This window comes from Heterocephalus glaber, unplaced genomic scaffold (assembly GCF_053883595.1).
Source record: "Heterocephalus glaber isolate CG9 unplaced genomic scaffold, H.glaber_assembly_v1.0 deba00001579, whole genome shotgun sequence".
NCBI classification, from domain to species: domain Eukaryota; kingdom Metazoa; phylum Chordata; class Mammalia; order Rodentia; family Bathyergidae; genus Heterocephalus; species Heterocephalus glaber.
Window position 1 is genome coordinate 6,375,846 of NW_028258360.1, and position 72,089 is coordinate 6,447,934.

Consider the following 72,089-nt stretch of genomic DNA (forward strand, 5'->3'; position numbering starts at 1 on the left):
TGGTGAGGAGGCTGAGTTATCCAACCCAGAGAAGCCAGCCAGGCCAGGGAGGAGCGCATCTCCAGCCTCGGTCCCGAGTCGGGAGTTGGGGGCTCCTTTACCAGGGTTGGAAAGGGTTTGGGGGCTGCTTGAGTTTCAAAGGTGACCATCCAGGCAGTGGTGGCCCGGACACTGCAGTATGGACTCCTCCTGGGGTCTGGGGTGATTGGGAAAGTAGATTTTCACGTTATCAGCAGATAGGTGGCCATTTAGGGTTCCAGTGCAGACTTTTATTTGAAAAAAAGCAAGAATTTCTAGACAGTGACATCAGAAGATGAAACAGCGCGGGCCCTTCTGGGAGTGCATCCTGCGTGCCTGGCCAAGGTGCCCATCCCGAGGCCGCCCTGGAGGAAGGGCATGGAGATGGAGACGTGGACACTGAGCCAGCACTGAGGCAAAGGAAGAGTCCGGGGTCTGCTGAAGAAACGGCCGCAGTCCAACGGAGCACACACGCTCAGGAGGTACGTGTCGCACGTTGGCAGGAAGTCTCCGTGCATTATGTGGGGGCATTTTCTCCCTTGGAATTTTTATTTACCCAAAATCTGTGTTCGAGGGCTTGGGATTTAGTTCAGTTGTTTCGCCACCTGCTGTGCAGGCGCAAGGACCCGAGTTCGATCCCCAGTGCCAAAAAAAAAAATCTGCATTCGATTATGACGTTTATTACATTCCAAGTCAGAACAGAAATCAGACCCATTATCTGAGCCTCCTGGGACAGGGGAGCAATTTGTACCCTAACAGTAGCCAGCGTGAGCAGGGGATTGACAGTCTGGCCACAACCTCGGCCCATGCAGTGGCTCTGGAGGGGAGGACGGGACAGGACAGGACAGGACATCTAACACCAGTCCAGGCCCAGCCACTCCCAGGTCCTCCTCTTGCAGAGGATCGTTTTCCAGACTCGTTAGACTGCAGTCAAGGGTACCAATGCCAACTTCATACCTGCAGAGGGATGAAACTGTCGCCCAGCCTCAGGGTAACAGTGCCTCTGTCGGTCCCCGGGGTTAAGACGTAGGAAAAGCCGAGCTGTGGTCCGCAGCTTCAAGGCCTGAGTGAGCTCTGTGCCCCACTCTTCCTCTCTCTCTGTTAAGCCCACTTATTTATCAGTTATGAGGGTTCACTGCTTTGAGATCCAGATACCGGAAACGGAGTCCTGCCCGGGTAGCTGGGCGCAGTCAGAGGATCCCTGCTGGCACACAGCACAGCCAGGGGGGAGACGCACGGGGCATCGGGTAAGGACGGGCCCCGATGCCCAAGGACCACAGCCGGAGGTCACAGCTGCACGGTCTGCACTGCAGCACACCCGGGACACTAGGGGCAGCAGGCACAAAAGTCCCTGCCGGATCTGCACCACAGCCTCCCAGCCCCAGCCAGCCAGTGGCTTCATTAGGCCAGGACATTAGGGCTGCACGCATGCAGGGCAGCTCCTCCTGTTCAACGCATAGTGGTCTCTTACTGGGACCCTTAATTTCTTCCTGTCTTTCTTTCATTTTGAGATGTGGTCTAAGTCACTAAGTTGCCCGGGCTAGGCTTAAATTTTGATCCTCCTGCCCCTGCCTCCCAGAGCCCTGGGATTACAGGCATGCATCACCAGGTCCAGCTGGAACCTTTCATTTCTTAAAGCTAAGTGCAAGAGGAGAGGTGAGGCTTGAAGCCAGCCTGACAGTCAGCCCCGCTCCTCTGCCCTGATGTCTCGAGGTCCCTCCTGCCCTCTCCTGCCGGCCGTTGGGCTGTGTGCTCAGCTGGCCTCTCCGATCCCACAGTGCTGGGCCTGTGGGGCCTCACCCTTCACCAATCCACTCTGTGAGTCCTGTGGATCATGAGGAAGAAGACAGAAGGAGAGAGACTAGTCTTGAAAGCCTACAGTTTTAAAATCTCTCCTTAAATTCTGTTTTGATTGAAATTCCACTGGTAAAGTCCTTGGATCTTGCACCTTATTTTAACAGCAGAAATGCCACTCACACAGTGCTTGCCACAGTGCTGAGCAAAAATAAAATGAAGGCAATGATAGCAGCAATGTAGCTCTGAGGTGAACTGGTGGCTGCCCCTAGCATACTGATGGATTGATCTTATTTCTTTTCATTTAGCTAGAGTGCTTGATGCACAGTGTCCTAGGCAACAAAATTGATACTCTAGAAAAATCAGCTGACGTGATTGGGAAAGTTCAGGTTCTTTTCTGACAGGTTTCTTTCAAACCTATTGATCTGTTTTATCTGAACTGATTGATTGATCAAACAAATAAAAAAGAATTTAATTTCCTCAGATCCCCTTCTCCAACATCCCTTTATTCAGCCCCTGAAGTCCTTCATACACTGACGTCAGCAACTTGATATAAAGGTCAAACTGCACATAAACGCCATGGGATTTCCTTTTTTGATGTCACACTTCAGTGGTCACCCACTTCATAAAGAGGAAGTAAGACAGAGGTCTTCAAAAATAAAAAAAATGTGAGTGACGTGAAAAGGGGTAATTTAATAGCATGTTCACTCATTCTATATGATACAAGGTAATGCTGAATCATGGCAGAGACATGGAGTAAAGTATTCCCAGATGATTTGGGAACCATTAATATGAGAATTCCATATTTCATAACATCAACACACCAGATGATCCCCATCCACTTAAAGCAGAGAACAGTAAAAAGAACAAATGTCTTGTGAAGAGTGGAAATGAGAACAATGTGTCTGAGGTTAAACAGTGGAAATACGTTGCGGATGTTGTGCATGAAATAATTATTTCTTCAGTGCCTTTTCTGCATTTAGTTTATAAGCATGTCAGGGTGTGCAATCCAGGCATATTTCAAGAGAAGAAATACCAATCTACATGACGTGTAGAGAAAGTGGCTGCTTACAAAGCCAGCTCCACAAAGGACTCATTAAAATTGAAACCTTAAGATGAAAGCATCTCCACGCAGTGTAGGCGGGTGTAAGATGGGCCTGTAAATCATCAGGGCCCACTGTGTGCTTGTAGGAACCAAACATTTGTCTCACCTATTTGATAACCTAAATGAATGACAAGATAGGAGTTCCTTTAAAACCAAAACAAAATGCAAACAAGTTCCTATGAAATTTAAATTGCTACTAAAATGAAGAGCAATAAATATGCCCTCCCTTTATCTAGGCTGATCTCACCTGTCCTGGATAGCTTTAGGTAAATGAAGCACAGGATACTACATTATAGTTAAAAGATGCTGTATTCAAATTTGATTTCCTTTTATATGAGTTTCTAGAAAAATGCATAACAGTTGGAAAAATCCTTAGATACTTAATCGTACAGAGAGAGAGAAAGAGCTTTGCAAAGGTAAAAGAAACTTCTAAGATTATTCTGTAGCACTGCAAATTAAACTCCCGTGACTCGCAGTGGTACGGTGATTTACCCAAGTTCACAAAGCTAGGCATAATTAGATTCAGAAGCTTGCCCATTCTTGCCAGATAACAGATATGACTGACAGATCGGCTCACGTCTTCCTCCGGAACATAACACTTCGGCAAAGCTGAGGAACTGAGGGTGAGCCTGATGCCTTTCAGAGAGTGCTGTGCACAGTTAGTGGACAAGTGGGTAAGCATAAGCCTCAGCGAGCAGCTGAAATCAGCTTCTGAGTCACATCCTGACCCCAGTGCCCTGATGCCACCGTTATGGGGGCTGGGGCATCACAGTCAATGCCATCCAAAGCTTGCACCGGCGCCAGGGGCGTGCTGCAGGTGCCGTGTTCAGGTGGGGGGCCGCGGCGTGGTGAGCAGCGCTGATCCAGGTGAGGAGCAGTGGCTGTGCGCAGGCGCAGGCGGCCCGTGGGCGGAGCCGAGGCTGAGGCGAAGCCGCCCAGGCCACGCCCTCCCGGACCCTGGCGGGGCTCAGCGTCCCTTTTCTTCCTTAAACATTTTGAAGCACTCAACAATTTTTAAAAAGTGGCCAAATGTCAAACACTAATGAAGTCGATATAGTCGATCCTGATCTCCCCTTTCTCAGGAACAAGAAACGCACTCCGAGAAAGAAGACAAAGTGGATGTAATTTCCGGTACCTAACGGGTCTCATACTATGGGCCAATGCCTGTTTTTTCATTTCTTTTATCTCTTTCTTACATTTAATTTTGTATCCTTTTTTAAATTTCCATGTGTATTTTGCATATGTCAAAGCTATTTGTCAGTCGGTTTATGGCATTACACCTTGTCCCTCTCTGTATTTGTATCTTTATCAACTAAAATTATGTAAATTATATATATAATAGGTCATACATATAACTGACTACGGGTATTTACAATAATTACACATCTTATGTAATTTTATTTTACATACCTGCACTCAGTTATATGTATGGTCTATTATATACATGTAATTTATATAAATATATATATATATATATATCAATGACAGTTACATAGCTAATCTGGGAAATACTGATACTGGCACTAAACACTGTTTCTCATTTCATCTCCAACAGATGTTGGCCATCAATACAGATTTAGCAGGGAAGTCAGAGTATAACTCCCTGCCTTTAATCTGGATGAAAATAAATTTGATTAATTAAAAATGACTGCATATTCAATGATAAATAGCAACTATTATATGCCCACAAAAAATAATATAAATAAATTCCAGAATCTCCCTATGATTTCTCTTTATTCTTCCGGGAGCTTTAAAGGAGAGTTTTATACTCAAATTAAATATATTCTTTGGCCAAAACTTTTCACTGTTAGTTATCCAACATAAACTTTATTACAGCAAAGAATTTTACCTGGTTTTTAAGTTTTCTTCTGAGTATGATATTTAAATGTCTACTTTTCATAAACTGATTAAAGTTAATCTTACATGAAATTAACAAATATTAGGAACGTATCATTCCATTACTGAATCATTTTTGCTTACCTTTGTATCTGCTTTAGCTTTATATTTGTAATGCCCACTTTTCAAAGATACTATTGTATTCTAAACCTATATATTATTAATAGAATTCTTTAAGAAAATCCCAAGAATAAAATCTATATCCTTAAGGAGTATATTACCCTCCTGCAGACTGAATGAAATGACAATGTACTTACGGCTAAGATAAAACATTCAGTTTTGAAGTGATTGAAATATTTCCGAACAGGCAAGCTTGAAAGACCTGCCTTGATTTGCTGTCAACGTAATTCATTAATTTGTGTTTTTATCTCCAAGGAGTGCGCTGTAGTTTCCACCTACAATGTCTGTAGACACATCTGCCATTTCAATGTTATTTCAAAGACCTCAACTCTACAATAGCTGGAATATGTACTTCTAGTTTAAAAACCAGAAAAGTTTTTGCATGACTTGATATCATTTCTTCAAGTGTTTGGAATACAATGGAATTTAGTAGGATAATATAAATTTTTAAAACAGGAAGGGATGAAAATATTAAAAAGACAAAGGCAATTAAAGCTATGGCAGCACAAGTTAGAATCTGCAGGGTCAAGTTGAGGAGCATCCCTAAGTCTCCCAAGCTGCAATCCAATGATCATTCGTCCCCTCCGTGACAAAGGCCAAACTGCCACCTATTCTGAGGTTCCCTTGGGCCGGGCTTGATTCAAGGACCCAACTTGCTAGGAGCACAGTGAGCTGAGTTAGTTTACCAAGTTTCCCGGTTACAGAGTAAGCACGACCTTGAAAGAATGGTACCCAGGACAAGTACCCTACAGAGGCGGGTGAGAAGGAAACAAAGAAATGGGAAATATTGGGAGCATGTGTCCAGAGAGAAGAGCACGGCCAAGCCCCTGTGGGAAGAGACACAACAGATCGGGGAACTAGAGACAGATTCCATCTGATGACCACTGGTCCTAGAAAAGATGAGGTTTAGAACTAGAAAACATGAGGATTACACTCAGGATGCTCACTCCATGGCCCTAGTGATTTTTTTTCAGAGCTATTTTTGCTTTTTTCCTATCCCTTCCTTTTCTGAACATACTGTGACACCAAAACATTTACCCAGCACTGAAATCATTGTTCCAAGTAAGAGCAATGAAAAAACGTTATTCTGGGAGATGGCTGAAACTTCCTGCAAAATTCCTTAGGGTCAGCTCAAGGATGCTCCCTTACACATCTCTGAAGCCCACCAGTTCTCCTGCACAAGCCACCGTATCTGCCTGCCCACACCCTTTGAGGTGTGATTAAGCCTTTCAATTCCTACTCACATCTCCTGAGATGAGCCTGGGAAAGACCCAGGTGGTGGGAAAGCAGACAAAAGTCAAATACAATAAAGAAGGAGGGGAAGCTGAGAACAGAAAAGCCACATTGGCAAAGCAGCTGTCCCTGGAAGAGGAAAAAAGAAATGATACCCCTAGAAATCCTTCTAGAAATTTCTCTAACATCCTCTCTTCTTCCTTTCCCATCATTCCAAACATCTTGTGAGGCACCTGGTCAAAAACAGTGATATTTATTCCTCACTGTTGAGTAACTTCACAAGAGAAAACTCTACCCTGTCATAAGGCCACATACCATAAATCATTTTACTTTGTGAGTTAAATGAGAGTCAGCCCCAAAGAGAAGCATTCAGCCACAGAAGGGGAATCCCTCTGTCTCCTGCTTGGATCTGAGGGGAAGCACTCATATTTCTGATTCAAGAAAAGTAGCAGTCTCAGCTTCCTCAGCTTTCCTCTTCCATATTTCTAGGAACAGTTCCCAACCTTTCTACAACCAAATACCTAATACCACCATTCATAATTAAACTCACCTGCTATGCTCAAAGCATCCCTACAACTAGATATTTGCCATATTTAAGTGGGATGAGATCATTCCAAGAAAACACATCCCCGATTTTGCTGTCTATTCTTCTTCTCCCTCCCCTGGATGTTTCAGCCACATCCAAGCTGCACAAAAGCACAGGAGTGGGCCAGACTTGACTTATTTCCTTCAACACCTCCACTGAATTAAAATCAGAAGCTAAAGAATTCATGAACTTCTCTTCTGGACTCTAGGCATTATTCCAGTTTCAACTCTTATGTCTCTAAAATATTTAAGCACTTTGATTCTTCCGGATCATTATGTGAACTGACTTCCTTGGAAATTAGTTGGAGGACATAGAGGCATGGTGTTGACCCAGTTGCCCACATGACAAAGCCTTCAGAAGCCAGAGGAAGCGTCTCTTCTGCAGTCTGCTGAGGCATCCTCCTTAACTGTGGTCTTTAAAACATCTTCCTAAAGGCTGATGGCTTCGTAAGCTGAATTCTTTCCTCCATTCCTCTATGCTTCCAATAAATATCATGCTTCTTGCTTTAGTTAGATGGCCTTTGAGCAGCTCATGTCTGAAAGGTGCTTCAAACCTGTTTCAAAAACACTCCCAATAGTACCACGATATACACAACTTTGTCTGCAAATTTTTGTTAAAAGAAAAAAAGAAATTTTAGGTGACCTCTTTCTTTTTGAAAACTAGGACATGCAGATGAATCTAAATAGTGAACTGAAGTTGAGAAACAAGTGGAAAACTTGAAGATGAAAGTAGGACAGATGCGCTGAGTGGAACACAGAATAAGGTGGTTTGTGGTGTGGAAACGAGTCTGGTGGAGCGTCCCTGTTTTTGCTGTGTGTGGCCCCAGTTTCCCCCAAGGAGGGGGTGTTCACCCATCCCCCACCAGCCTGATACAGCATCCATAGGCCCTAAGAGAACACCCTTATGACTGGGAGCGAAGCCATCATAGCAGGCTCCTAGTTTTATTTATTTGAAACCTACAGTTTGTTCCTTGTTTTCAGGCAATATAGGCATCAACTGTTGAAGGAAACAGGAGATCGGAGACAGCATGAACATTTGAATCTACATTTCTACAACCCTGGACAATAATCCAGTAAAACAATGCTCAGCCAGCCCAGTGCAAAGTCAAGCACCTAATGGCTGAATGAAGATCTGAAAAGCTTGGGGAAAATGAATGAACTGCCTGCTCCTCATTACACTCCAGTCGCAGGATGGGGATACATCTGGTTTTCTGATTACACTTTCCCATAGTAAAGAAAATTCTAGCCTAGCAGGTCAAACCAGCTGATGACTAGCCAGCTCCAATTACTGACTTGACCTGCTTCTAACCTCAATGGGAAAAAGAAAACCCTTTTTACTCATTCTTAGCAACGAAATATGGGTGTAGAAGGTTGTTGGGTTTTTTTCCTGATTAATTAAAGTTGCTTATTCAAATTGTGCTTTGGTACATAGTCTTTAATTATAAACAAAATAATGCCTGACTTCCTCTATAAAACAACACTCAAAGGCCAAGAGAAAGAAAAACTAGACCCTTTTATTCTAGTAATAAAAAACAACAAAAGCACAGCAATTTCAATATGGCATTTGGAACTTGATTTGTTCTATTTAATGAATAAAAGATAATAGTATTTCTCAAAGGAGACAGTGTCTATTAAGGCTTTTTCAAAGTTTTTTAGTGGGCATCACTTTATGAGCCATTTTCAACTTCCAAATAAATGTAACCATGACTTTCAACAAACTCAGCTAAACAATACTTGAGGCTTAGCTGGTATAACCTGAAATACATTTAGCTGATCTACTTGTAGCTGATCTACTCTGCTCCAAAAAATGGTCCATCAGCTCCCTCATTATGAAGGGATTGAACAATAATCTACCATAAAATCTGACAACTTTTTAAAGCAACAGAAAAAATACTTTCCTCTCTGTTGAGAGCAGGCCTTTGGGCCCCAGGAGAATGCATGTGGGCCCACCATTTCTCTTTGTAGGTCAGCATTTGAAATGCCACTTTTTTCTGAGTGAATAGAATTTCCATGTTATCTTGAACCATCTGCAATTGCCAAAATTTGGTTTTTGTGACTTATAAACATTACTCTTTCAGATGGTTGAACCTACTTCTGAAAAGATAGTTTATATGATAAAATCATTATATTCCACATATCTAGTCATTTTTAAGCTATAGATGACCATAGATGATGTTTGAAGATGAATATTCTCCAACCATGAATGACGAATCACTAACAATGTTTCCCACTCTGTCAGTGTACAAAACCCTGTCACTGGTGTTGGTGTTTCTCTAATACTTTATAAAATAAACAGGCTTCACCTCTTGTTCCAAAAGAAATAGTCACTGCCTGCTGCGCAAGTGCAAGGACCCATGTTTGATCCCCAGTACCAAAAAAAAAAAAAGAAATAGTCAAATAATAATTTTGATTTACATTTTGTTCCTTCCTTGGGAAGCAAATATTATTTTGCCTATTTCCATGAGATAACTTACTAAGGGAGCGAATATAAGTAACAAGGCAAGAATTCCTCCTTGAATCTATAACTGAATCTAGCTCCAGAACCTGGATTTACTCTCCTTTGGAACATTTAAACCACATCTAGTAAATGGATGCTGATTCTCCAGAAGCTTTTCATGACAGAAAACCTGAATAGTCTATAGATACATGCTTTATTATACATTTTAATTAAGTTACACAAGGAAAAATACCAATGTGTGCCTTCATTTTATCATAGCTGGATCTCCCTCTATTGGAGTGAGTTGGTTGCAGTTCCACTTCAACACGTATATTCCTAACCTATTAGGTATCAAGCTCTTCGATGGCTACTACTAAATCTGAAAAGTTACTGGGGTCCAGAAAGCATTGCATTAATGAATTAGAATTTTGCAAGTCAATAGAAGACTATCAGGCAAGGTTCACACATGTGTTAAGCCACACAGTGCTACAGGAAGGTCACTGAGGACCTGCAGGACAGAGGGTCACGGAGTTTGGCTGATGATGGCAAAACCCACTGGCCATCATTTTGAGTGAGAGCCTTCAGGAGGAGCTCCTGTCCAGTCATGTTCCCACAGCCCACCAAACCTTCACAGTGAAAGTCTCCAGCGTGCCAAGGCAGGAAGTGCCTCACTGGCTGAGCTCCTGCTTTTCATTGTGTTCATTTGCTGGTCTTGAATAACCTCCTTTCCATCTGCTGCCTGCTGTGAAATTCAGAGGGCACCTCTTTATTCCTCTGGGTCCCCCCATGCAAAACAAACTGCACCCACACTTCATTCAGATGCTCGTCCATGACCATGAATGACTTTCCCACCCAAGGTTCATCTCACCTAAAAGGAATGTCCCTTTTGCTGCAAAGGTACGGAGAGCTTGGATGTTTTCAATCAAGTCTACATCCTTTCATGCACTGGGTAGTATGTCTAGCAGAGTTTGAGGATCCAACACAGTCTTAGGAACAATTATGATTGCAAAAATAATAATATCAACAACCATAGAAATCAAAAGAGGTAATGAGACACTGCTGGCCATTCTGCTTAGAAGATAAGCCTGCTCCTCCAATTGGCTGTGAGTGGCACATTTTGCCTCTAGGTCACCCCACTGCCAGCCATGTGCATGTGGAGTGAGACACACTCAGACCCTGTGATCCCCAGGGTCCCCTCCTGCTGTACCCCTCTTCCCCGCCCAGCCCTTCTTCCAGAGCTGCCCAGCAACTGCAGTCTCCCCATGCAGGGCCTCTGGGCAGTTTACCTGCTGTCTCTTGAGCACTAAGGCTAATGCTCGCCCTGTACGCTCTGACACTGCTTGCTGACCCCCTCCTTTCCCAGCCAGGCCTCAGTTTCCCCCACAGACCTTCCCGTCCCACCTTGGCTCTTTCATCTTGATGTTCCCATGATTCCTGCCCCTAGATCTCCTTCCTTTCAAATTCGTGCAGCTAACACAGGCATGGCAAGGAGGTCACTGTCCCTTTCCTGGACCACCTTCATCCCAACCTGGAGACCCACAGGCAGCTCCAGGCCAGACACAGGGCCACCACCAGTGCTGATACACCAGGCAGGGACACCAGTGTCTGCTCAGCAACTTAGCTAGAAAGTCACGGCTGTGTCACCTCGCAGCTCTTCTTCACTCACCCAGGGATCATGTTCTGTTCTCTGAACCTCACTGGAGGTCCCTTGCCTGCTGGAGGCCACCTTTGGGTCCTACAGTCGTGGAGAAGCCGTACTCCACAGGCCTGAGACAGGAAGAAGCTGCGCAGCTGCCCTGCCTGCCAGGCTCCTTGTCCTCCCAAGGAGAGGGGACAGCCCAAGGGTTCTGTCCGGGGCTCCAGCTCTCTGCCATTTTACCCCTTACCAACATCCGAAACTACCTTTTAGATATTTATTTATCATTTTTATTAATTTCTGTGGTACTGGGGATTTACCCAGGACTTTCACACTGAGCTACATCCCCAGCCTCTTTTTTTTCTTAACTTTTTATTGCTAAGTCACTAAGCTGCCCGGGCTGGGCTTGAACTTGCAGTCTCCTGCTGGGAAGACAAGTGTGCACCACACATCTCTGATGACCTCTCTCATGGATCGAAAGTCCAGCCGCTCCAACTGTGCCACACCCCGCCATTCCCGAATGCCTCCCGCTCCTGTGAATGCATGTGTAGGCATTGCTCCATACAAATCCCGCCTCTTCCCCTCTGTCAGTCCAATTCATCAGCATTCAAGTCCCTGTGACAGGGACCCTTGGGCCAGGAAGATCACCCCAGCTCCAGATGGAAAGCACAGGAGGTACAGCTGCACGCTCTGCTCTTGTGCTTGTTGCATTGAACTGTAATGTGAATGTGTTTCTCACCTGGGGCTCTGGGGTGAAGATGGGGTCATGCCTTCTGTGCGTGGGGCTCACACGCATTACATCCCAGCCGCTCTCTTCCCTATTGTGACACCCAGCCTTCTCTGACAGTGTGAGGGTCCCCAGGACCATTACCCTCCAGCATGGGTGATCTGACCCATAGGCTTTTCTCTCCAGCCCCTTCCTCCTCATCCAGCACCCAGCACAGGATGCAGTGATGCTGGCTCTGGGTGCGTGGTTACTACCTGATGCTCCATAACATGGGACCAGGTGGTGTCTTCCACCTGGGAAATAGGCTGATCAGAAACATGCATCTTGTAATGAAACTTTCAGGTAAGTATACATAGGTCATTCTTTATGTATGGCATTGTAGATTCACAAAAGGAAACAAAACAGTGTCACTATCTTATTCGGTTTTGCAAACAGTGACTCAGAGGCTCTGCTCAGTGAAGACAATTACTCACTCTATAAACTAATAATAATAGAGAACATTGCTTTAGGAAAGCATGTTCCTTATTTCAGTAGGAAAAAGGCAATTGGAATCAGGCTGTTTCAGTATGCTGTTTCCATTTTTTATGCAAAGGAAAGAACACCTTCGCTGAGTACATTGTGTTTCCATTGATATTTTCCCTGGCATTAAGTTACATTAACTGGCTGAAGTAAGGGACTCCAAATAATATAGTGCACCTGAAATGCATCCTCCCAGCTACATGACAGCCAGTCACTGGCCATGACCTTGATACTCTGAAATACCTGTGCTGATTAAAATGTGCACATTAAACCCCAACTGAAGCCCACCAATTTTGAACTTCTTCCCTCCTCGTCCAAACCACACAACCAGTTACATCTGCATTTTGCTTCAGAAGTCTCATTCCTCAAAAGGACCCTGCTTCCCTTTATCCGAGGGTTATGATGAGAGGCCAAGAAACATGAGCGCGCTTCTCCAGAGAACTGCTAAATAATTAAGAGCTTCACCAGTAAAGCATCTATCCATTACTTAGGACAAAGTTTGGCTTCAAGCAAAGAACCAAACTGAATTAAAACCCACAAGTAATTGTTTATAAATGGTATTTATTGAATCTCATGGCTAGTCTTTATTCTCTATGATCAATGATAACATTCTTATAAGTTCTCTACAGTAGATTACCCTACTACACTAAGCCACCTCCAGACACACACACACTTTTCTTTTTATTGTTTCTTTCTTTTTTCCAGTTATTCAACCAAAAGTCTTTTGAATAAAGTACTACATAGTCTTGTGGGACATGATACATAATATGAAGCTCTCTGTTTTGACGTTAGTTGAGTTCAAGTTGGAGAAGATGGGAATGGTCATAAGGGCTTTGACCCGTAGAGAGCATGGCCAGCTGTCTAATGTCCTCAGCATCTCCAAGTTGGATGTGTATGTATTTTTAAAATCATATGTTCCTCTATTAAAGAATAATTGCTTTTTACTTTAGTGACCATAATGTTGCCTTTAAAGATGTTTTAAATGGCATGTGAAATTTCATGTAAATAAGTAGAAGTCTTATAAAATGTTGATGGTCCCCTTACATTGGAATAATTGCTGCACAATGAACACACAACACTAAAATAACAATACGCAGTGCTTGGGAGATACATTATAAGGTGAGGCAATCAGAGGCTATGTAAGAAATGGAAGAAAGGAACTAAAGATAATTTAAAGCAGAATAAGTTGACGTTATTTTTGTTTTCATTTTTATTTTGTTTTGCTATTTGTTTGCTTGTACTGGGGATTGAACTCAGGGCTTTTGCACTGAGCTACATTTCCAGGATGTCTTAAAAATTTAAGGCAGGGTTTTACTAAGTCACTAAGTTGTCTAGGCTGGCCTCAAAATTGTGATCCTTCTGCCTCAGGCTCCCAAAGTACTAGGATTACAGGTGTGTGCCACCACACCCTATTTATTTAAAGAAAAAATAATGAAATAACTTGTCTGATAAAATGAAAACACATAATTTCAACCCTGAGTATTTCGGAGGTAGTAGCAGGATCCACGACCACTTGCATTTTACAAGGTTATCATCAAGACCTCTGCCTTCTGTGAGCCCTGTTGAGGGCCTTACTCTGGTACTGTCCCTTGGAGAACATCCTGTTCCCACATGGCCCCCTCGCTTCTATAAGGCTAATGGGCTGCAACATTCACAACAGAGTAGCTGTGACCTGAACTTGCGCCTCTGCACCCCACTGGCTTAGGAGAGCCCACATTCCTTGTCACCGGCCCTAGTGACAGTGGGTCCTTGGGAACCCCAGACCCAGATCTTTTGTTGGTCCACCTCTGGCCTCATCTCCTAAGAGACTACTTCCCACCTTCTCTCTCCTCAACATGCAACACTCCCCTCTCCCCTCCTTGCTTCCAGGGAGCCCTTGATGTCTATTTCAAAGCCGAACAAAAGCATCCAGGAAAGGACCTCCGGCCACTCAGCCACATCAGTATCTGTGTCCTGTTCTCCCTTGGTTCCCTAACAATGCAGCCGCTTTCTGGTGCCAGGAAAGGGCTGCTTCCATCCCCTTTCTCTTGTCTAAGGGCTTCCTAGTCCTTGCTTTCACTGCTCTGTTTTCATGTGTTACATCAGCAGGAGGAATGGACTGGGACGATACCAATCCCAAACCAAACAAAACCCTGTCCTCCCACAACTCCCTGCGGCTGCTGCCTTGTTCCCATCACCCCCTCCGACAAACTCCTCTTTAACTTCCCTTGTTCTTCTTTATCTCTCCCACATGGAGACAGCTGCCAGCGCATTCCCTTCCTCTCTACACTCATCCTTCAGATCCGAGTTCAAGCTACATTTTTCTCCAAAATTCCAATCCTCTCGTGCAAGTGCCTCCTCCACAAGCCAGAGGTGCCCACAGTTTGCAGGCCCGCACGCCAGACAAAGGCTACTGCATGTTTTCTTCTTACCTGTGTTTAGTTTTGGTCTTTCCCATCTCCCAGCACTGAATCGTAAACTCCAACTCAGAAATACAAGTTCTTTGGTTCACTGCTGTTCTGAAGAGCAAGTGGCAATAAATTCGATACCCACCGGATGAACAAATAAACCTATAAATGCAATCTTTCTATTTCTCCTATCTTTTGTATATTTCCTTTCTTCAATGCCATGAAGGCTCCTCCTAATCAATCTATTTCTCAGTACTGTTCGCTTGGTTCTTACTCTGAATAGACGCTGTTCTTCCTACTGGCAGAGATGGATGGGTGTGGACTTGGTCCTTTTTTTGGTCCCATCGGCATCGGGGCCCCCAAATGGCAGAGTTTGTGCAGTGGATTGTATTGAACGAAGGAATCGATCAAGACAACAAGTTCGAGGGAAGAAAAGAGGAGACAGAGCCTTGCTGCTGAGAACAGCTTACAGGGAGAAGGGAATCCTAGGAGTGTAATTGCCAGCAATTTCCTCTGATTACAGAAAATGGAGATGCCGTTCTACTCCACTTTTTGCCAGTCAAACAATACATAGAGCATTTTGTTCCAACTCCGGTCCTCCTACTTTCTGAAAAATATGACAACTTATTGTGCTTTGAGAGAAACACAGCCAGCGGAGTGAATGAGAGAAAACTAGACATGTTGGAGAAGAGTTGAAAACCAGTGAGGTTGAGAACTCGAGACTGCTTGGCCCTGGGGAGAAGAGATTGGGAAATCATGTGCCTGCTGCCCTCAGATACTGAAAGGGTCCTCAGATTCAAGAGCACTGTAGACTCTGTTTCCACAGAAGTCAACAGCCTGTGACAATTACAGGGAGGTGGGTTTTGGTTCAATACAAGAAAGAAATTCCTAGCCATTAGAGACTCAAAACAGAATGTGCCATCCCTGAAAGAAGTGATTCCCAAAGCCAGGAGTGTTTAGATGGGGCTGGGCGACATCGCCTGGGTACTCAGTAGTGTCTGGAAGGACTGAGCATCAGGCCAAGGTCTTACCATGACAGCCAAGGTCACCTTCCAACTCTAATAATACACGGCTTTCTACGATAAAGAAATAACCCCAACAGTGACAGTAACTTGCCGACGCTAGCTGGTGCCTTGCAAAGTTTCTGGTGTTGGAGCACAAACCAGTTCAGCTTTGTGCAGCCCTTCCCAGTTGGTAACATTCTTCCCAGAGGAAGTGGTCCCAATGGGCCATCTTGAAGCTAAGACCAAGAGAGAAAGAGTCGGGAAGAATCCAGCAGGAAAAAAATTGAGGGGTAAATGAAAGGAATAAACAGTTAAAAACTATGGTATAGAGAATATTTGGTTTCTTAAAAATGTAAATGCTGCCAGGCATGGAGATGAATGCTTACAATTCCAGCACTTAGGGATGCTTAGGTAGGAGTATCACAAGTTTGAGCTCTGCCTGGGCAACTTGGCAACTTAGGGTGACCCTGTCTCAAAATTTTAAAAATACTGTAAATTGAAACACAGGGCTGGGGATACAGCTCAGTGGTAGAGTGCCCCTGGGGTCAATTCTTCCAGCCTGAAAATAAAAGTTCAAATGCTAATTAGCTGTATAGAGGAAGAAAAAGCAAAGGACAAAAAGGGAATGGTTGCTGTTAGCTCCCTACCCCAGGTCACAATCTGGGGTGACCTTTGGGGAGACTGTGAGCCTCACCTTTGGGTGCCCATGTCACAGCCCAGGCAGTCCACACTCCAGAGGAGGAATTCTCAGGGAGATGCTAGCCCACTGTCCAGTTTCTATGAAGACTTCTGGAAAGTTCTCCTTGGAAACCTTACCTTGCGTTCGAGCACTAAAGTCCTTTCCTTCCACCCAACACTTATCCCAGCCACTGTCCCTCTCCTGTCCTTCATCAGGACACCCTGAGTGATTCGCCTCCACTCCACACCTGCATTCTACTCCTGCGACTGACACCATGGCAGCCCAAAGCCACCACATCCTGAGCCTATCTCTGGATGTTGAATCCTCTGATGTTTTACAGGCGAAGTCTTTTCCGGAAACCAAGAGAGAATGCAATGCCTCTGGCCACCACCTCTTTGTGGAAAGGCGGTCATTCTCTGGTCATCCTTCTGGAGAACTCATTACTTGTCCAACTGTCACTCTGCCAGGCACTGAGCCAGCCCTTGAAGACTCTGAAAAGCCTGCAGATTCTCCTCTCTCTGAGTTTACAACCAGGTGCATGATATATAAAAGTGCAATTAATTAAATTATGTCTCCTCCCAAAAAGAAATGTTCAAGTTTCACTGGTCCAGGTGAACATATACCGATTTGGAAATAGCAGATACAGTTAAGATGCAAATTATGATGAGGTACATTCTTGTAGGACAGACCTCATCTGGTGACCAGTGACTTTAGAAGCTGGGGGGAATTTGGATATCAGCATCCAGAGAGGAAAAACTGTGTGTGGGCACAGAGACTCACAGGGGGAAGATGTATGAACAAGGATGGAGAAGGCATCCACAAAGAATGGAGGCAGACATCACAGGGAGGCACCTATAGGGCAATCAATGACCAGAACATCAGAAATAAGAGAAATCCATGGGACACATTCTCCCCAGAGCCTTCAGAGAGAGGCTAGCCCTGCTGACATCTTGATTTAGGACTTAGGACTTTGTCCCCAGATATGTGAGTCAATACATTCTCTCTTTTAAAAACTTTTAGCACTGAGGATTAACCCAGGGACTTTGCACTGAGCTGCATCTTCACACATTCCCGCCCCCTTTTTGAAACAGTTTCCCTGGGTTTCCCAGGCAGCGTTTGAACTTGTGATTCTCCTGCTTCAGCCTCGCGGAGTGCTGAGATTACAGGCAGGCACCACCCAACCTGGCTCCATTCTCTCTCTCTTTTTTTTTTCAGCCATTGGTTTAGGGTCCTCTGTGAAGCAGCTCTGGAAAACTCATACAACAGATAATTTGGTGACCAACTACGAAGCCTATCAGTGCTGTGAGAGGGGAATTCTAAGGACCTGCAGAGGAAACCTCAACTTTGGTGAAAAATGCTCTTCTTTCAAGTGATAGAAGCTAAAGAAAACTGAATTAAGTGGAAAAAAAGAAACGTTTTAACTGACTGTGAAGTCTAAAGAGGGGACCAGTATCCAGGGGTTTAAATGGTGACTTCAGGTCCCTGTCTCCCTTGCCATTGCCTCCTCTCTGCCCAGTATGCTTTCAGTCTGTAGAACACTGCTCATGCTCCTCTCTCTCTCTCTCCTCTCTCTCTCTCCCTCAGCATACACATCCCTGTAGAATCAGCTCATATGTTTAGCTTCACAGGTAAGAAATGGGCCTTTGCAATTGTTATGTTCCATATCTAAAACATCCCCCTACGGTCTGTGTGTGGAAGAGGATTGGATCACGGGGATGCTCGAGTCAGCTGCAGGGTCATGCGTGGATGAGTTCATGGTTAAATGTGCTTTAGGAGGTGGATCACAGCAGCATGGCTTAGAAGGGTGAATTCTTGTCCCTGATTCCTTGCTTCTCTTTCCTGGCCACCAGGATATGAGTAAGCACCTTTCCTCTACATGCCTTTCTCTTACGCCATTTCTGATTTGGAGCCAGCCAGCCATGAATTCAACCCCTTGAAAGTGTAAGCCAAACAAACCTCTCCATCTTAAAGTTGTGGGTGCATGCCAGGCATTTTGTCCCAGCCCTGACAAAGTGACTAATACGGTGCTATGCTTCCCCACCAGGAGTGGGTCAGGGAGCGGGACTTGAAAGCAAAAGAGATCTCGAGGTATCAGACAAAGGGGCAGTGGGGCAGGGCAGGTGAAAACAGCAGAAGTCCACAGCAGTCCAGGTACCTGACCTCACAGGAAGACAAAGAGATTAACAGGAAGTTCCAGTTGTGATCATAACGGTGCCAATAGCTGGTCAGGCCAAGATGGGAGGACCTGTCTCAGCAGTACTGGTAAAGTGTTTGGGAGGCCCAGTATCCCCCCCTCCCAGGCTTCACAGCTGCCTGTTAATTCTCCACAGTCACTGAAAGCAGAAATTCTAATCCCAGAAGAAATTCTGATCCCAGAAGGAGATGCAGACCTGAATCTATTTTCCCTCTCAGAAATCTCACTCCAAACCTCTAGCCCGTTATTTTTCAGTGGATGATTTTACCTTCAGCTTTTCAGGGAGCTAAGTGGCCACAAGCAGGAATGTACTATCTTACCACCAACTTCGTACTGGTGCACCGTCCAACTCGGCCCCACTCCTGCGACTCTCTCTTAGTGAAGGTTTCATCACTCACCAGCTTTCTAACTAAAAACATGGCTCTCTTCCTGATACTGCCTTTCTGCCCCACACATGTGTGCATGCATGCACACACCCACACACACACCCACACCCACACCCACACACACACACACAACTAATCATTCAACAAGCTGTTTTGATTCAGGTCAGCCTCCCAACAGTGCATTCTCTCTTGAAAGCCTCCGAAGTACATGCGGGCTCTAATTCTTTAGAAACAGGCCCAAATATCATTTCTAAAACCCATGTCTAGTCCCCTTACTCCCCCACCTGAACTCTCCCAGAGTCCCCTGTGACCAGGAAGCGGAAAGGCATGCACAGCTGGATACCAAGTTCCTCCAGGCTCGACCCACAATGCCTTTCTGTCTGTAATACTTTTCTGCTGGTGGTGTGACAAGTGCTTCAAACTGCAAGCCTTAAAACAGCAAACCTAAATCATCTTAGAGATCAGATGTTTACCACGCATCCCACGAGGTTCAAGTCAGGTGTGGGCAGGGCTGAATTCCCATCTGGAAGTTCTGAGGAGACCTTGTCCCCCACCTTTTCTAACTTCTGGAGCCCCCACAGCCCTAGGACCGCTACCCTCTTCTCTATTACCAAAGCCAGACACAGTAGGACGAGTCCTCACAGCACATGGCATTGACCGCCATCTCCCTTGTGAATGTCTGAGGCCCATGTGATTGCTGTGGGTCCACCCAAATAATCCAAGAGAGTCTTCCTATTTGGGTGTCAGTGATCCATTATCTTGATTCATCCCCAACCTGATCCCCCTTTACCGTGCAGCCTAGCCTGTTCAGGCTTACCTGGCCAAGACTGTGCCGACCACACCCTTCATGCCTGGCTTCCCACGAATATCCCTGCTCTGGGCTCCTTGGGGGTCTTTCACATCCCCTCCTGGGGCACCCTCATGTAGGCCACTGTGCCCTGGGACCTGTGTTCCTCATGACCGCCCCCCCCAAGTCCTGGAGAGCCTCCTCTGAGCCTGAGAGTTTGGATCTTGGGGTCCCTTCTCTGCCACCCTACAAGCCCTCCCCGCTCACCTGCCACACCACGGTGCTCCTGAGCATCACTGCACCTCTGTCTTGGTCCCCACACAGCTGTGACCAGTACAGTCCCTGCACCCAGTGAGCCTTCAAGTCTTCCAAAGAGACCTGGTCAGTTAGACCCATTTATTTCCACTGGAAGTATTGTCATAGGTTAAATTGGGCTCTGGGGTTCATTAACCCAAATCTTCTCTTGGTTTTCCATTTTTCCTGAACCATTTCTCATATCCCCTTCTTTCTTTTTCTTTTGTGCAAGCACATATGTATGCAGTAATGATTTCTTTTCTTGTATTTCAAGTGATTTGTCTTACAAAAGAACCCACCTTCACATACTCTCTGTGGATTTCTAGCAATAGCCGAGAAAACAGCTATGCAAGCCCTACATGCTGCTAATATTTATTTATGTCTAAGTTTTATTGACTGAGTGATAGAGAGGGACTCTAAGCCTTTGGGGAAGAGTTTTTATACAATGTGCTTTGTTTATTTATTAGTAAGCCAGTACCAGTCTACAAAGAGTTACAGTGATTACGATATATTATTTGCTCAAAAAATGTCATGACTTCATAATTATAATGCTCATGGCAAGTTTGGTTATTTGCCAAAATGGTTATCACTTAAATCTAATTTTGTAGAAAAAATGCCATGCTATCAAGTTTCAGAATATTGTGTTAAAGGTGCAGTTCATTTAGGGATTTTTCTTTTCTCGACTACCAATATTGTAATACTTCACTGAACTCAATTTATTAATAATGGATGGATTAATAAAATTTGAGGAATATAAATAATTAACATTAATGATTATGTTAGCTTTATATTCCTCAAAGAATAACTACTCAACATTTTAATAAAAAGCAGAAGATTTATTACAATCTGAAGAGAAACCAAAGTATTGGATTTTATTTCTCTCAAAATTGAGCATATAGTACAAAGTCTTTATAAAACTGTCAACATATATAAAATATTGTAATATAATCCAAGAACTAAATGCAATTATTAGTATCAGCCATGCTTAAAGTGAACATATAGTGTATGCATGTGGAAGAAAATTGTGAATAGTCAATTTAAAATAAATTATGTCTAGAAACCTTTTCTTTGAAAAAAATTTCCTCAAGGGATGGGATTGTGGAGTTGAACGGGGCCTTACATTATTTAATGACCAGGAAATAATGAGAAAGAGAATTAACTCCATGGATGAATTGTATATCTAATCTATAAAGTTGGAAAATTCGTAAAATTACAATGGGTACAAGGAAGAACTTAGTTCAGAATGAAATGCAGAGATGTATTATTGGGGAGTGGGAGGAGGGATGCTGAAGAAGGCCATGCAGCCTCCCATCCAGCTCTCATGGTTCATCTTTGTGTCCATGCTGATGGACACCTCCTGTCGCCTCCCCTGTGTCTGGGTTACCTCAGAGCAGATGCTCCTCTTCCTGTTCCACACCTCAGTACTGACCTCACAGGACAATGAAGCCAGAGCCTGATATGATCCCTCAGTTTTTCCAGGTTGAATTATAAGCCATTATACTTCATGCCATGAAATTGTATCTTTCTGTTTTTGATTTGTTGCTGCACCTATTTACAAGGTGTCATTGAAAAATACAGTGGCCATTTAATTTTTTTCTTACTTGCAGTGAAAGACACATTCCCTTTAAACCCCCTCAAATCATTCTTCCACACTTTGAACTCTTGCTCTATCTTTCTTGCCACTTTCCGAAGCAGCTCTGGAAGTCCTCTTTCATGAGTGTCTTTACTTGTGCTGACCTGGCTTCCTCAAAGTCCTGAACAGATTCAAAATCTTGACCTTCCTTGGTCATGTTGACTTTGGGGAAAAGGCAGAAATCACACAGTGCCAGATGTGGGGAGTGGAGTGGATGAGCACATACCCTCATATTTTTACAAGACTGCTATTCTGTTGGACGCACTCAGCAGCAGCATTCACTGTATCTTTTATCACAACCTGGAAAGACTCAGGAAAGAAGAGTCTCAGAACTGCTACAGAATGTGGCAAATGATGAGATAAACATGTTCCCAGCGAGGGGAGGATTTTGAAGAGGTTGATGGCAATGTGTTCCTTACTGTAATACTTTTTTTCACTTAAGCATTCACTGTATATTTTGATCACACCTCATATGCGTCTTCTCAGCCTCCTCATTGGGCTGCCCATTGCATTCCCTACTCCTAGCTCAGTGCAGCACACAGATACAAGCCTTCATGCTCACCTTCATGTAGGTTACCCACAGGAAGGTCAATTCAATCCTCACTGGCTTCAAATCTGGCACTCCTCAGAAGTGAGAAATGCGCCCTGTCCAGGGGACAGCAGAAGCCCCTAGAGACAGCAGCTACCAGAGCAGGCAGAGGAAGCTGAGAGAAGCTGTGGGCTCTGGAGAGGGAAGTGAAGAACTTGAGCGCTGCAAACACCTTCCATTTCTGAGAGTCAGCCAGCAGTCAGCGCAGTCGCCTGCCTGGTGCAATCTTCCTGGAGAACACTCAGGAGCCAGCAGGCTTCCAGGCCCATGGCAACTCGTCCTCCCGGGCCCAGTCTCCCCAGGGCTTCTGCACTTGCTCTTCAGTATGCTCCAAAGGCCGGGGCTGCTCTTGCTCGGTAGACTTCACCTTTCCTACAAGCCACTCAGCCCAGAGCTCAGCACCCCAACGAAACTCTGTCTACAGCTGCTTAACCTCACATCTGCATGGATCTCAGAGCAGAGCCTTAGCAGACTCGAAGTCTTGAGGAGTTTCTGAATTCTCTTGTTCCTCGACTAATAACTGGAAACTCCAAAGCCCTTGGCAAGGTCTGAGATAGGCTTTTTTCTTTTTCTTACAGTTTCTGAACCCCAGAGAGAGGCGTGAAGTGTGTCAGTTCTTACGTTGTGAGCAGCTGTGCACAGAGAAGGAAAGCCGACAAACAGCGGCTAACTAGATCCAGATGGATCACTTGTGTCCCAAGGAGAATCTTGAGGATTTTCTCAACCATCACCCCAAATCTCTAATATGCAAACTCGGCACATTAAAAATATCCTTCGCCTTCAGGCCAGACACCGCCTAAGCTGTTATTAAAGATCTCCAGAAAGACCTCTCCAGCTTCTTCAATAGCCATTTTCAGAGCTTAATAACTTACCTTCAGCCAAGGCTTACCTCTAACTTAAGTCCTGCTTCCTGCTAGTTAAGCCAAGGAATATCCTGCTCTGAAGGAATTTCAAAGTTGGAAAATTACTCATCAGCCTAGGTATCTGTGCCAGTGATTACACACAGAAATATCGGAAGCCTGATGCTTTCAGAAATAGGCTTGCATTAGTCACATCTTTTGCATAGGCAGCCACCGCTGCCACCGTGAGCTATGGCTGCACCACTGGGGAAGCCCTTCTGCCTCTCAGACCCAGCTCTGAGCCCCGAGCCAGCCTTCACACCCACTTCCCTTCAGCCAGCAGGGTTCAGAGAGGCAGGTTCTGGATTAGGACACAGTGTGCTGCTAGTGACTCTGTGGTCTTGGAGGGGTGGCCAGATGCCCCCGCATGGGGTCTATCAGAGCTCAGCAGGGCCCATTTGCCCCTGGCCACTCCGGTTTCTCCTGAGAAACCACTGGTATCAGAGCGCTGGCCCTCACCTTGCTTTCCGTCCATCCAAGTGATCTTGGGCAAAGAATTCCATCCCTTTTGCCTCCAAGTCCCCCGAAGTCTCCCAGCCTGGCCTCCTGAGCATGTTTTCCTGGTGAGAATCCCTTTTCCTGGCCTTCTCCACAAAACTGAAAGATCTCATATCTACACACCAACGATGCCTTGTTACTCACCAATTATAAGGACGAATAAATAATGCTTATAAAGTCTGTTCTACACGTATATTAATACAAGGCAGTTTTCTGTAAATCCTTTTAAAAGGGAGACTTTACCTACTTTCATGCAACTCTGCAAGGAAGCAAATTTAACAAATCCTTCCAGTAGGTGCTAAATCCCATCAACACATGAATCATCTTTAAATCATTTCCTTAACAATAGCTAAGTTTTGAACAGTACAAATTACTTGGCTACAAGCAGAGTGAGGAATGCCAGCCTATAGATAAACTCTCAGCCCTCAAAGACAGTATGGCTGTCACTTCCTATACGCTCAGCAGGGGACAGTGGAGAGAGAGGCCTGGGAAATGCTTACACTTACTTCTTGTGAAAAATCACAAGTCCAAACTGCCAGGACTGCTTAGCAAGAAGGCTTTCCTAAACCAGGTGTCCCCAGGCTCTGTGGCAGCCGTGGTTGGTGTGGCAGAGTAATGCCCACCAGCAATGCCTCATCAGAGTCCCTGATGTGTTACCTCGCATGTCACAATTAGGCACGTAAGGACTTTGAGATAGCAGGGTACTCTGGATCACCTCAGTGTGATGGCAGAGGTCCTTAGGAGAGAGGCAGGGGGCCAGTGTCAGGAGCTCTGACAGTGGATGGAGTGGCTGGTTGGACTGTTGGGAAGAAAGGGTGTGAGCCAGGGAACACGGGTCATTTGCAAAGCTGGAAAATCAAGGACACAGTTCCTCCCCTAGAGCCCCAAGAAGCAGCCAGTGCACCCAGCACCTTAACTGTAGTCCAGGGTGGCTTGGGACCTCCAGCACTGTAAGGCAATACATTTGCACTGTTTTACAAACAGCCTTATTGGGGTATGAGTCACATATAACCCTGTTCACCCGTTAGAATGCACAATCTAATGGTTTTTACCTTGTTGTGCAATCATTACCACAATCATTTCTAGAACTTTTTCTTTTTTCAAATCTGTGTTGTTATTAGTCCAAGTTTGCAGAGCGCAATGGTTGGTCCATGTACATAACGCATCTCAATTCTTTCTATGTCCCTCTACTCCTTCCCTTTCTCCATCTCTTGGTCCATTCCCATTTGCACAACATCTATCAATCAAGAGGGAAACCCTGTAGCCGCTGCCAGCCAATCCTCTGTCCCTCCCCGCTGCACCCTCCACAGGCCCAGGAAGCCCCTTGCCTGCCGGCTCTCTGGCTCCATACAATGCCTCTGCGTTCTGAACCCTACCTTTGTGATCCTTTGTTATACCAGCACCATGAAACGAAAGCAATTGGCCTGAGGCTTGCTCACAAAATAAAAACATAAACCAGAGATTTGTACAGAGAACAGAACACTGTCTTTTGCAGAGAATCAAAGGTTTTCACAGGACCTCGCTTTTCCATTTCGTGTGATGACTTTTATTCCCTCCGCTGAGCTTACGCATCATTCTGAGCTCGCAGGTCCGACCATAACATCTACGATGGCAATTTTCCCATCTGCTCGCACTCCTGAAATAGGAGTCACGAAAACAGAGCTCTATTCAAGGATGTATCATCAGACTTTCTAGACAAAACATTGTATTAAATCTCTCCATTTGTGCAAAACTTTAAAATGCTAAAAGATAACCCCTAAAAGTCTAAGGTGCCAACCTATAGCTCACAGACCAGTGCCCCAGTTTTGCAAACAAAGCTTTCCTGGAGTTCAGCTGCATCGCCTCTTTTCATCTTGTTGGGGTTCCTTTTTTGCTACAAGTAGAGTTAGTGATTGTGGTAGAGTCAGTATCTTCCACAAGCACCTAAACAACATCCTCAATTTTATCTCACAGATGCATTATGGTTTCTATCTGGTTGTCCCCAGGAGCCGCATGCATGCATAGGAGGGGCTTGTAGCTGACTAGATTGCTCATGAGGGCATGGCCCAGAATGGTAAATCTCCCTCCCTAGCACCTCCCAGAACTCTGTTTCCTGCTCACCATGCCGTGAGTAGCTCTGTCAAAATGGAAGAAATATTGTATTTTTATATTATATATTGTTTTACAACTATTTAGAAAATTAAATGCATCAAATTATTTTAAATGGATAAATAAGAGATAGATGCTTCTAACATCTGTAGTAGGTGAACAGTAAGTATTTTATATGAAAGTAATCTTAATTTTCAAGCCATGAAATGAAATCATGCAAGCACTGTATTACATGGAAACATGAGCAATCATCTGCTCCAGATCTCTCCCAGCATCTGAAGTACCAGAGCAATGTTCAGGAAACTGCTCTGGGACCAGCAAGTCCTACTCTCAAGGGAAGCACAGGAGATTACAGCCACGTCAAAGGCCAGAGAACAGGTCATCTGAGAGTAACAGGGTTGGCTGGAGTCACTCCCTGCTCTACAGCATGTCATTTTTCAAAGCCCAGAGAGGTGAGGCAGGAGAAGACTAATTACATCAATGGTGTATGGGGAAGCGACCATACTATCTTAATTCCTGGTCAGAGGATCACATGGAAATTTTCCAATTCTCTAATTTGGCATGATTGCTTAAGGCTTTATCTTTTCTTTTCTCTATTTTTAAAAGCAAGTTATTATTAGTTTAAGTTTGCAATAAATAGTCATTACATTCAGCTTGGGACACATCCGAATGGGAATATATATATATATTCCCATTCGGGTTATTTTTATCCCCCACACACCCCACCTTTCCTTCATCTCCTTCCCCAGATCCCCTCCCCATCTCCTTGGAGTCTACCTCCCTGCTTCCTAACACGGTTCTTTCATTCCACTCTTTCAATTATTTTTTAAATTTATATATTAATTGGTACATTTTAGGTATACAATACATTTACATTTATCATTGGGTGTTTGTACCTGAACATGATGTATCTTAGTTCTTTTTTTTTTCCCCATTACCTATGCACCCTTCACTCCCACCACCCTTCCCTATTTACATAGACTTTGTTTCCATTTTTTTTCTTTCTCATAATTTTTCCTTTCCTTTCATTATTTAGGTTTTGGGTGTCTCATGTAAGAGAAATCCTGCAATATTTGACCTTCTGTGTTTGATTTATTTCAGTGTTATGTCTCAAAATCCATTCTTGTTCCTATAAATGGCTCAAATTTACTCTTCTGTACAGTTCCATTGTGTATACATTATCTCCATTGTGTATAGATACCCTATTTTCTTTACCCATCTGTTGATGCACATATAGGCCATTTCCATGATTCAGCTATTCTGAGTTGTACTGCTATGAATATGGGTGTGCATGTGTTGCTGTCAACATGATAACTTTAGCCCTTTTGGGAAGATACATACAAGTATAGCTGGGTCAAATGGAATTTCTGTTTTTAGTTTTTTGTTTTGTTTTATTTTGTTTTGTTGAGGCATCTCCATACTGATTTCCATAGTGTTTGTACTTGTTTATATTCCTACTAACAATGTAGGAGGATTTCTTTTTCCCCCACAATCCTACTAATATTTGTTGTTTTTTGACTCCTTGAGAATGATCCTTCTTAATGGAATAAGGTAGAATATCAGCATTGCTTTGATTTGCATTTCTCCAATGGCCAAAGATGCTGAAAATTTTTTCATGTGTTTATTGGCCATTTGTATTTTTCTGAAAAGTTAAACTTTATCCTTTCTATTTGTAAATCAGGAAAATTAATTTTTCAGGTTTATTGAGCGTTGACCATGTCTCTTTCCAATATTTTGTAGCAATTTTATCATTTTCTGGAGATACCCTTAGCTGTTACCAATGAGCAGGGTTAAATGGGCTTGGGGCCAGGTAAATTCACCTGGTATGAATTTCACTCTAGCTTCTTACACTAGTTATTTTATGGAAGTCTTGACATATTCTTGAATTTCAAAATTTTTCATCTGCAGAATTCTGCTAAAAATACTTAAACTATGGAATTGTAAATAATAAATGAGATAGTATATATAGAAATGTGTTTGGACAGCACTATTTTGCACATCTTTATTATTAGAATAATTTGATGGTGGAGATTAAATGAGGGAACAAATGCAAGCATACTCCATAAATGCTAAAGGGCAATATAAATATTACCTCTTTCTATGCAGCAGCATAGAGGGTAAAATTGATCACACTTTAATAAGAGTCAAAAAAAGTCATATTACAAGATAACAAATTGCATTCTGCATGGCAGCATTTCTGGTATTAGATAAACTGGAAAAAATCCAAAGGCTCATTAACTGGTAACTAGAAAGATAATCATGGTATGGTCACACTATGAATACAACCCAACAAAATTCAGGAATCATGATCGATGCACTCTTATGGCTAAATCTCATAGACATTATGCTTGAGTGAATGACGTCCAAAGACCTCATGATGGGCAATTCTATGTGTCCCCTTGGCTAGCCTGTGGGGCAGAGCTGATTGGTCCATCACCAGTCTACACGTTTCTGTGAAGGTGTATGTAGATATGATTACCACTTTCAGTGGGCTTTGAATGAAGAAGATGATTATCTACACTATGGGTAGTCTCTTCCAATCATTTCAAAGCCTTAGGAGAAAACCCAAGTGTCCCCCAAAAGGAGGGACTTCTGCCCCTCAGGCTACCTTTGGTCTCAAGAATGTACCAGCAATGCCTGCCAGAATTTCCAGCCGACTTTAAGGGCCCATACTGCAGTGAGTCCATCCTGTAAAGAAAGTTACGCACGTGCATATATGTGTACACATGCACCCTACTGGCCCTATTGTTCTACAGACCTGTGACTCATACAGGCTGCATGATCTAATTCCCTTTAAATAAAATAATAAAAATAAAATTACATCAGTAGTGGCAGAAAGCACATTAGTGGATCCCCATCAGGGGACATGATAAAACTAGAGGGATAACAGAAATGTTCTGTGTATTTGTTTTGGTGACACATGCATGACTGCATTAATTACCCAAAATTATCAAATCGTCTATGTATGCACATGCTTAAAAATGGATGAACTTTATTATGTTTTAAATTAGTTTCATATCACTAAGGTGAAGAGTCATACTACACACCATTTCATAAATCTAATGTGATTCTTTGTATATCATGCATAAATTTAATTGAAAATTATTTCACATATATTTTATTTTTCTTGAATATAGAAGCATCAGGGCCCATTGAATTAGGCTTTTTGACATTTATTAAACACATTCAAGGTGAGCAAAACTGACTAATATATCTATCTTCAGAACCATGAGTAAATCACATATTCATTATTATGAACAAGTTAATTAAAGGTATAATGCTAATAAATTGCATCCATGATAACTATTATTTTATTCAGTTCTGATTTATCTACTGTCTCTCACTTGAGTAAATGGGGATTTTTTATGTGACAATAAAAACTTAATAACTAATATATCAATCTACAGTAAACATCTTCCAAAGGCAACAATGACAAAAGTTAAGTCCCTAAAACATCAGGGAAGGACTACAATAGCAAAAATAAAAGTATTTATAACTTCAAATGCAGCACCTGCATTATCAGTTCTGACATGGCCCTTTTATCTCTGGCTCTGAAAGCATTTGCAGCAGTTTGGGAGTTATCATCAAGAAATCACACACTCGGGACAAAGCATTTGACAAATGTATGGGCGATGCAAATAAATAGCTAAAAGCTTTTGCTCAGAAGGTTCACCTCTGCTCTTTCCGTGCCCTTTTGTCTCAACAATTCCATGATAACAAATTGGTCTACCCTTAGTTTGCCACCAAATTTTTTAGATACGAGTCAACTAGCAAAATCTCTAAGCACACCCATGAATAATGATCACTCTACGAGTGGCACTCTGTGGTCTTTCTGCTACCAATACAGCTGACCTCATCTACCTCTATTACATAGTTTCTTGTTACTACCAGGCTTTATTCAGGACACAAGAAAATACCAGAAACAGAGAGCTGTAGACCTGAAAATGCCTACCAGTAAAGTTTATGTCGTAAAGCCAACCTTCTCATCAGCAATATGGAATAATGGTGGGAAAACAAGCTTTGGAAACACATCTGGATTATTTATCTTTTTTGCAGTGTTTGCAGTACATAATGTTTGCACTTTTTGTGTGGCCTTGGTACATGTACACACTCTACCCCCAACCCTTCTCTCGATCTGCTTCGCTTTTGAGAAAGCTCTATCTCCTTCCCTCCTATTATCAATCTTTTATTTTGTTCTTTGTTTATAATTCTCTTATATGAGAAACCATGTGCTATTTCAGCTCATGTACCTGATTTATCTGACTCAATATTACCCCTCAAGATGAATCCATTTTCCTAAAAATGACCAAATGACTCAATTGTGTCTTTCTTTACGGCATAGTAGAGCTCCATTGTGTGTAAAGCAATTCTGGCACTTTTGATCTGTGAACTCTCAGAGAAACTATTTAGCCTTTCTGAAACTCAGGTTCTTGATTTGTGAAATATGAGTAATTATATCAACTGTGCAAGGCTGTACAAAGGGTTAAATGATGTTCATAATGGCTCTATTTTTAATTCCCAACACATTCAAGACCTCGATAAAAATGAGAGATATTGCTGTCATTATTCTGTGTCTTAGCCCATTGCTGCTGCTGCAACAAACTGCTGAGAAATTTATAATGAACACATTCACTTCTCACAGTTCTGGAGGCTGGAAAAATCCAAGGGTAAGCCTCCAACAGATTCACTGTCTGATGAATTTTTGCTCTTTGCTTCCAAATGATTCATGCACCACCCAGACGTCTTGAACACTGTGTCCTCACAAAGTGAAGAACCAAAAAGAGACAACACACTTCCTCAAACTCTTTATAAGGGCACTAATTCCATCCATTAGGGCCACATCCTCATGGCCCATCCAGCTCACAAACATATGCTCCACCTTTTAATACCATCACTGTAGGAGGTACGTGGCAACATATGAACCTCAGTGGGACACACACCCAAAGGGCAAAGTTGGTATTCCCTAAAAAGCAAAGTTTCCTTGGTCTGATTCCTGGGACAATTGTCATTTTCTTAAAACAGTGGTCTCAGACACTGTAGGTTCTAACACATTCCAGTGATGGCCATTTGGAATAGCTGACCAATTTTCTATAGAGATGCCCTCGGTAATTAACTGTGTCTCTCTCCTACAGGAGACCAGCATCAATTTCCTGAAACGCAGATCCTTATTTTGGATATAGGATCCCCCATCTCACGTGCTTTCAACACGCAATCGAAATCTTCTCATTTGCAGAGAAACTAAATTAATACATGTCCACTAAGGTTACAACTGAGCTTACTCCTAACATAAGAAAACGTGAAAGGGCTGACAGGTGTCCATATGGACTGATAGATTTTTAGGAGATATATTAAAAAGAGAGGGTGCCAATTTCTTTTCTCTGCGGACATCTGACAGCAATTTTGATTGTCTGCTAATACAGTTTGGACATGATTTTTATTGTTTAAGGTTACTGAGTATTTTTTTCCTGTGGGTTTTTTTCTCTCTCTACCTAATACATCATTACTCCCCAGCTGAGAAAAGTTTTAACTTTATTTTCCACACAGAAGTCCACTATTTGGAAGAAAACTGTACCATTAGCACTACTTCATGTAAATCATAAGATAATGGGTTTACCTGGCAACATCCCCAGTATTAGAACTAAAAGGAAATCACATCAAAAGTGTTTATAGCTCTTTCCTATCTTGCAAGATGGCAGGCGAAAAAGCTGAGAAGCCCAGTACTAAAGAGGAGAAACCTGAAGTCAAGAAGGCTGATGCCACTGGCACGGTTAAAAAGAATGTGAAGAAGGCTAAAAAATCCAAGAAGGGGCAGCCCCACTGCAGCAGAAACCCTGTCCTGGTTAGAGGAATTGGTAGATACTCCTGATCTGCTACGGATTCCAGAAAGGCTTTGTACAAGAGGAAGTACTCGGCTGCTAAATCCAAGGTTGAGAAGAAAAAGGAGAAGGTTCTTGCTACTGTCACAAAACCAGTTGGTGGTGACAAGAATGGTGATACCCAGGTGGTTAAGCTTCGCAAAATGCCTGGGTACTACCCTCCTGAAGATGTACCCCAAAAGCTATTGAACCATGGCAAAAAACCCTTCAGTCAGCACGTGAGGAAACTTCAAGCCAGCATCACTCCCCGCGCCATCTTGGTCGTCCTCACTGGGCGCCACCGAGCCAAGAGAGTGGTTCTCCTGAAGCAGCTTCCCAGTGGCTTGCTACTTGTGACTGAGCCTCTTACCCTCAATGGAGTTCCTCTGCATAGAACACACCAGAAGGCTGTCATTGCCACCTCCACCAAAATTGATATCAGCAATGTGAAAATCCCCAAATACCTCATTGATGCTTACTTCAAGAAGAAGGAGCTGCAGAGGCCCAGACACCAGGAAGGTGAGATCTTCGACACCAAGAAAGATACCAGGTTTCAGAGTAGCACAAGGTGGATCAGAGAGTGGTAGACTTGCAGATTTTACCAAAAATCAAAGCTGTTCCTCAGCTCCGGGGCTACATTCAATCCCTTTTTGCTCTGACAAATGGAATGTACCCTCGCAAATTGGTGTTCTGAATTTCTTACTAAGAACCACATTAAATAACTACCAGGTTGTAAAAAAAAAAAAAGTGTTTATAAAGACACTAAGTTATCTCATGAAGATTCTTATATCTGAAAAAGTGCATTATAATGCATAAATATAACACTTCTTAGCACATATACATTTGTATGGTCTTCGTGTTTGTACAGCCTTAAAAGTCCTATGTTGAACCCAAAACCTCAAGGTAATGCTATTAAAGCTGTAGTCTTTTGGGTCATGGGAATGGAGCTGTCATGGTTGGGATTAGGGTCCTTCTAAGTGGCCTGAGACAGGCCCTCACACTTTTCATCGTGGGAGGACCCAGCAGGAAGCTGCTGTCCGTGAAGCAGGAAGCTAGCCTCACCATCACTCTGAGTTTTGTATTCTTAGATGCCACCATTGTGAAAAACAAATATCTCTGGCTTATAAGCCACCAGTATGTGACATTTGGTTATAACAGCCCAAGTGAACTAAGACATAAAAGCACTGCAAGCTCTTTGAAAATGAGTGGATTAGCTTTCTCTGGATTCCAAGCACTAGTGAAATGTCTGGCATTCAGGGTGCACTTGATGAAAGAGTGAGTAGGCCACGTCTCACAGCCGCTGATGAATGACAGGGACAGAAACAACATTTTTCTTCTGTCAAAGGGAAGATTTCTGAAGAAGGTGCAGTAGAAGAATTAGAAGCAAAATGAGTACAGAATTGCTTGAATCCTTTCTTATACTACAATTTCTCTGAAGAACTCCCAAGAATCAGATCAAAGCCCTAAAACTGGTTTGGATCTTGGTCACTAAATGAAGGGACCACAAGTACAAAAAAAAAGAACTAAAAAATTTTTTTTGAAGGAGTAGAATGGAAAACAATGGATTCAATCTTTGACATGGTGAGTAGTCAAGACTTCTTCTCAAGGTAATTATTCAGGTGGGTCTTCTATAAGTTACCTGTGCAAAGAAATTCACAAATACTAGAGTGATGTGGAACTTAGAATTCTTTAATTTTCAACAGCCAGGTTATACCTATTTAGAAAATTCTCATATTTCCCTAATGTGTTTTTACCATGAATTGGATATAAGTAGCTGTGTCCATACACAGGATTTTTAACTCATCCTGTGATCATCACTGTGATATCCCAGACTCAGTGTCACATAGACAAATACAGCTGAGATTGCCTCAACTGGAGAGGAAAGAAAATCATCTTATTCCACCCAGATGGTGCTATTATAGATAGATGAGCCAGGGAGAAATATTATAGGCAGTCAGATAGGGCTAGGTCATCAAGAGGGTGAGGACAAAGGTGAAACACATCACAGCGCTGATCAGAGACACATCGGCTGGAAACCAGGACTCAAGATAAAGACATTATGACCAGACCTGCATACTTCCTCAAAGAACAAACACTGGGCCTAATGAAGTCAAGACAGACATCAGCCATCCTGGTGGGTGACCAGAGACCTCTGGACCCACCACTTCCTAGGAGAATCCTTGTTCTTTCCATCCATGCTTGTTATGTGACTTGCTTCCCAATTGGACCACCATTACCTAAGTGACTATACTTGTAACCTTATTGGATGTTCATAGCTGTGGCCCACATTGTGCCCACATGAGTTTAACCCTATAAAACTCCTCTGTAAAGTGGGGTCCTTGGCCACCCACTCAGGTCCCCTCCTGCCCCTCAGGAGCCTTTCTATCAATAAATATCTTCCTAGGGCCAGGGATTTAGCTCAGTGGCACCACGCCTGCCTTGCAAGTGCAAGGTCCTAAGTTCAATCCCCCGTTCCAAAAAAAAACCACTAAACTAATAAATATCTTCCCACTCTTAACCTCCGTTATTCCTAGGACTCATTCTTCAATTTCTAGAGAGCAGGAGCTCAGCGTATCATACAGTTAATAGGTTGAGAGATATAATATTTCATATTTCACCTCTTGTATTATTTCCTGTAACAGTAAACCTTTTATCTTGTGTCTTAGCCAATGCGTTCTATGCTGCCAAAGTAAGAGATCCTGATAAATTTGGGATACGGATGGGAGGACATGTAAAATTAAAATTACTTTTGCTTGGAGTCTTCAGTTTTTTTATAATTTATTTTTAAGAGTTTATCATAACTTTAAGTGATGATAATGCAGAAAATACATTCCTCTTGTTGCTCTTTCCATCATATCTCCCTAATGCCTCACTTTAAATTACGGGTTTGACATATCAGGCCAGCAAAAAGTTTGAAGACTAATCACAAAAACATGCACAAACACCAAGAGGTTGAGAATATACATAGAAAATGAATTTGAAAATATTTACATATGCAAATATTTGGGAGCTAGAATTTTTTTTGTAGCATAGAAATTAAGTTATTATTGTTGACATGGTTGTGTTTTTATTTTTCCTAAGCACAGTTCTACCAAAAAAGCTCTGATATTTTGGAGGGACTCTCCTGAGAAGAGGCTTTAAGATAAAAGCTATAATTAACAACTTTTACTAGTTTTCCTCTTTTTCATAGTAAAAAATGCAGTTCTAAAGTTAAAGCATTATGTTATGGGATGCATTTCTGTTTCAGTTTCCTGACACTGGCATGAGCAAAAGGCAATGAAATATTATAGTCACTCGGGCTATTACAAAAATAAACCATGTAATTTCAGTGTTTAGACAGTAAATGAATTCAATAATATGCCCACGCTAATTTTCAAAGGGGTCATTTAGACTGTTTTTCTAGTAAAATAGACCCAAACTATTGGGTGACACTGAAGGCCTCCATGAGCATGGTGTGCACTCACGGGACAATTGGTCCCATCCTAAACTGCATTCCCGGTTCTGATTTCTAAATGCCCGAGGTATTTGTTTTAGCCCCAGACACCAATTTCATGGTCCTTTTCAATGTTCAAAAAAAGGGAGGCGACTGTGTTTCTCCATGTATTGTAAGGCTGGTTGTGTGGTTAACAACCCTACTCACAGGTGAAAATAAATCTTTGTGATTCCATTTGTGAGCTACAGCCTGACTTGGTTTTTGCTCCCGGGAAACCTGCTCAACCAGTTTTACCAAATCCTTGGAAGAATGTTTTGTGACACAAAGAAAGTATTGTGATACAGGACCAGATAGGCAATTATAAGGTAAAGGATAAGTTTGTCTTTCATGGTAAAATTACATGAAATACAAATACAATGTGTGGGTCGGTAAACGCTGAGATTCTCTTACCCTGGAACTTGTAAGAAAAGCAAAGGGAGCCCACTCATCTCAGAGGGCACTGAAAAAATTCTGGGCTTGTAACCCAAGCTAATGAAAACAAGGGAATTTATAGCTCAGGCTGCCTTCTAATACCTAGGCTCAACAGGGTGTCTTCAGATCTGCTTCCTTCTTGTGTCCCTTTGAGCCTGCGGATGGGGAGGGGGGTCAGCTTAAATTGTGAATTTCCTTAACACTAGCTTCTGTCACAACCTTAATGTACTTTGAGTTGTACTCTGAGACTTTCTTGTTAGTGCATTTCATTTCCTCTCTTTAACAACACTGGTATGACCCTAATGCCAGAAGCTACCACAACTGAGACTCAATTATCGCCAGACAGACAGATTGCTCTAGTTTCAGTCCCATGCCTGGTGACGGGTTTTTCTTCATTTCCAAATACCACTCATTGGTATGAATAAAATCTTTTGGAGGCAATATTTCAACGTACACTTTTGTAATATTAATCAGCACACAATTTCCTTTATGGTGTTAATACAACTTTTTGAAGGCTTTTAAACTTCTTATTTAATTGTTTCCAAAACAAGGTCAAGAAAGATATCTTCTGTGTCAGATTACTAATATGATTTACAAGAAAAGACCTTCTATTATTTTTTGGTGGGTGGAAAGGGCAGACTCCACAGGCACGAGGAGGAACCAGGGCTGTCTTTCCTCACTGCAGCCCATTCCTCTCCTTTCCAAGCCAGCTCTGGATCCTTCCGGGACAGCTCACACTGACCAAGTAATGTTTCAAGCTACTCTGAGACAAGGAAAGTCTTCCGGCTCTTTTTAGCAATAAAAATAGTTCAGTTTCAGTGACCTAATTGTCCAAACCAACATAATTGTCAAAATTCTGAAGTCCACTTGGCGTTAAAGCTTCTTTCCTCCTCCCTCCAGGCCCTGGCTGCGGGTGCATGCTGAGGGAGAAGGGCTGGACTTCCTCCCCACCACCTCAAAGCCTGCTCCCATCTCGTGCCACCTCTGGCCTCTGTCATCACTCAGCTGCTCCGGGCTCTCTCCAACTTAGAGGGAAGAAGAGAGGAGTGAACCGAGAGGTCTGTGCTCCTTGCCTGGGCGTATTCTGGATCTTTTAATGAGGTCACAATTCTATCTCTGGCTGCTGTCACCAAAGACCCCTTTCTGTCCCTGCATCAGTGACCCCCCACCAAGCTCCTTCTGTGGGCTGCAAGTGCTCCCTGAGGAGTTCCTGTGACCATGGCCCCGGGTGAGATCCCCACCCCCATGGCTAGCCTCTGGTCTTCTGGCTGTCAGTGTCCTGTCACCAGGACTGGCTACCTAATTGGCAAGACCTGGTGCAAAAGGAAACTGCAGGCCCTCCTCTTTCAAAAGTTATTAAGTGTTCCAAGATGATGACAAAATGGTGTGGGCCCTTTTGAGTATGGGGTCCCTAAGGGCCAGCCCTTCACAGGTCCCCATGGCCCCTCAGCACCTCAGTCTCTCTGGTCTTCTAGACCAGTCTACCATGTTTTCTCAGACAGAAGTGGTTCCTTTGAAGACATCTTGAGCAAACATGAGGCCCGGGAGGCCCCCAGCGACCCTGCCTGTGGGATGGAGGAAGCAGATGGGGAACACTCGCTGTCTCTAAGGAAAGCATCTTGGTATCATCAGCATCTGCAGCCACGCTGGGGGAGGAAAGGTGATCACATGCACCAAGGTCGATGACTGCAACCCCATTACAAAACACTGATTAACAGGAGAAAACCATAACAAAAGTGTTTAATATAAATTTCACATTACACGAAAGCCTCAGAAATGGAGACTCCAAAGAAACAAGGAAAATGGTGATCTCTCATGGGGAGGATTGCACAGGCAGCAGAAGTGGGCAGGATGTGGAGCGTGGTCGAATGGCCAAGAACAGCGGATCTGGGCCAGGCTCACGTGTGCAGGTTCTTCATGGAGACTCTGCCTTCACTCCTTTCCTCCTGGGATGGGGAAGATCCTTCTGGAACAAGGGTCTATGGACCCACTTTGGAAGAAGCTCGGGTAATTATTTCATGGGCTATAGTGGAGCAGAAAGGTGAAGGAAAAGAGAGAGAGAGAGATCTCTCCCTGCTTCTGCTATTTCTCAAGTGCCAAGGGCCACACACAGGGACAGGCTGCCCTGAGCCCTCCTCCACCCTCAAGTTGACAGGAGTTTGTCAGAATCCGAGATCCTCAACGTAGCGAACTGAGAATCTGCAGCTCAGAGCTGACGAAGTCACCAGGCACAGCGCCCGGCTCAGACTACCAGGAGCGTGACCAGCCCTCGGTTGGGTGGCACTCTGCCAGGAGACCATGGGAGCCCAAGAGGACTCCTGGAGAGCAGGCTCTTCCCCTGTCCCCAGGGAGCCAGAGGGAGGTGAGACAAGCTCAGGACCTGGTGGCCACCAGCAGGGACCACAGAAAGCAAGTCCAGGGACGGAAGCAGAAAGGCTGCAACCTGGTCCTGCTTGCTGAGCCCTGAGCCAGACAGTTCTGTCCTGTGGATTGAATGAGCCCGCGAGCTTCCTTTTGGCCCAAGCCAACTTGAGTTAGGTTTTCTACAATGTACCACCAACAGAGTCTTTGCTGTTAAATTTACACATACTATCCATTCCTAGCACATCATTTCAATTTTTTCTTAGCAATAACTAATATAAATATAAGTATTAAAATCCCACGTATTTTTACTATGAGTCCACCTGTACTGTCTGGCTGTTTCGTTATTATTCAAGGCCACATTGCTCCTTCATTCCTGGCAAAGAGAAGCTAACATTTTATATAGACCTGTCCAACTGTTGATACGCCATGGTGACAAATGTCGAATGCCTTTGACCTTATCGGGGACCCATCCAGGAAAATATCAATGAATTAATATGAACAGTAATTATAATTCATGCCTTGAAGCTAATAAACAAAATAAAATGTCATCCTTTATATAACATGATGTTTTCCTATATTTTTAATAACATGCATAACTTTTTATCAAAGAATTGTTTTTAATCTTTTTTAAATTAAGGCTTTGCATTAGAACTGACTTTTTTAAAAACATGTAAAAAATAAATGAAGTAAAGAAAAAATTGTTAGCAAAAAATAGCATAAAGGATACTTGAAAGTTTGAACCTCCATCTCTGCTTACCCAGTGGAACTCCTGTGTTTAAGGAGAAATTAAGAAAGAGCTTCTTCCAAGTTGTCTACCCATCAGGGCACTGGTGTTTGTGTATCATCTTCTCTTCATGAGTGTGAACACATCTGTGGACGGTACCAAAGTGAAACCTTGCAAATGTAATGGAAAAGCAAGGCAAAGGCAGAAGAGGCATAGCACACATCAAGCTCTGTACCCAGAAATGCTACTGTCCCCACCCACAGGTTGACATTTGATTTTCATTATTTTAAAAACAAAACTGGAGGAGACCGCAGTGGTTGGGATAATATTTTAAATGTTCTACAGCTGCATTCGTGAATTGCGCCTTCTTTGAAGTGGAGAATTAAGAGTTGAAGGACATACCTCAGAGCATGGCCCCAAAAGGTGGCCAGACGCTGCTCATTGCAATTTACAATGTGAACATTTCCAGAGAGGCCAATGCACGACACTGATAACATCCCCATCTGGGGCTGATTGCTCCTGCCATCTGTCCATGAAGAATCTTCTCTGAAGTCCAAGATCTTTGAGGGAAGGTGGAGAAAAATTGTTCCTGGGTAATGCCCAGGCTTATGCTTGGCAAATTGCTCCAGAAACAAACAACAAAAATGAAGCAACTGTGAATCACAACTTCGCTGTAACTTAAATGCAGTTTTTTTTCCCATGAAAGCTCCCCCTCCTCTAGGTGGATAAATAGGTGATAGATAGAGATAGTGATAGTGAAATAGATGATGGGTAGATAGATTGAGTGACAGACTGAGGAAAACTGAGATCCCCCTCAAACAAGGCAATGTGATTTTCATGCCTAAGATCGCTGGTGTGAAACTATTTCTTGAAAAAGCAGAGGAAAGAAAATGCTTCGGGCAAGATGCAGATTTAGAAGTGCTATAAAAAGTGGAATAACGTAATGACAAGGGCAAGGTTAGCTATCAAGTCGCCTGAGCAATCTCTTCCTGCCAGGCTCTGCCCAACACACACGTGTTTCCCAAAGGTGAGCTGGCCACTGCACAAGTCCAGCTGCTCCCTCTACATGGTCCCCTCGCACAACAGAATAAGCCTCAGGCCTCTGGCACAGTGCACAAAATGTATCGCCTACTCCCTATTGTGTATGCTTCATTTTCCTCTTCAGGTAATTTACATTTTGCATTTCTCATATAAGAGAAGCCGTGTGATATCTAAGCTTGTGTGTCTGATTTATTTCACTTAACATTATGGTCCTGATATGTGTCCACCTTCCTACAAATGACTCAAGTTTAACCTTTATGGCAGAGTAGTGCTCCAAACTATGTCTTGTGAGTTCCTCCTCACTGAATAAAAGGCAAGAGGTAGGGTGGGGCTGGGAGACAGTCTGCTTGGGAAAGCCAGCCTTGTCACTGCGGACTCCAGGTCCTCCGTGTACGACAGTTGCTTAGACACCCTGGACTCAGGTGTGGCCCGCAGGATTCATCATCCAAACACCCCAGGGCTGCTGGGTGTCAGGAGTCCAGCTGGGAACGGGACAAAGATTCTCCTTTCCCTGAGGGCTTTACGCCCTGCTGGGGAGGAAAGCTTGCTTGTGAAAGCTAGTCAGATGGGGAGGAAGCCCGAGGTGTGTAGGAGCCCTGAGCAAAGGAAGCCAGGGCAGGGGAAGGCAGGGTGGTCCCCGGAAGAGGCGTGCGCACCAAGGCCAGAGGTTGACGCGCTGACACCGAAGAGGGCAGGCTGTCCTAGCAGGAGGGGCCTCCTTGAAGGCTCAGAGGTGGCAGAGGGGGCGGGGAGACAGTGCAGCCTCTCCCCGGACAGACAGTGGGCTCCCGAGGACCAGGAACTTCAGCACCTGCCAACCACAGCCACCCGGTCCTCCCCTGTGTCCTCGCGCTCTGCCTTTAATGAGAAGTTCGGCAGGTGTGTGTGCGCGCTCTCTTCCTTCCTTTTGCTCCAAGCACATTGAAGGTGGGTCACTGGAGAACCACTTGTCCTGCATCCTTTGTGGGCCTGCGCACCAGGATGAACAGACCAAGGTTCCCACACTGTGGTCTTGCCCAGGGGGACAGGGGCGACAAGAGCGGGCGACAAGAGCGGGTCAGAGGAGTCAGTGAGGGTCGCCGGACCTCCTCCTGGCCACGTGAGGTCCAGGCAGCCCGGCACCGAGGCCGGGAAGGGGACGTCCAGGCCGGGACAGAGGGGCCCGGCCTCAGGCCACCTCCAGGAGGGGACACCACAGTGCTAGCCAGCGGGCAGGGACTGCCATCCCCGCCTGCAGCAGGGCCACGAGGCACAGCAGTGTGGGAGACCAGCGGGGTAGGAAGGGGACTCGCCGCAGGGGTTAGGCAGTGCACGTGTCGTGAAGGGACCCGAGGCCTGCGGGGCTGACGTCAGAGTGCGCAGGGTGAGGACGGAGGCGAGAGCTGAAGAGGCGCCCGTGAGCCCGGGTGGTGCAGGAGAGCAGCAGCCGCTCCTGACTGCGCATGCGCCGGTGGGGACCGGAAGTCGGGACACCGCAGGACACCTGCAGGTGGCGCCTCCCTGACAGACTCTGCGGGAGCAGCGCGCGGGTGGGCTTTCTGGGAACCAGAGGTCTTGGGCTTGCAGACAAGGGCAACACCGGCCGCGGAGAATGTGACTGTCATTCCAGAGGGCGGAGCTGTGGTGTGCATTTGGGCTTCTTCAGCGTGTGAACAGGAAGCAGGACCCCCAGACGGGTGAGGTCACTGAGGGAGGAACGCAGACAAGAGTGAGGCCTGAGGACCGATCCACAGCCTTTGACGTTAGGAGTGATTTATTGTCACTGTTGCTAAACGAACTGACTCACTGTCTGACTCGGGTAAGCGCGACACAATTGTCCTATAATCCATTCTGTGTGGATGTCATTACCTTCCTGATAGCTTAACAAACAACAAGGCGCATTACTGAGGGCAGGGTTTGGCTCGCCCTACACTGAGAAAAGCAAAAAAGCATATAGGTTTCAGTAGTTACCATGAGCAGAGCGGTAGTTGCAAACACACATTTACACCTGCACACACACACAGTCTTTCATACCCGTGGGTTCTAAATCCAGAAATGCAACCAGCCCTGGACTGAAAATATTCTGAAACCAAAACTGCGTTGCACTGAACATGCACAAGCTTTTCTTCTTGTCATTACACCTGAAACCATCCGCAGTTGATCTCTGTTTACATAGAGCTTCCACTGTGATGGGAGTCACCTGTACTCTAGAGATGTCTCCAGCTGCCCGGGAGGCTGGACAGGTTGTCCTTAACACTAACCCTTGTGTCTGAGGGACCTGTTCCTGCACCCCATCCCATGGCTATGGAGGGAAGACCACATTTACTGCAAGATAAGCAAGAAAGCCCTGCTCAGAACCTTGACTAATTTACAGACTAGAAAACAAAATACTTGGTACAGAAACGAAAGCTGGCTAAGTCGAGGAGGAAGATCCATGCCTGCTGTGTCGGAGGGGTTCTGGGAGGCTTTTGGGAGCATCAGGAACTGATCTGCATTTGGATTCGAACCCTGAAGACCCGGAAGAGATCGGCGTCCCTCCTCCAGCTCAGTGAGACACCACCTCTGCCTACACAGTCTCAGTACAGAAGGAGAAGATCCAGAAATCCTCATGTCCATATCATCTGGAAAAACAAGATTTCAATCTCTTTTTTTAATATTGGGGAAAAACGATTTTCCATGCAGAAACAAGGAAAGCCTGATAGCAAAGCAAAAGCACAAACCCAGGAACTCCCAAAACGCGAATATTTCAACCTGAGACAAAGTGGATGCGAGATTGCAGGGCAGCCCACAGCTCGGGTTCTCCCCTTTGAGACCACGTTCCCTGTCCTCTACATGCACAGGAGGATCAAAATCCAGAGAGGAAGAGGGCAGCGAGAGGAATGTCTGGGAGTCTACAAGAACGCCAGGTAAATGGAAAGAACACCAGGAAATGGCCAGGTACTTCTGCAGAAACCTGCGGGCAGTGTGCAGACTCACAAAAGCCCTGGGATCTACTCCAATGCCAAACATTTTGAACAAAGTGGCCTCACTTGTTATCCCCCGTCTCTCTTCCTTCTTGTTAAAATGCAGCCTTGCAGTTCACCGGAGCTGAAGGTCCTCCTTACAACATGCCAAGGTAGGAAGCCAGAATGGTGCTGGGAAAAAAACGAGAGGCTAAATTCTCAGGCTGTGCTCCGCCCAGTCATGACTGTGGTAATGGGGAACCCCCTGTCTAGGGACCCCCACATACATGTGCTAAATGTATCCTCCTCCAGAAGACAGTGGGAATGGCACTGTCCTATATTTCCACCGTGACAGTGTGGAGAAGGCCAGTGTGATTTCTTCTGAGATTGTAATGTCAAGTGAAATAAATCAGACACATAAGCTTAAATATTGCATGGGTCCTCTTAGATATGAAACGCAACATATAAGTAACTTCAAGAGCAAGATAAAAGATAGATGATAGGAAACTGGGAGATAGACCTTTTGCAAATGGGAAGGGGATGGAGGGATGGAGCAAGAGAGGAGAGTGGGAGGAGAAGGAGGTGTAGAAAGGCTTGAGATGCGTGTGTTCATGTGACAAGTCCCCACAATGAATGAGCTCGTTGTGTACTGCAAATGTGTACTAATAAAATGAAAAAGTAAAAAAATGAGTAAAAAGCAATAGTTGCTTCATGAAGTGAAGAAAGTGTGTTTATTCCAGAAGGAAAGGTTTAGAGAGCATACAGAAGGGCCTGGGTTTGCTCTGCAGTACAGCAAAATAGAAATGTTTAGAGAATTGGTGATCACTCCATGGCTACTGTAAGCAACTTACCTCTCACCTCACATAATAGGTTTCCAAGTTCTATACTGTCTTAGCTTTGGGATAAGAGAGGTACCAACCAGTTCCAGGGAGCTTCCTTATTCAAATGAAATGGAATATTCTCAGTAGAATCACCAATTAGCATGTTTTCTTGATAACCCATTGTTGAGCAACAACCTCACGCCTCTCCCTGCCTTTTGTTATTATTGTTGTTTTTATGAATATGAGCACGTGTGTAACTGATGCTCACATCTGGCCCCCCAAGTACAATTAGGGTTTCTGTTTCAATCAGACGGTGAACAAACCAGGATCTGAGCGTAGGGATCTCCTAGGTGTCTCACTCATGGTCCACTGTTGGAAGTTCTCGGTGGAATGTTCCAGGGGTTCTGGTAAAGGCCAGCTTGGCAGACCCCAAGTCCTGCATGGCTCCCCCATGCACTCGAAATGCTTGCAGGGATCTCAAGCATTGTTTCCTTCAAGATGTGAATTAAAAATTAGTAAAATTGTAAATTAACCTAATAAATTTTCTCCATGATCTAGCCTACACTGTAATTTCTAAGCATAACGAAGACATTTATTTTATTGAATTCCTTCAACATCAAATAATTAACTGATGCTATTTTTAATAAATGTCATCTCATAAATGTAATCTACATTGTAAATTTTGAAAACACTTACATTTAAAAGCATGAGCTAGTTTGGTTTTTCTAATTCCTTTAGTGTAAAGTGTCCTATTCCCAACTCTTCTCTATAGATTATATTCAATAAATAGCTCAGAAAATGCATTTCAATAACACCTTCTGTGCTTGCATGTTTTTCTTTACTTTTAATATCTTTTTATTCATTTTGGAACAAAGAGACATTTTCAGAGTCAAAGATACAGTCTTTAATTGTAAAGGAATGTTCCTTTCTTACAAATCTTCTGTCAAAATTTTTTTTGGTACTGGGGATCGAACTCGGGTCCTTGTGCTTGCAAGGCAGGTGACAGCACCACTGAGCTAAACCCCCAGCCCCCTGCCATAGTAATCTTAAAAGGATAAGACAGCTCAGGTACCCGTCCTTCTTCCTGACCATGATAACTTCTACAACTTGACTTGGATATGATTAAGCTGTACTCCCACTGTGTATTTCACAGTCTCCCTCTGAGACTGTGCTGTGTGTGAGCCGCAGTGGGTTCCTGTGGACCGAGGCAGCATGAGGTCACTTACAGCAAAGAGCGGTAAATACCGATTATAAAATGCCTAGTAAACGTTTTCACTTCGGTGCTGTCTAACAAAATTCCTCCAGCAAGCTACCAGAGGACTCTGCTGGTGAAGGCATTGGGCCGGGATGAGTAATCCCCACACTCAGTAAGTCCTGGCTGCTCCCGAGAGCCACTGTGCCACCTGGCCCCTTCTGTCACCCCCAATGTGGGAAACATTCTTCCTTTCCTCTCGCAAAGCTTGACTCTGGATTGAGAGCAGGCTGTGAACCCTTGCCTCCCCTCACACCATCATTGTGAATCACAGCCACGGAAAGCTCAGGAGTGAAGAGCGTGTATTGTCTCTGTCCTGGGGTTAGGGTTGAAAGACAAACCTTGGGATTGGGCTGCTTCTAGGTCCTCACCAAACCCTGACACCTCCCCTCCTCCCAGCCTCCTCTCATGTCCACTCATTGCTTGCTGATTGGAAAGTCACTCAGGTATTTCTTGGGTTCAATACAACCTGCGTTGCTAAATCTTCTGAGGTAACTAACTTCCACACCTGCTCTCTGAAAGGGAGAGCTATCTGTTCTCAAAGCACCCTTGGGCCTTGACACCTACCTGAAAAGATTCTTTATATCACCAAAGTTTATCATTTACTCCCGTCAAGATTGCCTCTCCCCTTTGTTTAAGACTGCCAGGCTTCAGATTTATTTTTGCTTCATGTGCTCATTTTCATCCCAACAGTTAGCTATAAAAGTCTTCCTTCCTACGTCTATATTGTGATCCACTCATCTTGGGAAGCTAAAAACCCTGAGTTTGTGAAAGTGGAGAAAAGCCCAGTGGTGTCCACCAGAGGAGGAGAGGGCTGGACAGATTGTTGATGGATGCAAAGTCAAGTCCAGCCACACAGCTCGAGTAAGCTCTGGTGTTGCCTGACACAGAGGCCAGCCGAGGTCAGAAACACTGGACTGCATACTCCAAAACAACCAAAAGAGAGGATTTTGAATGTTCCTCATCACAAAAAGAAATGACAACTGTCTGAGAAGAAAGATAACCTAAGCGCCCTGAGTTGATCAACACACAATGTATAAATGTACCAAAGCTTCACGTCATACCCCACAGAGCTGCACAATTATCTGTCAACATGTTAGTGATAGCAGCCATATCATTTAAACAGATTGCTTATGCATTCATATTCCTGTGATGTTGGTGTTTCTGATTCGCTACAATCAGCTTATCCATTCCTGTGTTTTTATCCAAACTCTTTTCTTATTGATGCCATCTGCAATGAAGATTCTCATGCTGGGCCTGGGAAGGGAGAGAGGGAAGAAGGGACAAAAGTGACTTTCTCGTGTGAGGACATTTTTACTTTCTGGGGACAGGTTTCAAACACCTGCATATGCTTGAAGATCTTGGTATGCTGCCCCATCCTGATGCATTCATTAAGCCAGGAAATATTTCATAGCGACTTCTGTGATCCAGACCCTGTCCTTCAAGTAGAAGAAAGTGATGGGCAGAAGTGGAAAGTGCTGAGAGACATCTGTCCTGAGTAGAAATCAGCCGGAGGCTCCGTGAAGTCCAACCCCATGAATGCCATTTATTGTTGTTTCCATGCTTCTCTGCCAATTGTCCAATCTTTCTGAACTCTTTCCTTAAAAGAAACTTTTCTTATGAGATCGTGGGTAAGTAATTTCAACTTTCCAGCCTTGGGTTTTCTTCCCTATATAATCAAGTGGTTGACTTTGAGAAAACATTCAAATGCAGACTATATAGAACCGTATTCACAGAACGCTTTTTATATTAGGCTAATTAGTGTCACAGTTGTAGTCTCATTGTGACACAAACAACTTGAGGAGAGGTTTATTTTGGCTCATGGGTTGGAGAGCTGTCAGTCCAAAATTGATTAGGTCAAAGGCAGGATGGTATGGTAGGCGGTGTGGTGGAGAAACAGCTGCTCACCTCCTGGCAGACGGGAAGTAGCAAGACAAAGGAGAAACTTGGGTGAGAGATAAACCCTTCCAAGCCACTTCCCCAGAGGCCCAGCTCCTTGACCAGACCCTGTTTTCCAACAGCAAGCCAACTGTGAGCCCCCAAAATCATTCACCTTCCAAAGGTCCTGTGAGGTTTAGGGGGGCATCTGGGTATAAACCATAACAATTAGCCCATATCACCACGTCTAACATGGGATAGCTAAATCATCAGTGTGATTTCAAAAACTCCAAAGGCTGTAAAATTGCACCTTTTGGGCATCTTTCTTGACTGGTGTTTTGGTAGAGCCAAGCCAGGGTACCGTCTAGGATCTCACAATTCTATTTTCACATGCACACCAATATGTTCTGAACACTCACCTCATCTCTTGCCTTTTACTTGCACCAAAAAATGATGACAAATATTTCAATTAGCTCTGTGAAAATTAAGAAGAGCAATTCTTCTGGGAGGAACCTTCAGAAACAGAGAGCACCATATAATCTAGCCTGAGGAAATTTGCTGTAACCGCTTTGGGCAACAATTTGCAATGTGTAGAACAGTTGAAAATGTACCTAATCCGCGATTTGAACTAGTCTATCCCACGAAATGCTGGGAGATGCACAAGGAGCCGTGTCCCACGTTGTATACCATGGCATGCAGTGGTCAAAGCCATACACAACCAGTCAGAGGGGAACATACAGAAGAAATGCAGAACGATCACACAGCGTTCCCCTGCATGACATTTAACATTTCTGAGCTAAATGTGTTTGTGTTCTCAGCATATGGCGGGGCATGAAGAAAGCCGATGTCAAGGTGACCCTGGAACATGACACTGGACCACACGGAAGCCCGTATTGCACCGTCTCTGGATACTGTGTGCAGGTAGCGTGGGAGAGCTCTCTTCACACTCACGGAGGTGGTTGTTGCATTTCTAAAAGGAAGAGAAGGGAAGATAGGGCAGTGGTAGCCAAAGAGAGAGGGCTTTTGTCTGGACCCTTGCTGTGTGTGCTTTTCCCCTCTTTTGTGAAGAGGATTGATACATTCATTCTTGTTCTTTTCTTGACATTCTCCCTCTCGACATACATGAACTTATGCTCTTCCTGTGTGGATCTTTCTCTCCCCCTAAAGTTGTTTATTACCGAGGTTTTCCTATACCATAATTAGTCACCAGATACTTTGTGCTCCCCATACACAATGCTTACACTCCATGTGTGGGGCTCGAACCTGTATACAACATGCCTTCATTCACTTTTTCATCTCCTTTCCTTTTCCACTGTCCCCATCCCTCCATCTCCTGATCCCTCCCATTTGGAAAAGATTGTTCTCCCTACTTCCTAGTATCTATCTTTTATTTTGCTCTTTATTATAATTTGGGCTTGTTTGTATAAGAGAAACCATATGATATTTAAGCTTGTGTGTCTGATTTATTTCACTTAACATTATGCTTTCAAGGTGCATCCATTTTCCTACGAATGATTCAAGTTTATCTCTCTTTATGGCAGAGTAGTACTCCATTGTGTATAAATATCACATTTTCCATTCATCTGTTGAAGGACATATAAGCTACTTCCAAGATTTAGCTATGATGGGTTGTGCTGCTATAAACATAGGTAGGCATATATCACTGTAATACCATGTTTTCAACTCTTTGGGGAAGACACAAAGAAAGGAAATAGCAGGGTCAAATGGAATTTCTAGTTTTAGTTTGTTGAGAAATCTCCATACTACTGATTTCCATTATGGTTGTACTAGCTTACATTTCCGCTAACCATGGAGAAAGGTTCCTTTTTCCTGAAGCCTCACTAACATTTGTTATTATTTGATTTCTTGATGGTGACCATTTTTTCTGGTGTAAGATGGAATCTCAGTGTTGTTTTACTTTGCATTTCTGTAATGGACACTGATGGTGAGCATTTCTTCATGTTTTATTGGCTGTTTGTATTTCTTCAGGAAAGTTTCTATTTTTTTTCACTTGCCCATATTTTTGATTGGGTCTTTTATTGGTCTTTTATTTTTGGGATGTCTGCTTTTTTGAGTTCTTTATATATTCTAGATATTAGTCCTCTGTATGAGGAATAGCTTGCAAATTTTTTTCCATTCTGTAGATCATCTTTTCACTCTGTTGGTTATTTCTTTGCCTGACCAGAAGCCTTTTATTTTAACATGGTCCCATTTGTTGACTCTTGGCACTATTTCCTTCCAACAGAAATTCTGTTCAGAAAGTCCTTGCCTACACTTATGACTTCAAAAATTTAATCTATTTTATCTTCCACCAGGTTAAGTGTTTCTGTTTTAAACTTTAGTTCTTTGGTCCATTTTGTTTTTAGTTTAGTACATGGTGAGAGATAAGGCCTAGATGCTGTCTTCTGGGTGTGGGCAGCCAGTTTACCAAGGCTGTTTTGTTGTTGTTGTGGCTTAGGTCTAGATTTCCCCCAAAGCCTCATGGTATCATAGGTGGGCCTTTTGGAGGTGGCTGGATCTAGGGTTTGTGCTGCTGGGATGAAGGATGTGCTGCTGGGACTGATGCACATGTGATGCTAGGGTTAAGGGAGTCAGTGCTGCCTGCCCTCAGGGTGAAATATAAGGGACAGAAAGAGCTGTGGTCATTCATGTCTTGTTGCTTGCAGGTTGCTACTTCACTGCTGGCTGCCTTCTGCCTGCCCAGCTTTGCCATGAACTGTTTCTGGAGCCAGCCAACTGTGGACTGAACCCTTTACAAACTGTGAGCCAAATAAACCTTCCCTCCTTTAACTTTGGGTGTTGGGTATTTTGTCTCATCAACTGGAAAACTAGCTAAGACAGTTGTTACACTACCCTTTAATACATTCTGCATTGTAAAAATCTTTCCAAGTGAGGAAAAAATGCCTGTAGAAGAAAGGAACCAACACTGTAGTCTCTTCCACACGCATGCATGCCCGCACACTGCCATCTACTTCACTAGCTGTGCAATCACTTAACCTCAGGCCCACTGGGTCCTCTGTGCTAGGGACCCCTTCCCTGCCTGGCAGCCACAGCCTGGGTCACCCTGAGGTACTTGCTTATGGCCCCTCTGGACGCACAATCACAGATTTCAGCACACCTTCCTTCCCTCATCTGCTGCTTGACTACTCTGCCATGTGCCACATGCGTCCCACACCCTGGCCATGCAGCCTTATCCCCAGCCAGCTGGGAGGCTTCTGCCGAGGTGCCAGCAAAGCTGTTCCTGTGGGGCCCAGGAGCCAGGATCCCCATGAGGGGACCAGAAGGAAGCCCAGTGCGGGGACAGGACAATCAGGGATGTGGAAATCCGGAGCAGACGGAAACCGAGGGGAAGTGCAGCCAAGGCTGGGAGAATGGGGGCCAGCTACAGAGAGTGACACAAGGACCCACAGGAACGCACACATCAGGGAAACGCAGGTCAGGGTAGAAAAACACAATTTTCTGGATGGACATTCCATCGAAAATGTCATTCTTGGATGTGAACACGCAGCTATAATAAAAGGAACGCGACAAGTTTGTGTCTGAGCAGAGGAGATAAGAACTGTCCAAAACTCACAGCCTCTGTCCTCCCTGGCACTGACTGCCTCCGAACACCCATGTGCTCTGCACATCCGGCTGCTACCAGATCACCAGGTAGGCTGCGCCCACCTCGCGGTGTGGCGTCTCTGCCTCCCACATTCTCCACTTCACTCCAGCATCTCGCACCCAGCTCCAGAGGATCAAGGCCACCAGGTCACCAGCACAATGACTGAATTCCAGTTGGGAAGCACAGGCCATACAAGTCATGAACAGCTCTGGATTTGTCCCTTCCCGTTTCAGGAAGTATGGAGAAGGCATGGAACAATCACTTCACACGGAAGACTTTTTGGTATGAAATATTACACATGTACCTATGAAACACTGCAATCTCATACTTTTTATAAAGCAAAGCACCAATCTTCCCCCACCCCCAACAGGTGTGTTGGCAATAATGGCAATCACATTGATACTAATTTCTAAGCCCCTAGAAGCAAATATTAGATTCACAGGTCCTCAGAAAATGATTTCTCAGCCAAAGCTCTAGCAAACTCTCTTCAGCAACCAGCAATGGTGTATAATACGCAGCAGTGAGAACTAGACAGGAGTTATTTCAACAAATCCCAGGTGACTGGGCTGCAGTGACTGCTACAAGTCGGATTTCACACATGGCGGTTCAGCTCTGCGAACTGACTTTTCTACCCTGATTTAAAAATCCTTTCTCCAGATGTAAGGTGCAACCACGCTGAGATAGACCATTTTCATATATGTAATTTTTCTCTCAGTTCTCAAATTCCACCATAAAAAAGGAAGAGTGATACAGACACTGTTTCTCTATTTGGAATTTAATATGTAAGATAGAGGATTTTTTCCCCTTCTGGAAAAATGTGAATCTACATTGTTTCAACAGTTGGAAAATTATTTCTTGCATGCCAAACCTATAACAGGGTAATAAAATGAGTAGCAGTTGGGTGGAGCACCCCAGATTCCAGAAGTCTGCGAGATTCAGAGGGCCCCGAGTTTAAAAAATAAAAAAGTCTGTTTATTTTATTCTTAACACATTTCTAATTTGTTTTTCCAGATTGTTCTTTAGTAACAAGGGAAAGCTATTTTTGTATTGTTGCCAAGGGATTTCAGAAACCAACAGCCTGATCAAAATAATAACTTCCTGTAATGAACAGTCTTGCTGGTTCAAAGATATTCAATTCTATAATTTTTTTTTCTGAAAATGTAAATTCAGGGCTTTTAGCATCAGGGCCATGACTGTGCAGCTTTGGAAACTTGCACTACATCAGCCTGCTCTACTTTCATTGCTCTACCCAGCGAGAGTAATGCTTTTCTCCTGGAAACGCTATGGCACTTTTAAAGTCACTGACAGATTTATGCATGACAGTGGTTATAAGTGCTCTGTGCTCGAGGCTTCTTTAAAAATGATAAGCTAACAAAAACTGTAATGCAAAAAAAATATTTGGACACATTGACAGCATAATATAACTTACAATTAGTCTGAAAAGTTTGAAATTTCACTGTTTCTCCACTTTTTGTCCTGAAACTTCACAGGCAGGAGGTAGGAAATAAGTCACCAATGATAGAAGTCTGGCTACTGTTAACACTTTTTTCACAAAACAATTTATACAAATGAATTTTTTGCTGTAAGTTGTAACTGAGAATTTTAATAATGTGGACATTACCTTGTGAGATAGAGTCATGTAGTATCACTATTGTAATTGTAAATTATATTATGATAAAGCACTAATGATACTTACTATAAAATCTCTTTAATATTCATATGCACTAATTTTGTGTGTTGTATGTTTTCAGCACTAGGAATGTTAGCTCTTTCTCAATAATATACAGCAAGTGTCCTTGTGTGATATAATGTCACTGTATCACCCTATTGTAGGGGTAAATTCTATTAAGATAGAGTTCTGATGATGCTTAGCATGAAATCTTCTCTTTAATATCCATACACACTAATTTTGTGTGGGCTTTTACAATGGTTTCTTTGAGGAATGCTCATCAGTTTGGTCTCAGTAGGAGGCCATGGTTATGAGGTGCGAGAGAAAGTCTATGCAGATATTTTAATGTCTGAGGATATGTTAAAAGAAAAGTAAATGCAAGTGCACAATTGGGGGCTGGTGCAACCTGAATATGCAATGATGCTGGCAGAGGAATTTTACAACCTTAGAAATGATGACCCTGAAAATACCAAGTGAGCAGAATGAAATGAAACCAAGCCTGTTTCTTTCCTGGACTGCTCCTGTCGCCTGTGCACACTGTGATAGTAAAGCGAAAAGGAACCTTCACCCAAAGTATCTTCAAAATTGCAGAAAAGTACTGTCATTAGAGTTTGAAGAAATAATTGAATTCCTTTTTTGATCCAAGAATCCCTTTCATTTGGGGGCTCTTTCTTTTATGGATTCAGTGAAAATAAATCCTTGAAAATTCATACTCCTTTTTCTCTCTTTTGTCAACTTATTTTATGAAAGAACAATTTTGTAGTCTGGATTAGATCATGTCCTTCCCGTGCCTGTGAAATCAGAGCTGATGAATATGTCTCCTCACCTCATTTTCTCTAAGGTATTCCCGTCCTAATTCAAAAGGCCATCACAAAAAGTTGGGCAAATTGCCTCTATTTTAAAGTATTGAGTAGCTGAGCTGGAACGTGGTCCCGGAAAAACAATTCTCTGACTGAGAGTTTTGCTCTGCCCCTCTATACCCAGAACAATGACACTGACTCACAGTCACTCTGAAGACATCATGGTTGTTCAGTGGCTGAAATCACTACATACTATTTAAAAGAAAAAAATTGAACATGGGGCAGCCTTTCATTTTTGAAAAAAGTTTAAAAATAGACATATAATCAAAAGGCCATCTCAAATAAAATAGAGGAAGCTTCAAAATCAATAGAATTGGGGAGACAATCTATTTGGAAACAAAATATATTGAGCTTATTTCCTATCATGCAACAAAATTAATTATAGATGATTGAAGAGTTACATGTATATCATATATAAACAAAAAGATAAAAGAGTATAATATTTTTCTGGCCTTTGCTGAAGAAGGGGGAAACTTTTAAACAGAATGGATGAAATTCAAAATTTTTGACATTTTAAAGTAAACTTCAATAGCAGACCCATTGAGAGAGAAGCTCAGGAAATAATTCCTTTTACAATAGCATCTAAAAAAATGAAATATCTAGGAATCAACCTAACAAAGGAAGCAAAAGACCTCTGCACTGAAAACTACAGCACTCTGAGAAGGAGATCGAAGAGGATATAAGAAAATGGAAAGATATCCCTTGTTCCTGGGTAGGAAGAACCAATATAGTGAAAATGGACATACTTCCAAAACTACTATATAGATTCAATGCAATGGCAATTGAAATTCCAACAATATACTTCACAGAACTAGAGAAAAGAATCCAAAAATTCATTTGGAAACAGAAGAAACCTAGAAGAGCAAAAGCAATTCTAGGCAACAGAGACATGGCTGTGGGCATCACAATCCCCAACTTGAAACTATACTACAAAGCTACTGTAATAAAAACAGCATGATACTTGCAAAGAAACAGACCCGAAGATCAGTGGAATAGATCAGAAGATGCAGAAACAACTCCAGACATACTCAGTCGCCTCATCTTTGACAAAGGAGCCAGCCACCCTCATTGGAGGAAAGATAGCCTATTTAATAAATGGTGTTGGAAAAACTGGATTTCAACCTGTCAGAAATTAAAACTAGACCCATACCTATCACCAAACACTAAACTAAGATCAAAGTGGATTAAAGATCTACATATTAAGTCAGAAACACTAAACTTGCTGGAAAATAAGTTAGGTGGAACTCTTGATGACATTGGCATAGGAAAAGACTTTAGGAACAAATCTTCAGTAGCACGGGAGCTAGCACAAAGAATCAACAACTGGGATCTCATCTTATTAAAAAGCCCTGCACTGCAAGAGAAACTACCGACAGAGCTAAGAGACAACCTACAATGTGGGAAGAAATATTTAGCAGCTGTAACTCAGACAAAGGTCTACTATCAAGAATATATAAAGAACTGAAAAAAATCAGATCTCCCAAATTCAAAGACCCAATTCAAAAATGGGCATCTGAAATGATCAGACATTTCTCAGGCAAAGAAGTAAAAATAGCAAGTAAATATATGAAAACATGTTCAACATCACTGGTCATTCGAGAGATGCAGATGAAAACAACACTGAGATTCCACCTCACCCCACAAAGAATGGCTGCTATCAAGAAATCAACCAATAACAAATGCTGGCGGGGTGTGGAGAGAAAGGAACCCTTCTCCATTGTTGGTGGGAATGTAGACTGGTGCAACCACTGTGGAAATCAGTATGGAGATACCTCAAAGAACTAGGACTACAGGTCCCATTTGACCGAGCTATTCCCCTACTGGGAATCTTCCCCCTAAGAATTAAAAGAATCATACCACAGCGATATATGTGCACCTATGGTTATAGCGACACAATTTGTAATAGCTAAAGCTTGGAAACAGCCCAAATGCCCATTGACTGGAAACTGGATAAAGAAGATGTGGGGTTTTTTATATAAAATGGAGTACTACTCAGCCATAAAGAATGAGAAACTAGAGACATTTATAGCTAAATGGATGCATATTGAGGCCATACTCTTAAGTGAAATAAATAGGACACACATGTGTAAATACCGAATAGTTTCTCTAGTGTGAGAAATTGAAAGTGTAAATAAGGATGAAAATGATTAAAATGAATAATTGATAATTTGAAATAAGAAGAGGTCCAAGGGTTTGGGGATGGTGGAAGGGAAAGGGGAAAGGGAAGAAGGGAAAGAAAAAAATTATGAGAAAAAAATGGAATCAAACTCTGTGTAGATAGGGAAGGTGGAGGAGGTGAAGGGTGCACAGGTAATGGGAGAAAAAATAAAAACTAAGATGCATCATGTTCTGGTACAAACACCCAATGATAAATGTAAATGTATTTCATACCTAAAATGTACCAATAAATATATATATTTAAAAAATTAAATAAATAAATAAATAAATAAAAGAGTAAACTTCAAAAATGAGATTAACAAAATTCAAAGACAAAGAACCTAGGAACTGGTTTCTAGTCACAATCAATGTACATAAAATAGGTTAATATCTTGAAGTTTTAATAAAGATCTAAAAGTCATTCAAAGGACCAATAAGACCACTCGTGAAAAATATATGAAATTAGAACCATGAAAATTGCAAAAGAGGAAATGCAAATAGATGATAGATACATGAAAGGAAATGTTCAATTCACTGATGGCCCAAGGAATGGGAATTAAATTATAAACTATATTGTCCATATCATTTAATAAGCAAAGAGTTTATTTGAGTAATGATTCCAAGCAATACTGCTGAATATTTACTAAAAAATACAATATGATGGCCTTATTGGTCAGAATGGATATTAACACAGATAATTAATGGCTTAGGATGGCCCTGACCAGTCAGAATGGATGCAGACCCCAGCTGTAGAGAAGAGGTCTCAGAAATGCCCTGGTGAGCTCACTTCTGTCCTGGGGTCTCTGAGGCTTCCCTGGAGGGGCAGGGTGCCCTGGGCACTCAAAAAGAGGCCTATCTAGCAGCTCTGTACTACTCAGTGCAGAAGTCATCCAATATTCTAACAATGAATCTGGCTACCTCACTGTTAATGACCGAAAATCAATTTGACTATACTTTTACTGAAAGAAATAAATTGCAAAATGTATACAAACAAAATGATGGTTTAATTTTGGACCTAGGAATCCCAGTGCTAGATATGTGATTAAGAAAAGTTGACAAAGGTTTGCAGAAAACACGTGACACACAGAGAGAGTGAGAAAGTGGCAACAGCAGACCATGTGGGCTTCATCAGTGTCGGGGCTCCCGAGGCCGCACGCAGGTCACCGCACTGGACCCTCAAACCCACCCTGCAACGCAAGTCTATTATTATCCACGTTTTACAGATGTGGAAACTGAGGCCCCGAATGTCAAAGTAGCTTGTGCAGAGCCACATGGGCAACAGGTGAAAGAGCCAGAATGCACAGTGTGACCCTGCACTTACCCACTGCTGCGTGGTAAATAATGCGATGATTTTATGAGAATCAGTCGGTGTCAGAGCTTCTCAAACAAAAATGATGATAATTAATAGGCCCGCTTTGCACTAGCCCACTTGAATTTTCATTACCCGCTGCATATGCTAAGTCTGCCTCCTCCTCGTCCTCCGTAAGCCTTTCTCACACGTGCTCGAATAGCTTTGATCCAGAGAGAGCATTATCCTTCAGCTATAAATCATGATACAGTTATGACTCAAGCTATCTGCCTACTGTAATGCATTTCTACTTGTTCCCAAGAAAATAGTAATTGGGTTGCTATTGGGTTCATAATTAAAGGCATCAGAAATGATGGCTTTATGAAAAGCCCTATGGCCTCATCATGGGTGCCATGATTTTCTAGGAAACACCTGTTTCAGCACACTGCTGTCTCTGAAACTACACTTGCAGAATCGCCATCCCCAGCGCTCCACTCCAGCTCTGCATGGGGGGTACTCTGCCATTTCACCTGTCCTGGCCATCATTCAGCAGACCCACAGCAGAACAGCGACGCAATGTAAAGTTCGACTCTGCCCAAGTTCTGGCACACGCCACCTGGTTTTCCCTGAGCCGACCAGCGCCCCTGTGTCACTGAATTGAAGCCAATACTCAGTCCCTTCCTCAATGTCACACAGCCGGCTTGCTGGGGGACCCCAGTTCACAGTCCCAGCAGCTGCTGGCTCACATCTGGATCCAAAACCCTAGGCCTCGGGAACCCAGTGCGTCCCTGTGTCTGACCCATGGCTTTGACATCTGTCCCTCCATGCTGCTGGGTCTTCATGGTTATGGGAATGAACAAAAGCACACAGGCGATGGATGGTATGAAAGTTCTGAAAGCACTCAGCCTAAAGAAGGGGTGGTAAGTTAGGAAGCAGTTTCAGGCACACAGGCAGGAAATGGTGAAGGTAAAGGATGCAATTTTTTTTTATAGAGAAGGGCAGAGCAAACACCAAGACAACAAATAACATTTCTCCTGTTTGCCGCATTGTGTAGGAACCTCTCCCTCCATACCTGGACCTTTCCCCTTCCCACAGAAAGCATTTGGTTCCTCAGGAGCTTCCCTGTTAGCACATGCCCAGCCTCCCAATAAAGCCCTGATCTGCAACATGTTTGTGTAGGAGAAAACATTTAGCTTTGTTTCTTTCTAGCCTTCCATACCCCCAATCATTTAGGATTCCCTTTTTATTTGAAGCTGTTAACTTATCTTAATGTGGAAACGAACACATTTCCACATGCTAGACAGATGTCACACATGCAAAAGAGGGACGAAAGGGGTAGCTCTTCGAGCTGTGGCACTGGCACATTATAACCTGTGAATCCGAGCAGAAATGTAAATGCAAACAGTAACCGAGCTCAGCTATTTCAAAGTGGCTCTTGCACATGCCAAAGATAGCTTTGGGACGTGTGCAGTAATCCCCAGGTCTCCCAGGTCATAGCCCAGGTTTACTTCCAGAGTTTGTACATTTCCAGGCTTGTAAGATATTCCTGAAACATTGTCCCACCCTCTGGAGTTTCCTAATACTGTAGTGAGCAAATTCTGCAGAATGATGACAACCACTAAAAACCAAGGCTGCTGGCCAGGAATTTGTACCAGTTGCAATTTCAGAGGCTCTGTGTTTTTCTGTACTTTTTGCCAGAAACTTATTTTTAATATCTTCCTATCAGAGAGGAAAAGATGGAAACCTGAAATAATAATCAAAATTACAGGGAACTGCTCTGTCAGCAACTGAGGCCCTTCCTACCATCCCTATCAGCAGATGGACATGAAATGAGTTTATTTTCCCTCAGACAACTTGAAAGCGTTGAGCCGGCTCCTTGTTTTTGAGCCTGGGCGTATTTGCACTCGTGGGCATTCAGGTTTGGGAGCAGATGTAATCTCCTCCCTCTAGTCGGCCTTCCAAAGACTCACACCTTCTGCCCACTTCACAAAACCCCCTGGCATTCCCAGCACCCAGAGTTCCCAAATATCTAATCTAACCACGAGTAGTAGGAGCATTTATGTTATGATTCTTTTAAGATTTCTATCTTTCCTTCCACACGATCTTAATCCGGGGAAACTGTAAATTATTTAGACTAAGAATTTCCCGGTAAACTGCTTCCAACATAAAAGCTGAGATGCAGCACATAAGAATTCAGCTCTCTTTTTCTTTTTTTGTCTTTTCATTCAGAGACTTAGAACAACTTGCAAAAACTTTATTAAATAAAAGGAATGTAATCACTTCAGAAGACATAACATAATTGACATCAAAGAGACACAAATAAGATACGGATTGTTGTCGGTGAAGAACATAAAAGCATGCAGACTTGCATTTGGATTTTGTTTTACATGCACGGGCAATATACAACAGATTTCCTTATTACAGTCAGATGTGGCTCTTGGCAAATGACTTAGCATTTTATGTGGACCACTTTTAAAAATTAAAGAGCATTTGCCTTATATACTGAGAGATTCAACTTATCAAAGGGTCAACTGTGTTGTTTTTCTTCCCTTAAAAATATTTCCAGCCCCTTGTGATGCCTGAAGCTTTTACTTTTCTATAGATTACCCACCTGCTTGTAGAGAGGGAGGTGAGTCTGCTGAATCAGAAACCCAGGGCAGAAATAGTGCAGTGCAAATATGCATGCAGACAGGAATGCATCAGGGCACAGGGATGAGTCTTCATCATGCTTCGGAAGAGTCTGGGATCTCTAGAGTTATGGGCTCCTCATTACTACTGGCTGGTCCCCTGGCAGCACAAAGCTACAGACTGATGTCTTAGGAACACCCAGACATGCCAGCCTGCCCTGCCAGAATGTTTACCACTCATTATCGAATTTCCAGGGGCAGAACCCTGGAGATTCGCATTCCAAGGCAATGAGGCCGAACCAAAATTCTGTCACAGTTGACAGCTTCCACAATCCGGAGAGATCAAAGCCAGGGGCCATGGGCTAGGGCAACAGGTGGACATGTGTTTGGGTCCAAGGAGGAGAGAAGACTGCGTGCAACCCAGGCAGGCGGAGTAGAAAAGCAACAGGTGTGGCCTGCAGGTGGGATCAAAGAGTCGCTGGGATATGATTTGGACAAAACCAGTTGGCCCATTTGAGAGAGCGGGGCTACGGCGCCTCCAAGCCATGCCTTAATTATCACTTCCTGCCAATGCCTTCCACAGGAGTAGGATGTAGGAGGCAAGGGGAGGCAGGAGGGAGGCAGCTCCTAATGGCACCTTGTCTCTCTCGAACACCGGGCCAGCACCTTTTCCCACAAGCCACCTCCGAGATAACCCATCTGCTCTGGCTCCATCTAAGTGAATGCTGTGGCTGGCGAGGCCGAGCCTTTTCCCATCAGAAAGAAGAAGGGAGCTGAGAGACAGCTATTTGTTGGCTTAATGCCCCATCCCTGCAGGCAGTAAAAAGAAAGGCAGTCATACAAGAAAAACAGTTGCGTGTTATTTTATGTTTCAATGAAAGGAGAGCAGACACAAGAATACCACAAAGCACCCCACATATTTAGAAACTTTCTATACCTTCCAAACAAAACCAGAGGTAAAAGGGAGGTGTGGAGGGGAGAAGCAGCCATCCAGGAGAATTGGCTGACTCTGGTTCAGCAACTGATGTTCAGCACAAAGAGCAACAACTGCAGCTGAGTTCCTGTATTCTTTGAGGTGTCTGCAGCTCAGAAAGGGAAGGATGCGTTCTGAGCACATGAGACATGATTTATCTCCAATGTGGGGTTGAAAGGGTCCCAGATGGTGCCAATAGCTCGTTCCCGAAAGCAGTGATGATCCAGGAAGGAATGGTTGTTTTGGTAAGGTGTTGCCTGTGTCCCGTTCTCCACTAGTGCTAGACAGAAGCCAGGCAAATAAAACAAGATAAGAAGAAGACCGGCACTGTGGGAACTCTGTCCCCACAGCTAGACACACACTTGGGCTCTGGCCTGGCCTCCCGCGGATAGCGGTCCCCAGAGCTTCAGGAACATGGAAGGCTGGGGCTTGGATCTAAATTCCTAGAACTTCACTAAGCTCTGGAATATGCACCCCAGATGCAAGGAATAAGCTCTGAATCTACAAGACTGCAGAGACACCCAAGGCCTGCTCTTACAGTCAACAACAAAGCAGGTCATAGCACAAAAAACTAGGCATGTCTCTGTATAGCGACACAGCCCATAACAGCTAAATCTTGCCAGTGGCCTAGAGGTCCATCAACAGATGAATGGATAAAGAAAAAGAGGTGGTTACACACAATAGAGTACTACTGCACTGTAAAGAAGGACAAACTTGAGTCACTTGTAGGAAAGTGGATGCACCTATAGACTGTAATGTTAAGTGAAGTAAGTCAGACACACAGCTTAAATATATTGTATGGCTTCTTTTGTATGAGAAACCCAAAGTGTAAATAAATTAACGAACAAAATGAAAGATAGTTAATAGGAAACAGGGAGGTAGATCTTTTGCAAAGGCGGAAGAGGACCAAGAGGTGGAGTCTAGAGCAGGGGAATCCCAGGGCCAGAACTTGAAAGATGCATGAGGAAAAGAAGAGCCCTTGAGCAGGAGGAAGAGTCTGCCTCTGCCCCTGCACCCAGACGGGAATCCTCTGGGGCCTCTTCACTTTCTGCTCCCCGAGACCCAGGGCTCCACCCTGGGGCGTCTCCTCAGGCAGCTGCGTCCCTGAGCACCCTGGAGAAACGCCACCCCTCTGTCACACTGAGGACTCCAGTTGCTTTTGTCCCAGGTGTGGTCACTCCGAAATCCTGGCCTGGGTTTCACATGCATTTTGGTCGCGTGCATATTGTCCCTCCTATGTGGCAGGTTCTGCAAGGAAAGGCTTAAAGCTCATCTCCACCGTCCAATAAATATCAGGATAATTAATAGGGAAACCAGCCCTCCTCCATCAGTCTGTTTTTCATAGGCGATTTGTTTTAATTACTGAGAAAAATAGAGCAAAATTATCCCCCAAATAACAGAAGAATGCTTCAATTTTTTGCATTTGGGGCTGTTTGATCTCAGCCTTACATATTAATCACAGCACCATACAAGTTTTGATTCAATTCCAAGTTTTAAAAAGCCCTTTCATCTTCCCCCACGTGCTGGCTCCCTGGGAAGGGCAACATCACAGACAATTCCACTGATGAAAATTACAGCCCGAACGGTTTTATAGTCAATATTTTATTTTTAAACTTAGTATCATTTTACAGAGGGAAAGCGTTTTTTATTATTATTATTTTCACAGACTTCAGAAGTGTATTGCACTCGAAGTGGGTTGCACAGTATGCTCACCTTGCAGCTGGAGACCAAGATTCCAGGGAAAGTTGTGGCTCTGAGGGAGTGAGCGTCTCCATCCATCTCCCTCGTTGCACAACTAGGGTAATAATAACAGCCCTGCCCCGTGTCACACAGCTGTTAGGAAGATTAACAAAAGATCACCTTGTTAATTAGTGTAGAACATGCTGCAACTCTGAGGAAGGTGTGACATTCACACGGAGGAGGACTCCTCTGCCTCCAGAGTGCTTTCCCCAGGAGCTGTAGACACAGCTGCGCCCACAACTGCAGCCAGGAGCCCTGCCTGGCTCACGGGGCCAGATTGTCCTTCCCACAAGGTTAAGAATTTTATAAATATTATCTCTTTCTTCCCTTTATACTTCCTGTGATGTGGCATTTATGGCTCTCAGCTTCCAGATGGACAGCTAACCACAGGGAAATGCAGGAGCCTCCTGAAAGCCCCAGACGGCTCAGGAAAGTGGAGTGTGATTGATGCGATCACTCCCTGGCTCCTTCACTCTTCCCCTGGACAGGAAATGGTGAGGATCCAGGCTGAGCCCACCTCTGCCCAAGGGACGCTAGAGGCCTGTACCCAACAGGAGAGAACCAGAGGGCCCAGAGCTAACTGTCCTACACGCAGTAAAAACCCCAGGCAGTGCTCAGACACACCGATGATGTGTTTGAGATCACATGTTCACAAATATACTTCTCCTGAGATGGACGGACTAGCCATGTAGCAAGTACTGCTGCATGGAGCTCAGTTAAAAAATATGTAAGAAGGCGAGCTTGGTGTGTATCCTTCTAGTAAATATGCATTTGCCTGTGTGTGTGTGTGTGTGTGCGTGTGTGCGCGTGTGTGCGCACATGTCGGAAACAAAAATAAGCCTAGTAGGAAGCCGCTAACATAGGATATGTAGTATATAGAATTATAGGCCTTTTCACTACCTCTTTTACTCTTCATAAATAGTTTTCAGTAAGTATATGTTGAGTTTTTAACAAAAATACATTTTAAATAAATATACTAATATTTTTGTAACCACATTCATATTATTGTTTCTGTCTTTCTTACTTTCATTTTTTAATTTAACCAGCATTGTTTACCCTTGGGTGCATATATTTTGGAACTTGTCAGGTTATTTCATGAAAAATATAGTTAAGATAGGTGGTGGATTAAGGGTGACCATAGTCACTTTCACGTTCCCCTCCTTGAACCTAGGTAGGCTTTGTGAAAAACAGAGAATTCTGGAATGTGCTAAGCCATTTGGGAGAGCCTCGGCCTTAAAAGAATGTCAGCTTCCATTTCCGGTCTTTTTGAACCACTGCTCTTGGAAATGAGCCGATATTCTGTGTGAAAACCCAAGCCATAGAGAGCAGCCACGGGGATGCCTCAGCTCAGCCCCCGTAGAGAGTTCGGCTACCCAGCCCACTTTAGCTTCTGACAGCTCCAAGTCCAGCCGTTGACTATAACGTCCCACAGGAGGCCCAGCCCAGGAAAGACTGCATTGTGAAAGACAACCACTCGTGGTGGTAAACCACTAAACTTTAGTGGCTTTTGTTTGTTTAGTTGGTTGGTTGGGTTTCTTTGTAAAGCAGCAAAAGATACATGGGACACAGTCGGCCCCAGGTATGGATGCCACCCTGACAAATTGACTTGCATGCCACTTTTGATCTGGGACCGAAGGGCCGGAGGATGAAAGTTTTGAGGAAACTCGGTGAGAGTTTGAATGAGAGTGGAAAGAATCCTACTGGAGGCTGGAGAAAAGGTGGAGCCAATTACACAGAGGGAGAAAGTTGGACAACACCATCGCCGTGAAAAATTAAAGACTGGTCTACGGAACTGACGGTTTTGGCTGAAGATATTCCTAGTCAGAATGTCGAATGCATCGACTGTTTTTGTTTATGATTTTAATTGTGTATGAAAGGGATAGATAGCTGAGCCACTAAAAATACGACAGGACTTGTTTAGTTTTCAAGTTGACTTTCAAGAGGAAATTGAAGACAATGCTTCCTGGGATAGAAGAGGCAGCAATTTGTCACCCCCAGTTGCTCCAGATGGCACAAGATTCTTCAAATAAGAAATGGTTTCAGGGCAAATAGAAGATCCAGAGTACAGTCAGTCATGGCTGGCTTGGGGGGTGGTGATTCTGAGAGTGTGGTTTTGACCTGGATGAGCCCTCAGAGTGTGAGCCGACTACAGCTTCCCAAAATCCCAAGGCCGCGACCTGTGATTCCTCTCTCCAGTTAGGCCTCAAAGACCCTTCCAACTCAAGAGAAAGGTTTCTGAGAATCTCAGGGTACATTTCCATAGCACCCCAACTGTTAGCTCAAATAAAGAACCTGTGTGAGTAAAATGGAGCGTGTCTTTTGTCTAAAGAAGTATAATCTGATACACAAGGAATCTATGAAGTTTTTAAAAGAAGTTTATCAGCTTGAGTTGAAGGGGTCAGCAGTAACACAAAATTTTTAAAATGTAGTCCTCCTGTATTCCTCCAAAATACAAATGGGCAGTAAAAATGGAGAGGAAACATGCAGATGCAAATGGTCTTTATTTTTTATAAAAAGAAAGACGGCTTGAAGGAAGAAATAAGAAACCGGGGCATGAAGCCAAGAACCATCGAGAACCATTCCCAGGGAAGAGAATAACTCAAAGAATTGGCAATATGTGCCCAGATGGATTTCATAATTTCTAGGGACCAATGACTGCCATGTGTCTCTCATTTTCCCCACTTTTGAATGGGAATGTCATTTGTGGTTTTCTATGCCTGTTCATATTGTATATGTGCTGTGTGTGTACATGCGTGTGTGTGTGTGTGTGTGTGTGTGTGTGTGTGTATAACTTGTCTCCTTGGTTCTAGGGTCTTCAGGCAGGACCCACACCCGAGGAGACTCATCCCCACCAGGAGCTGGTTTAGATAATAAACCCATGGACCTTGAACTTGAAGCCACAATGGTAAGAAACTTGATTTGGGGGTGGTGAGAGGAAGTGAGGGAGGGATGGGCAAGTAAATTTTGCCTGTGGAAAACTGCAAATAATTTGTGGTAAAAGGGTGGATTGTGGTGGATTAAAGAAGGTCAAAATATTTTCTTACATATTCTTGCTGTATTCTCCACTCCATCTGGGCTGGCTCTCCGGGTGCTGAGGAGCACAGACCATGGCAGCAGTGATGCCAAGGCACTTTCCACACCCAGAATTTAGGACCCCAGCAGCTTCTGCACCCCATCCTTTGGAACACTGGCTCTTACTGACCAGAGAGGCCATGTGCAGATGTTCCAGCCCCATGCCGCTCCAAGGGAGCCCCAGCAGAGCTCCCGGAGAAATGACTGGGACTCCCACCTCCGGGGGCACTGTGTGGACAGTTGGCCCAGGGAAGACTCCTCCCACTGTTCCAGCATTTACTGGGCCACGAATGCATGAAACATAGAGGAAGAACTGCATACCGAGCTCAGCCATCCTCAGGCTGCATGAGATGGAAAACCCTGCTGATTGGTCACCTAACCTCTACAGTAGTTTGCACCCAGCAAGAGATACTGGGTTGTATTTGCATGTATAATACACATGCGCAAACACACATAGAAACGTTCATGGATGTGTGTGTCTTTGGGTGTGGTATACACATATCAGGAAGAAACGCTGTCCACAATATGTAGATAGCTGCTGCCACATCAATAAAAGGGGTAAGTGGGCCGAGGATTTAGCTCAGTGGTTTTGCCGCCTGCTGCACAAGCGCAAGGACCTGAGTTTGATCCCCGGTACCAAAAAAGAAAAGAAAAGAAAAGAAAAGAAAAGAAAAGAAAAGAAAAGAAAAGAAAAGAAAAGAAAAGAAAAGAAAAGAAAAGAAAAGAAAAGGGGCAAGAAAACATGGTACAGAGCACAGGCAAGGAACACAGGAAGGCATCTCAGAAGAAAATGTACAAATAATAGACAAGTCTATGAACACAGGCTTGGTAACTATCAGGGAAATGCAAAGTAGAGCAGTGAGTCAATGGCTTTCTTCCACCTGATTGGCAAAGCATTAAAATGACAAATCTCCTTCCAGTGCTTAAGAAAATCAATGCTTTTATCAACTACTGGTGGGGAGTATAATTGGTTTATACTTCTACGGAAAGCAATTTGTTTGATTTCTAAATTTAATTCAAATGCTCTTTAGTCTAAGAATTTCACTCGTAGAACTCCAGCCAATAGAAATGTGTATGCCTTGATGTTTGTACACCCATGTAAGTACAATATGAACAAAGATGTTCATTGTAGCATTGTTTGCAACAATTAACATTGAAAACAACCTCAGCTTTATCAGACAATTTCATGTATCCATATGGTAGAACAATGTAAAGACTGAGGTAAATATACATTATTGATATGAAAAACATTGTAAGAAAAGACAGTTGCAGACAATACACAGAAAAAGATCCTATTTTTAAAACGTGTGCATATTCATACGTACCTAAGTATATTCACATATAAGCATGAAGAAAACATTGAGAATGAGCCACTGGAAACAGTGCCAAGGGTAGACACAGAGCAGGCTTCCTGTTGCAGGAGGGAGGGTGTGTGTGCTTCTGCATGGGTAAGGTTTTAACAGTGATCAGGAGGAAAGGTGAGGATTCCCTCTGGATTTCCAAATGCCACTCTTACCACACCCACATTGGCAAACACATAAACACACACTCATGCACCCATACACACTCCTACCTGCACGGTCACAGCACACACACACACACACACACACACAGCCTCAATGGCAGGGAAACGAGTGTGCACAGACTGGAAGCTGCTCCGTACAGAAGGGGAGAAGGGAGGGCAGGGGAGGGAGATCAAGTCAGGAGGAAAAGCAAGCAAGTGAGCGCCGCCCTAGCCTGAGTGTCGGCGCCTAAAGACTGAAAGGAGCCAGCAGGCAGAGTGTGCGCTGGAGCTGCCCGGCTCAGGAGGGCCAGGAGCACAGGCCGTGAGCAAGGCCAGCTGCTGCCCCGTGGGCTCCACCACAGGAGGCTGGTGAAAGCCAGGGCTCTGCGTTGTCTGCTTGCCTCTCCCACTCTGCACCACCAACAAGCACACTTGGATAAGGGTCTGTCCCCAGGTAAAGCGCAGCCAAGGTATTGCCTTAGCGAATTTACAAAACACCCAGTAGCTGAAATAACGTCTTCTCCGAGTCCTCGTGGCCACCTCCAGATCACCGATCTTTCCCACCCGGAAGCCCTAACCCTCCTCTTCTCCCCAGAAGGCCGGTGCACCCCAGGTCCAGTCCTGAAGGTTCCAGCCATCACAATGGAGGATAAGAAGCCCGAGGCCCCACCTGGCTTGAACATTGCCTCCTGCCGCGAAGAGAAACAGCACCAGGACCTGGGTGTTCCCTATGTGCCACCAGACCACCGGCCCACATGCCCTCTGTCCCTGCGTGGTCCTCCTGCCTTGGGGTGGAGTTCTGAGGTTTGCACTTCCTGTCTCAGGGCACCCTGTGGAGACCAGGCTCTGTGCCACAAGAGAGGGCACAGTGCATCCTCCTGTTCTGGTCCAGTGTTGTCACCAGGGCCAGCTGGCACCTCATGGTTCCCTTGTTCAGCAACCTCTTCATCCAGCACACTTTTTACAGCCTTAAGCCACAGAAGCGGCACCTTCTTGTTCCACTTTGGGAGCAGATGATCTTGCCATCAAGTCTCCGGCTTGGAGGACTGGCACGCTGGAGAATTCTGTGCCCTGCCCTGTGCTCTTGGCCATCCCTCAATACCTGGGGCAGTGGCCCCAGCATCTGCTGTGCTGCTTTCATCCAGATCCCTCTCCAGCACACACGAGGATGGCTGCCAGTTCCTCTCTCCACGAAATCATCACAAAGCTTTCATGCACTGTGACAAATGTGATTTCTCCCTGGCTACCACATGGCCTGCTCCGGCAGTGACTATTTTTAGGCAGAGGTTCTGGTCCCTGGTTTTATTCCCACAGCCGTCTTCTATTTTAATGCTCCATTTGGCTCCAAGAACCAAACCATGCCCACAGAATTCCCACCAGTGTTTTGCAGAAAAGCAATCCTACTCCCACTTCTGAATTCCTGGACCCTCTCGCTGTCAGCTGGAGTTGAGTGGATCCCACCTTTCTGTGTATTTTCACACCCAGGACAGGAAATCAGACAAAGGCAACTAAATTCAGCAGTGACCTTTGAGTTCCTTGCCTGGCAGCGCAGTAAATCTTGTGCTGGGGCAGATTTATTCCTTTGTCCGTGATTTCTGAGCCAGGCTTCACCTCCTGTGTGGCACTGACTTAAAATGATTGCCAAAATGTTATCGCTGTCAAAATGGCTGATAATCATTGCATTTTATCAGCCCTGGTGATGACTTATCCCTTCTCACACCCCAAAGTTAGCCATTCACTAGACTATCTTTCAAAAAGATTGTGTCCCCTTGGTGCATAATATTTCAAGCACTTGAAAAGAAGAAAATGCACATACACTTCTCCTTACTGCAGCATCTTTCCCCTGTTGCTCCTGTGGCTATTCATTCTAAGGCTCAAAACTACCAAATAATTTTTCTTCTTACTGTGTCTTAAATCCTCACCCTTACCCATCCCCACCCCAGGATTAAGTGCAAACAGGCTGGACGGGTTTGAAATGTAAAAGAAAAAGTATTTCCAAAGTGGACTTGGTTGATTTTTACAGGGTTTCGTGGTCAGAACGAAACTAAAACAAAACAGCCAATTTCAAAACTATTCCAACTCCATTCAGTCTGTCTGCACACCTTATTTATCACTTGCTCTCTATGAAGCATCATCGGGAAAATGTGAGCAAGACATTTTCCCCATCATAACTAGGCTCCAGTTCATGGAAGAGATCATCACTTTGTAAAAACTCTCTATATTTCTTTATAATAAACATGACAAAAACCTGTCATGTGTTTGGGGAACGAATCGGAGGTACAGCTCATCACTGCTGTCTCCCCAGGAACCTTCTCAGCCTTCACAGCTGCTCCCCAAGCTCAGCTCCAGGCTCAGCTCCTCCCTCTGGCCCCCACAGGCAGCCATGTAACCCAAGAATGGCCAATCAGAATGTCTGAAACTTCACAGGTCATACTGATTGGCCCAGGGTGAGCATCTGACCCAAGGTGGGTCAATCAGAATTATTTCTTCAGATTTTTTTCCCACAAATGTTGAGAGAGAAAAATCTCTAGTGTTGGCAAATAAATGTACTTTCTTACTTAAGTGGGTTTGAGTTGTGTTTTGCTCCAGCCCTTACTATATGAGAACAACTGTAATAGGAAGAACACGCCACATTTGGATATAGCAAGTACAGTAGACAGATATTGGCAGCACCATTCCAATCACCTTTCATGTTAGTCTGGTGTTCTTATGCTGCCATTTTAATCCTGTGGCTTGCTCTACGTCCTCAGAAAAGAAAAGAAGAAAGAGAAAAGGACTATATGGGTATGATAAAGAAATTGGTAGGACATTCATAAAAGTAGATGGTTCGGGCTGAGGGTGCACCTCACGGGTAAAGCACTTGTCTAGCATGTGTTAGGCCCTGGGCTGTGTCTCCAGCACTGTAACAAAAAATAGGAAAAAGAAAGAAAGGAAAGGAAAGGAATAGATGTCCACACAACCAATAGATCATGCTGACCTTTCTGGGGTGTCCCAGGGCACCTGAGAAGTGGCTTTTTCCTATTCTCTTGAATTAAATGAACACGAAGGGAATGCATCTTTCATCCAATTTAGGAGAAAGAATAATATATTGAAAATTATAATGAACAAAGCTCTAATAAAGGTTAAAATTAAACATGCTAAAATTTTAATCCAAATATTTTCCAAGGAGAAAAATAAAATAGAGTTGGTAGAAATGACAGGAACAATGTAAATCTTACAAATGAAAACAATTGGATGAGAAATCTTCATTTTATGAAAGGATATATTTGATGTTATGATAGCGATGCTTGATTAATAAATCAAATATAAATAGAAAATTAGCATGCAAAACAGTTTTCCCAATGAGATTATTTCAATACAATTTAAAAATGCATACAACTCACTTGTGCTCTGTGAACATTCAGACCAGCGATCAGGCTTACTACATCGGGGAGAGCAAAGGCTCCCTTGATAAACATTTATCTGGAGCTTAGAGCTGCAGGATTAGCACACATTGATTCCATATGTACATCAGTTTGGTTGGAGTGCACAAGGTGTCCAAAACTGAAGAGGCAGGAGTAGGAGGAGGGTGTAGATTATGAAGGATCAGGCCTGCCATGCTAAAGGCTTTGGGCTTTATCCCAAAGACCATCAGAAATCGATGCATCACTTTTCGGAGGGAGTAACTTGATCAGGTCAAATAACTCCAGTAGCTCTGCGGAGAGGAGAGAAAACTACAGAAGCTCCGATCAGGGCCGGGAGATGAATGAGGAGCTGGAGCAGCAGTCCAGGCCTGGAGGCGCGGCTGTGTTCCTGCAGGAGGCTGAGGGAGAGTGGGAAGGTGAGAGGGCCTGGAAGGACCTGGGGACACACTGGGTGATGGGCGGTGAGAGAGGGAGAAAATCACCCGCAGGGCCCGCTGGTGTGAGGAGAATAAAAGCAGCATGAGATGATGAGTCCCAGGGTGGAGGAGTCAGCGTGGAGCTGGAATCCACACTGAGGCGAGGCCTGAGGACCAGGGTGGGTGGTCGGGTGCCTCAGCAAGAAGAGGATGAAAGCGTTATGAGACAGAGTAAGTTTACCCCTGGAGAGGAACTGCAGAGAGAGCAGAGACAAAGGGAAAACGCTGCTTGTCCCACCCCCAGGTTAGCAGCTCTGTGATGTGCGTGCTTCACGTAGCTCAGCTTGCCTTGTCCTGACAACATGGACAAGTGACCAGTGCCTCCTCTTCGGCTTCTTTACAGCAGAGGAAACTGAGGCCAGAGAGGCAAGTTTTCCGCCCAAGGCCACATAGAGCAAACTCTCTGGTCTGAGTTAAAGACTTGGAGTCCAGGCTCAGACAGAGGCTAACAGGGCTGCCCGGGCTTGTGTATGTGTGAGCGCCTTGGGATGTAAGAGAGCAGAGCCCAGGGCAGCCGGTGGGCAGCAGCAGGGATGGAGGTGTTAGAGTGGCCCAGGTGGACTCTCAGGGAGGGGTGGTGGCTGCTGAGTGCTAACAGGCAGCCCCTGCTCTGCTCTCTGTGACAGGCAGCGGAAGCTGAGTGAGGTGACAGAGCAGGGAAGTGCAGTGAAGGAAGGAGCCTGGCAAGGGTGGCAAGCTGCATTTGTCCCTTCACAGCCAGGCACTTGGAAGAGCTCATCTGTGCTATGGGGAACAGGAGGAAGAAGAGACCATGGCCACTTGCCCTCCGGGATGTCCCGAGCAGCCTGCCAGAGAGGCCCCCAGTCGCGGTTTGCAGAGCAACCTGTTGTGTTGGTGATGGGGTTACACACCTCATAGTTGTCAGGACAACATGCCTGACACACAGCTGAGAGGACAGAAGGTTTGTGCCAGCTTTCAATCTCAGATGCTTCAGTCTGTGGTAGGCTGGCCCCAAAGCAGAAACAACATGGTGGAAAGGCCATGGTGAAGGAAGGGTGTAGAAAGGTAGAGAGGGAGAGAGTGGGAGAGAAGGGGGGAGAGAGAGAGAGAGAGAGAGAGAGAGAGGGAGAGAAAAGGACAGAGGACAAGATATACTTTTCGAGTCACGCCCTCAGTGACCCACTTCCTCCAGCTGGGTTCCACCTCCCCACAGCCGTTCAGCTAATGAACTCATTAATGGATGAATCCACTTGGTGAAGTTAGAGCTCTCCTGAGCTAATCATTTTCCAAAAAGCCGGTCAGCCTCGACACAATGAGCCTTTTGGGGAACATTCTGGATCACAACCACAACAGTGGCATTCTTTCTCTTTCAGTAGGGTTGCTATTTTGAGGCTATGGTCATTTTAATAGTAGATGTCTTAAGGGAAGCTTTATAATCACAGTCATTCTATGACTGCTACCAGGGATGGAGTTTGTTAGACACAGTGAAATCTCAGCGAGAGTTCATGGGAAAGAGTTTACAGATCTACCAAGCTATTAATTATTTACATATATGTACTGTGTAACTCACAACTGATAGGACCATCAATTCATTGATTTTTAAAGAAATTTAGACTAGCAAAACTTGTGTTACTCCAAGCCAATGTATGTGAGTCTATGGAATCATTTTGCATTCTGACTTTATTACTTTTATGCCTGGCAGTACTTTGGTTTTCAATCCTTTCACTTCTACCATTTTTTGATATAGCATTTGGTGCACATTGATTTGTAAAATATATTAAATCTTTTCAGAAACAGGAGGCTCTTTTTAATTACTCACTCTTTTTCTTTCATTTTTTAAAACAGCAAACAGCACAGTGTAAAATGTGGAGCATGAAAAACTCAGGTGAGATGTTTCCGTGGTTTCATGTTTCAGCAGATCTCCAGAATCTGTTCTTGAGAGATCAACCAGGTAACTGAAACCTGAGCCTCATGGTTGGGAACAGTAACAAAGTCAGCACCGTGACAAGGTGCCGAGGCCCATCGCGGCCCTGGCATGGAGAGGGGTGACAGATACAATCGGTCTTCTACCAACTTCCCCTTGTTCTTTCTCTCTCAGTTTAAAGAAGCCAGGTTACTTGGAGAAAGTGCATTCTTCTCACACTCCATGGGTGAGAAGGCAAGGTAACCTCCACCTTTTCACTTAGGCAGAGACTGGTTTCTTGGGGATTTAGGAAGTGGTGGGTCATCTGGATGCCTTCCTGGAGGGGTATTCCTCCCTGATGCAAGGGACTCTGAGGAGACAGGCCCGTCCCAGGAAGCCCCCTCCCGTGGCACCAGTGGCCTCCTGCCTTGACATGCCTGCCCTTCTGAGGCCCTCCAGAGATGCTCACCAGAGAATTCGAGCCCCAAGCCCTCCAACTAAAGATAAGCACTCAAGGGAAGAGAGGTGAGCAGCCTGTTCTGCTTCTCCTGGGCAGGTGCTGTGACCTGGACCTGCACACACC

At 44.1% G+C, this 72,089-nt stretch overlaps 2 long non-coding RNA genes and 1 pseudogene across 2 annotated transcripts; all 3 read left to right on the forward strand.

Moving 5' to 3' along the window:
* The first annotated feature begins 3,830 nt into the window (after positions 1-3,830).
* Positions 3,831-8,165, forward strand: LOC101725209 (uncharacterized). The gene is made up of 3 exons (XR_205808.2): positions 3,831-4,048; positions 7,416-7,515; positions 7,733-8,165. It is a non-coding gene; the product is annotated as an uncharacterized LOC101725209 (long non-coding RNA).
* Positions 8,166-31,167: 23,002 nt separating this feature from the next.
* On the forward strand, positions 31,168-32,057 carry LOC101724839 (large ribosomal subunit protein eL6 pseudogene; annotated as a pseudogene).
* An 8,823-nt stretch (positions 32,058-40,880) lies between these two features.
* Positions 40,881-49,609, forward strand: LOC147823466 (uncharacterized). The gene is made up of 3 exons (XR_015443820.1): positions 40,881-41,194; positions 47,087-47,189; positions 48,935-49,609. It is a non-coding gene; the product is annotated as an uncharacterized LOC147823466 (long non-coding RNA).
* Positions 49,610-72,089: the final 22,480 nt, after the last annotated feature.